We start from the raw sequence: 72,089 nt of genomic DNA, 5'->3' as shown, positions 1-72,089 counted from the left end.
GGATTGTTTTGTGTGAAAGTCATAGAACAAGTGACAAAGGGACAAAATATTCGAGCCCGGATACATCAGTGCAAATAAGAAGGCTCCTGTGGATATTTATTATAAATCACTATGATTATTTCTTCGTATGCTTATCATTATTTAGCGAGTAAAGTATCAATAATAATATTATTTTCATGGCCGTGTTTAAGTATAATAATAAAAGACTGCAAACTTGTCTGATTTTAAAAAGTTTTAATAATATATTAATATATGATACGTGTATCTATTATTACTATATACTACCTGTAGCGTAAAAGTTAGGCAAAGCGGGATTATTGTTTAGAAGTTCTAATAAAAGATAAGCAGTAGTTTCCACTAGTAAAGGCTCGAATGTTAGTAACAATTGAGATAAGAGAGGCAAGTTGAAAGCGTTCGTGAGGATTCTATATAGAAAGTTATTCAGTATTCGCTGGAATATAGAAGAAATAGTGAAATATAAAAACTATCAAAAACCACTTTTGGTATAAATAGTATTCAATATAAATTTTATAGTTTTCACAATATATATTGCTGTTTATCATTTATCATTTTTATAATAAATATCATTATTAGGAGTTCGTTAATAACTTTACTTTCTTATAATTCTTTAATAAAAAATAAGAAAATAATAAATATTTCCATAATATTATAAATATAATAATATTTTCAAAACTACCTTAATAATTACAAAAGTGATATAATAAAAACTAACCTCGCTAGCAAATTGGAGTTATTTCTATGTTATTAATAACTTTAACACAAAAAAATATATAATAAGATCATATTTATAATAAGTTATGACACAACTACACATATATAATATAGACAATAATAATAAAGTAAAAAGTAATTATTAAGAAAGCAGTAACTTTTCTTAATACATAAAAATATTATTAATAAAGTTTTCACATATTCAAACTATTATTATAAAAAGATAATTATTATACGTTTCAAGTTAAAAAAAAAAATTATAGTTATTTATAATTGCATTTGCAGTTTTTTAGTGAAAAATAGTTCAATAAGTTTAGTGGCTTTAATAACTTTTACTCGTAAATATTTATTAATAATAACTTTATAATAAAGAAGAAATTTTATACGTAATCGTAGTGGTTATTTATAATTGTTATTACTTCTAGGTGAAATAATAATAAACGTTTACTTATTGTTCACTGTATTATAGTAAATAATATTAATTCATAAAAATTTAACGGAAAGTCTAGTAAAAGCAACAGAAAATTTAGAAATGTTTCCTTTTTTTGATATCCAATAAAAAGGTTAACAAATCAACAAATTCCAAAAAAAAAAATTGATATTATGATAATACTAAAAAAGTATAATAGAAAGAGATTTTTTTTTATGGAACAGAAAAGGTTTGGTACTACGAGTATATAGAATTTTATTTTCTATATTATCGGTCATCTATAATTTACAATTAATATTATTCGATAATAAACTTGAAAAATATTTTTAATTTTTCATTATTAAATTTATTTTTTATTCAAATAAACAATAATTGGTTAATAGAAATTTATTAAAACTGAATATAATATTAACTAAACCACAGAAAATGTATACATTTTGTTAATAAAGTCATAAAAAAATATATATTCACTACATGTCATCGAAAAAAAGTAGGAATTACTACTATTTCACTTTCAAATGTATAATTTCCAGTATATCTCTTAAAATTATTGAGTAATAAAAAAGTTATAATTTTTTCATAAAAAATAAATAAGTATATTAATATAAATATATAATGATTGCTTTCATTAAAGTCCTTGACTTATATGTGGTATTCATTATATTTAATATCACTACTAAAGACATTTTTGTGATAAGTATAAACTTATTTTGTAATATTTATTAATAAACATTATAAGAACCCAAAAAGAAATAGTTAAATGGAATTTTATAATTATAAAAGGAAAATAAAATTAACGAATACAAATATGCAATAACTATAACGAACTTAAAAAATTTATGATGCCAATCAGTAAAAAGCGATTATTTAAATTTTTATTAATGAATCATAAAATATAAAAAAAGGAAAAAATTTAAATAATAATAAATAAAAATGTTTTTTATCAACTTTATTCATTATTTTCCTTTATTCTAATAAAAGTTATAATAAAAAACTTAAAAATGGTTAAAAATAAAATAGTAAGTATATTTTTAGGTATACAAATAAATAATAATAAGTAAAAATATTGTCTATAAGTTTCATTAAAACTAGAAAAAAATTAAATATTATTTATTTTCTTTATAAAAATTGTATCACTTTATTCTTTTTCAACACAAAAAACGATGTTATAAATTGAAGGAAGTATTTTTTTATAAGTAAAATATCTATTCTAATACATTATTTAAAATCTTACTTCATTAATTATAGCATTAAAGTAAACATATCAGTAATAAAGTATATTCAAAGCAATTATAAAAAAAATAAGCAAACTCGTACAATTATAAATATATTATTACAGAAAAGAATAGATTTAAGTTAAAAATATGTAAAAGTACTTGTTATGATATAATAAATAACAACGATTATTATATAAACTTATAATAAGAAAATATTTATTATACAGAAAAGAACTTTTTCACGCGAGGAACCGGGCGAATAAGGGTTGAATTTACATCCATATTCGGATAATAAGAGGAAACTTTGGAAAGAATATTGATGCAGAGCAAAGCCAACTGTGGTATTCATAAGTAAATATATAGTGATATGTAAATGTATAATAAATACAAATAATAATAATTATAAAAATAATAAAAAAGAAAACTGCATACGAAAAAAAATATAAAATAAAGAAAAATAATTATAAATAATAAACCAAAATAAGAACGTACAAATAAAAGAAAAATAATGAGTAACATTTATTATAAGTAATTCAAAAAGTACGACTTTTATATTAATAAATAATAAGAAAAAATATAATAAAAAATAAAAAATAAAAAAAACATCCACTTTTAATATGAAAAAAAATAATGAAATAAAAAATATTGTAAAATTATAAATAAATTAATAATGATTATTAATAGTTACGAGTAAAAAATATAACAGTATTACATATAGTATATATATATATATAACACATCAATATCGTTAAGAATTCCAACACCCGCAAACAGCCACTTGAGTTGAGTTATTTGTTCTACTGGCTTCCATTTTTCAAGGCCTCATGAAATAATGAATAATAACAAATAATAATCATTAAATAATGAACCTTGTGCCCAACAAAGTGTGTTTTTATTAATTGTCCCAGCAGAAAATAAATCTTGAAGTTCTTTAAGAGTAACTGGACCTAGTCTGAGGAAAAACTTACAAATAAAGTATATTAACAGTAATAAAAATAAGCAGAGATAAGAGAAACGGGTCCAAAATGGCCTGACCAGCTAAAATTTGCTTCAAATAAATATTATATTCTCGTAACAGCCAAAACAAATTGTAAGATATCAACATCAAAATAAAAATAAATGGGTACCAATAAGACGTAAATAGGTAAGAAATGGTCGCAATAGATCACCGAAAAATAATAATAGACACTTAAGGCCACCAAAAAAATAAGTTCATCAGTAAAAAGGGGTGTGCTACACTCCGCTAAACGGGAAACTGGAGCATTATTATTCGTGACAACTTAATAGATTTTTTTATTTTATTGAAGGGGTGTACGAGTAATTATATATAAAGAAAAAATCGTTAATTGTATATAATAGTAGAATATTAGATATAATAATAAAATTATAAAATCCAATAATTTATTGTAATATTTTTACGAAAATGAAAAAAGAAAATAAGAATCATTAGCGGAAGTTGAAAACGCTACTAGGAACTCTTTAAAACACGACAAAATATTATAATCCACAAAAATATATTATATATAAAAACAGTAATATAAAAAAATCGTAAAATCGTACTTTAGTCCATTAAAAATAATAAGTAAAAAAATAATTTTATTAATCTTAATCGCAAAAAAAATATTATAAACTCAAAACTTTAATATTCTGAAAATATTATCTATATAGATCAACTTTTGAGCTTGTAAGCGAGTCTGAATAACGAGAAACAGGACCCATTTTAATAAAAACAACAATAATTTGGGTCAAAATAAGTATTAAATAGGAAGTAAATTGAAAATGGGTGCAAATAATTTTAGTACATTAACAAAATACTAAACATTGTATATTTATTCAATATTGTAAGAGCAAAGTATAAGGGCCAAATAACAAAAAACGGGTGCAAAATAAATAAAGGTTGTCGCTAAGTGGGCATAAAAAAGAAGGGTTTAGAACTATACTTGATTTGCCAAAGCAGATAATTTACGGAAGTTGATTGGTGCGTTGGATGTAATAATAATTTATGAAGATTAATAACCGTTGAATTTTATTCTCTGGCAAACTGTAATACCACTCCTTCTCGCTATAAAGTGGCTGGTTTTCTATATAAAAAAAGTAACAAACTGCTCCCGTCATAGCAATACTCGAAAACCATTCATAAGAAAGTTTGTCGGCGCTGGAAATGAGGTTCGTTCCGTGTGTAGATGCGCTAATGTCTATTTAACAATAATAATAATGATAATAATACTAATGATAATAATAAACCGATAGCTCCACTAAAAGGGAAAGTCCGCGGCTTTCTACTAAAAGCTTCGCATTTTCCTTAAGAGACATAAGACTTTTTACAAATAAGAGAAGCCGATCTCGTTCAACTTTTCTTTGGGAATTTTCAATCTTTTAATACAATAAAAATAATAAAACATTGCGCGCAGTAATTATTGTAACCATCAAGATGACGTAACGCAAGTCTTTAAAGCAGCCAATCGAATTGTAGAAGTTCTTTAATAGTAAATAATATTAATAATAATAAACGAAAAATAAATTTATACAAACAAAAAATTTTAATGTTGTACTTCAATTTTTCTAGTGAAAATATTTCTTTTAATAAAAAATAAAATTTAGCAAAGATGCTTATGTAAATATTTATTATACTTGATATACAATGGTCATTGCTTGTAAGCAGTCTAGCTTTACTTCCTCGTTGGATATTAGTAAAAAATTGTGGTAAAGTTCTATAATGAAAATTATAAAAATTATATATAATAAAATAAATTCAAATTTTTAAAATAAAATATTAACTATAATCTTACAGTCGGATAACATTTTCTAAAAGCAGAAAATAATGAAAGAAAAATTCTAAATGAGTATAGAATACTAATAATATTTTTGAAATTTATTTTTAAGATAAGGACTTTGATAATAATAGTTAATAGGAGAAAATTTTCTTTATAAAATAATAATAAGAAAATCGAAAAATAGAATAATAAGTCTATAATATTATAAAAGTTTTCAAATTAATATATAGTAATAAAAGGAAATACAATATCAATTTATTTAATGACTTGCTCTATTTTGCTAAAGCCATAATAATATGTAAAATAAAGTATATCCTAAAAAAACCTTGAAAAAATATCGTTGGGTTGTGAATGTGCTTCAGCGAATCAACATTGGGTTCGTTGAGCAAAACACTCAAGTAATGTTCCCCTTAATAAAGTATAATAATTAATTAGCTTATAGCAACTAATAAAAATTCTTTAAAATAAATTGACAAACAATTCAGCAGCTTATTGGTCATTTATAACCAATACTAATCCAATAAAAACTGATGACTTATAATCCTTATAAGTATGAATTAATGTTAACTTTATTATAAAAAATAGTTATTGACCAATAAAAAACTACAAAAATTCATTAAAAGCCAATAATGAGTTTGAAAATCTAAAGGTGATTATTATTAGTATCATTTATAAAAAATATTTTAAAAAATTTAAAAAATAAACAGTTCAGCAAATCAAAATCGCCAATCAATTGCATAATAAATCCTTATCTTATAGTTGTTTGTATTTTTATGTGTGATATCATTTCCTAGTTGCTTATAAAAATGAATAAAGGATATATATATTTACGTGGGTTTGTCAATTTTCGATGACAGTAAAGTCATTGGTCAGTAATAATTCTTTATTCTTAATAATTAACCAGTTGGGTTAAACTCGTGTTATAGATAAGTACGGATTGTTATGGTATAGTTAAAAACTTTATTCTAATTCTATATGTTAACTATTGCATTATTAGCCAATCATATTAAAAATAGAACGCAAGTTTTTAAGAATATTTTTACAGACTTCATTATAAAAATCTCGGCAAATTTTTTTTTAAAAGACAATCATAACAAAGAAAAGTTTGTAGTAATAATAATAATAAATAAAAAGAACCGATTCTTATTTCATTTATTAATGATTTGTATTCGACTTCAAATTCTAAATAATTCCACGATATATTACAAGAAGAATGAGACTAAATAAATAAAAGTTTAAGAAAAATAGCAGTCAATTAATAATAAATATAACCTTTGTAGATAAAAAGGAGTGATATTCATGCTCAAGTTGCTCGCGAAGTTCTTCCCTCGTTCGACTATCCCAGATAAGGTCAGGTTGTCGGTGATTCTATAATAATAACATCCAGAATAATAAATAATAACAATAATAGTGATTGTGAGAATAAATAATAATAACGATAATAGTAATAATAAGAAACCTTTTTAATATTTTTAAAAAGTAAAGGAAAGTTTAAGAAGCTTCTTTCTTTTTTACGACTGTTCCTTAGAAAAAACTTGGGGACTTCCAGCTTAATTTTATATAAATTCAGACCAAAACTTTAATAAAATACCAACAAACCAAATTCATTACTTTTTATGAATATAAAATAAAAATTATTACAAAAATAATAACGATAAATGTAGAAAAAAGGTCCAATAAAATTCCTTAAAAATAAAAAGTTTTTAAGTGTATTGTAATAATATTATGAATTTCATGTAAAAAGTTTAATTATATAGCAAAAGTAAATTCTTCTTATAGATATTTTTTTACTTCAAGTAATCAATGTTAGATGTTCTATATACGTTATATATTAAAGTTAAACTCTTATAATAAAAGTAATAAATATAAAATAATAATAAGACCTAGAAATCCAAAAAGAAGTTGCAATAACGTATTTTATACTTTTATATATTTCATATTTTTGTACTGATAACATTATAATAATACCATTAAAGGAAATGAGCATAAAAATATATTCATTGCAATGTTAAACTTTTATATTCAGTACGTAAATGTTAATAATCTATAATTCTTTATAATAAAATTCTCCTTCGTTAGAATTATTTTGCTTTCTGTTTAAATATAATTTTTAATATAGAAAAGTTATAACAGTTTATAAAAAAAGTGTTTTGCCAACTTTATTAATATACTTTTCTTTATTTTATAATTAAAAGAACATTATTAATAAGAATTTTTTTATATTTTGTTAATTTCTTTCTTCTTCAATTGAAAAAAACAAAATTGCTTTTAATCGACTTATTAATATCTGCAAACTTATTATAATGGGAACAAAAAATAAAGCTAATAAATAAATAAAAGTTTCTACTATAAAAAACTTTTTATAATATTTCAACAGATCAAAACAAGTTTCATACAAAAACTACAATTTAGAAAAAAAAAATTTCTTCCATACAAAACTTAGCGTCAAGTCTCTAAGAAATTTCAATTAAAAAAAATTCAAATAATAAATATTTATTCCCGATGAATAGTAACATCACTACAAATAAAAAAACCATTATATTAAACAATTCTCTACTAAATTCATATTCATACTAAAATATTTATTCCATTTTTATGTCAATTTCCACTCTTATTGTTTTATATACTTTTACAATAAAAGCCTGCTAACATTATATAATTTTTTTCTAAACGAAATTTATTTATTCTCTTCTAATATAAATATTTTGTTATAAAATTTTATTCCTTCTTAGAAAAAATATTCATAGTAAATTTATTCATATATTACAGTTAATATAAAGAACTTTATTTCATTGTTTCATGATATAAATAAAAGTATACCTACTATTTTCCCTCATTAATAAGTTTCTTGTATATATTTATAACGAACGAACCATAAATTTTGCTTTTATTTTTTTCACATAAGCATGATTATAAAGTTTATATAATAATAAAATTGCTTAAAAGTTTCATATAGGATTCTTATAAATATCTTTACGATAATAATTATTTATATGTTTTTTATAATTTATACATAATATTTGCTTCTCTACTTTTTCTATAAAAAATTATAGAAAACATTAATTATATATTATTATTTCCTATAAACTTTGTTTCTGAATTTGTTTCAAGTAAATATTTTTATTTAAAAAGAAGATTAATTATTAAGTAATAATTATTTGATTTCCATTATAAATATACTCTAATAGAGTAAAGCTTTATTATTAAAGTTTACTTCATTTTTTGTACTACTTTTAAAAAAAAATGCATTATAAAAATATAGAATCACTTAAAGATGATTTCTTATTAACTTCTGTATAGTATTTAAAAATAATTATAAAATATGTAATTGTTTATAATAACGTTTTCTTTTCAATACTTAATATAAAAAGTTATTATAGTAATATTTATCCTACAACATTAGTTTAAACACGATAGAAACACTTTTTAATAATACTTTATCTGGACTTCTAAAAAGAAGAAACTTTTTATATCTCTCAAAAGTGGCGGAGTTCTGCAAAAAAAATATATAAAATATAATATATATATATATATATATATATATATATATAATAAATAAAAAGTTAACATTTTCGGATTGGTTATTTTCGATGGTCTTTTTTGAAGGTAATAAAAAGTTTTTTTCAGATGCCGAACTTTCTTTGTGCAGAAAACGTAGAAGGCCAGAAGGAAATACTAAAGCAAATAATAATTATTATTAATAGTGCCAAACTGAAAAAACGGTTAAAGTTGATATAACTAGTAAAGATTTGTTATTAACTTTCAATGCAAATATAATTGGAAAACATGTAACTACAAAAAATTTAATGATTCATTGTTTATTATACTACTGAAATAGACAATTTTTTAATGAGTGTGACCAGCCAATACATAAGCAAATATTTACTATAAAATTATATATATCACATTTAAAAATATGTGATAATGGAATCCTTTAAAAGGGGCAATTTAATAGTAATAATGCAACAAAAGCAGAAGTATATGTTTCTTTACGCCAGTAAAACAGTTTTTAACTTTATATAATAATAAAAATTTAATACATAATCTTCAACGTTATCATAACTATTTCTAAATTATTACAGCGCCAACTTTATTAATAAATTTTTTTTATAACCAACGAAAAACATTTGCAAAATATTTTAAAAAAATAATAATGAAAATTTTTAGTATAACAAGAAATTTTTTATAACTGTTTTGTAAAATATATTTACAATAAGAAATATTAATAAAATCATAAGTGGTAATGGCTCATTAATTTACAACACTTACAATATTAACAAGCAAATTTTAAAAAATTTGTAAATATTATATCCTTCACTATTACTAAACTCCTCGCCGCACAAAATATTAATACGGCGGGCTTGCAAAATTTTAAGATCTTCTGACTGGCGATAAAATAAGAATTAATGACATCATTGATATTAATAGCCAATAAACACGCTTTATTATAGTACTTCATAAAGTTATAACAATATATACGTAAAACTTCAACTTATTTTAGTTTACAACTTATTTTTAACCAATTAAAAGTAGAATAATTTGTCACAAAGACAATTTACTATTAATCAAAATATAGTAATGTCTTAGTATTAGCGCTGTTTTACACCAAATGAATTATAATGTATAAGGATACTTCTGCTCAATAGATCGAGTGCTTCCGGATTCTCACCAACCCAAAGTTCTAACAGCTGACAAGATAATTCTTTCGAAACGAACGAACGAAAGTCATTAGTTCTAGTGAAGATGGCAGTTATCAAGTGTTGAAGAATAGCACATTCAGTTAAGGAACCTTTTATAATAATAATAATATGATATAATACGACTGTCCTACGTGAATAATGATTACTAAAAAATATATATCAAAGTAAAAAAAAAGGCTTGAGAAAAGACCACGTGATTAGATACTTTCGTATAAGAGTCCACCGTATAAAAATACACTGAATATTATATTTATAATACCGCGCCGAATTTGATTCACTATATTCGGTGATCCTTCTTCTATAAGTGCTTTCATTAGCTGCCCGGAGCCCTTTACAAACGCAGGGGCGGGATGTTGGAGTAATTTGAACAAGCTGATTGGATAGTAAAGTAAGTAAAGTCTTGAAGCATACTATAATAAATATCTTTTATAACAATAATTATAGCTTTTCGGCAAAAAGCTGGCTTTATTAGACCAAACATATTTTAGAAAGAAGATTGAGATAAGAAATGACCTCTGAGGAGCGCTTTCAGCCATTAAGCTTATAAGAGTATCGAAACAAGATTCTGGAGTGGTAGCACTGAAGCGCTCACCAACGGAATAAACAAAAAAATTCAAAAGAGAATGCACCACAAGCAAACCTTTTTCATAATATTATTTTAATTTTTTATAAAATAATAATAAATAAAAGTAAAATAAAACAATATATAAAAAGAAAAAAGGTGAACCTGAACCAGTTTGAACGCGTTCATTAAAAACTTTAACTATAATTTTTAAAAACTTTTTATTGGACAATATAAAGCTCTTGTTTAAATGCTCCTATTAATCATCAATAATAATAATGAATTATGTAATAATAATAGTAATCATAGAAATACCTGATATGCGTCCGGCGCACGAAAAGTCGTTCGCATCAACAATCCAATGCATTTAAAAACAGCATAAGAAAGACTACAGCTACGAAGCTATAAAGTAAATATAATAATAACAATAATAATAATAAATAATAATAATAAATAATAATACTTTCAAGGCAGTCAAAACGGCTGTTCCAAAAAGTTCATTAAAAGAAGTTAAAAGAGTAAAAGCCTGAAAGCCAACGCGTGTGGAAAGAAGTTTCGAGAGAGCCTTCAGTATAGTAATATTTACTATATAGAATTTATATTGTATAATAATATAAAAATAATAAGTAATAAAAATACATAATAAATATAAATATAAAAGTATATAGTAAAACGTATATAATAAACAATAAGTATTAAAAGGAATATAACAAAACTATAAAAAAAGAGGCATTTCACAGTGAAACTTTTTATAAGAATATAGCAAACACACAATAATAAATTAGAAAACTTTTCATAATTACACTAAATACTAATATAAAAAGTTCATGAGACTAAAAAATATTATAAAAAAATGAAAATTTCTGTATAAATAAGTAATATTATAAACAATAATAAAAAATGTAATATAAAAACTAGTAGAATAGCATAAAATATAATAATAATGAATTAGTATAACTACTTTATAATATAACTCTAAAAGAAATGAAAATAACAAAAAAAGTTTTCATATAAAAACATGAAAAAGTAAGAATAGTAAAAAAAACTTTAAAGTATATTAAAACAAAAATATTAGTAGAAAGTAAAACTTTAAAGTAATAATAAAGAGACGTATTAGCACGAACATGAAACTTCTCGAATAATACAATAACAGTGTTTTGCTTTATATTTTGTTCGTCCGTCAAGTTCTTCATATCGAAATAGTATTATCCTCATTTCATTATTACTATAAACTTTACTTTATCCTTATGATGAGGCCCCAATGAATCCACAGAAAAGCTTAATAAAGTAGTAATAGAGGACAATATCAGCTTTTCTTTCCTTTCAGAAAAAAACTTTATATAATATTAAACATAAATAAGAATAATGATAGTAATAATAATGACGTCATCGGACGACTCGCCAAAGGAACGGCCCTGAAAATGAATATTATTATTGAAAAGTTCAAGCAAACTGAATAGTTGTGCTTCTGGAATACTTGTTGCATTGCCTACAGTTATAAGTATTTTGCATTATGGCTATCTTATTATGAAATATTCGCTACTTAAACTTCGCAGTAAAAAAAGCTCAATCCCTTCATCAACATTGGCAGAAAGTGGAGCCATTCGAGCGCCTAATTTTTTTTAAAATGGCCAACAAATATAATGATTCCATTAATAACTTGCAGCATACCATAATTAGTTTCAGTTATTTTAATAAAATAATTTCGGCTAAAGTTCGTCTTGGAAATATCAAGAAGAGAAACCTTAAGCATAATTATATAACACTTTGTGTAAATACGAAGTAAAAGTATATAATGATATAATATATATATATGAAAGATAATAATTATTACTTATAAATAGGTTAAATAAGTTAAAATGAGAAATAAGTAAAGACAAAAAATAAACAAATATGCAATAAATACAAGTAAATACATTAAAAAAAGGGGGTCAATAATAATTGTAATAAGTAAAAAATATTATTTTTACAAAAAAAAAGGTGTAATTATTTCATACAAAATTTTACTAAAAACACATAATAAAGACGTTTCATTAGAGATATATAAATAATAGTTAATGGTAATGACGTAACGAAAGGTAATATAAATAAAATAAATATATATAAAAAAAGTAGAAAAAAAAGGACAAATCCGTATAATAAAAAATTTCGATTATATATAATATAGTTGTAAAGTATTACATGTAAAAAGTAAAATTAGAAAAATTATTATACAATAGTGCATATAAAAATATATATAAATAAGCAATGATAAAAGTTACAAAAATCCTATAAAAAATGGAAGAGGCGAACGGGAAAAAAAATGAAACAATACAAAAACCCAATATTACTCCAAGAATTCACATAATATTACACAAATACAAAATGAAATATTTAAATTCGGATGAAATATATATAGACCAAAAGGGAATCCCTTTCGAAACTGTAATAACGACGAATCGAACCGTCGATATACTAAATAGTTAAAAGTATCAAACAGTACAATATTAGCAAAAAAAATTAAAGGAAAAATGGGTATGAATAACAATTATTCAAGTAAAAATCAATTAATAAAAGGTTATAATAAAGTAAATAAATATATATAAATTAATAAGAAAGGTACTAACTAAAATATAAACAAGTGTGTATAAAATATATTCATGTAATAAAGTTATAAATAAGTAAACATTCTTCTTTTTACTAATAAATTAAACAAATAAAAAGTTTATTTTTATAAGCACCTAAAAATAAGCTAATATAAACTAAGTAAGTAAAAATTCTAATTGAATTTATAGTAGTAAGACTAGCAAATAAAAAAGTATATAATAGTAAAGCAATAATAAGAACAATTATTAAGTATAATAACCAAAAAAAAAGGTGAAATATTAAATTATAATAATTTTTATAATGAATCTTAATAAATAGTTAATACACTATAATTAATTAATTTACAGAAAAAGTTGTTATAGACTTGACAACTTTTTTAATTATAACTATTCATAAAAACAAAACATTAAAAACTTTTTTTACATAAAATTGATAAAAACAAATAAATAAAACTTCTATGGAAAACTTTTGCTCGTCATATTCATCTCTATTCAAGCAGTAGACCTCATTCAGCGGCCTTTAAATAGTTATATTATTTATTATACTTTTATAGAAAGTAATAACCTTTACATAAATTTTATATTATTTTATTATTTATTATTATTACTAACATTTATTAAACTGTGAAAAATAATATATTTTTTTATTTAAAACAAATGCATAGTAAACTTGATAGAAATAATATTATAAGTAAACGGATCCCGCTCAACTAAAAAATCTTCAGTAATGCAAAGCACTCTTTCGATAGGAGTCTAAATGTAATAATAATAGTTATAAAGAACTAATAAAACATGAATTAACAACCAAATGTTTCTCGGAAATTTTTCTAACAGTGTAATTAGAATAGGAAATTAACTCATTTTCATTAAATCTTAAAGTAATAATAGTAATTATTAATAAATTATTGATAAAAAAGGATACCTCGGGCCAAAACGAAAGTCGTATAAATACTTTAAACTGAATGCACCAGAAGTTTCAACGGGGATCTCAATTCCAATGAAAGTAAGAGCCTTAAAATTTATAAATAAATTTAAACGAGTCTTACAGTGGTATAATTAATAATAATATTAACAATATAAATAATAAATAGTTTAAGTAATTGTATAAAATTATATATGCCTATCAGACTACTTATGGGAAATTAACTTTTAATAAACTTCTAACGTAAATATAAAACAGTATTGTGTCTAATAATTTATAAGTAATCAGTACAAAAACTTATAACCTTGAGACTTTTCCTTTGGCCTCAAGAGAACTTTCAATAATCAATATTATTATACTTAAACAAGCTTTTTTGATACTTCATTTAAAAATATTAACTTAGCCTTAAAGCTATTATTTCGGAATGTTTTCACAAATTATTTATCATTTAGTTAACTTTAAGAAAGTTGAAAAAAGGTTTTAGTTTTACTTATTACTGTAAAATTCTCTTTTATAAATTTATATGTCATTAAATTCGAAGTGAAACAATAAATTTCACGTATTATACCTTACAAAGTTTTTAGCCGCTTAAAAAATACTTACCAGTTCAAAAACTTTTTTAACCAGATTTTCACGTTCACTACAGAAATAGAAGTGTAACCTTTCTTTATTTATTTTTTTTTTTCAAAATAAACTTGTATGCAAAAGAGTTTAAGTACAAATAACTTGGCGTTACCACTCGACCCATAAGAGAATATTATTGCGTCAGTGTTATCATAAGGAAAAAAGAATTTATTAATGTCCTTGTAAAAATAATTTTTCGTAATTGTCTTATTTTCTCTGGATATAAAAAGAAATTCAAGTAACGTATAAAAAATATGCTACACTAAGTTACAAATGAATTTGGTTTATAGAATAAGTAGTTAAGCAGAGGTTCGCGGAGACCCTTTTCCTATTCCAACTCAGCTTTTCGCAAAGAAAGTAATCAGATTTATTCTGTTAAATTATGTGTAGTTTATTTTTATTACTTGTCTTTTAAATGTTAAAAGTTGAAATTAAAAAAACCTCTGACGAACGCGCTCGGCTGCAAAAACTTTCTCGATAACGATTACAGTAAGAGAGTAAAGCTGCTCTTTCTTTACTAACAAAAGTAAGGATACTGGTTTTATGGCCTTGTTTTCGGATGTTTACAAAAATGAATACTTTAATAAAAGAATTATGTAATGTTTATAAAGAAAACCGACCATTTTTGGTGGTTAAAAGGAATGCATCTACATGGCTTGAAATTGGTTTAACATCTATTACTTGTTGAGAATAAATCCAAACGTTGGTTATGCTGAGCCGGCTGACGTTTCTGGTAAATAGTTGGTTTTCTCCGATACAAAATATACGCTTTACGTATGTTTAGTGTTTATAATTAGTAGTACTTTATCAAAATTTTAAAATATAATTTATAACCATCTAAATCTCAAGAGTTCAAAAGAAAACTATATAGTTCCTTCTTATATCTTCTAATTTTTTACTTATTAAATACAACTTTAATCACAAAAAATAAGAGAGACTTTTAGTTTGCTTATAAAAACAAGTTGAAAAAAAAAAAAAGGGACGGCACAGTCAGCTTACTGAAGAATACAAAGAAATTCTAAACCTTATATTTGCCTCGCCAAGGGTGCTTTTTAAATACAGAGAAGTTAGCAACTGACTTTATATTATTAAACTGATCAACAAATTCAAACTGCGACATGGCTATTATACTTCACATACAAAAACTCTTTCACGCTATGAAGTAAGTTAACAAAAAAAAGCTTTCAGAACCTCAAAATTGGGCCGTGTTTTAAACTTTCACGCGAAACTCTATAAAAAGTTAATCGAGTCGTGAGTATGCGTATCCCTCTTTATATTTATCGAGTAAATTTTTGCCAATTGGTTAAACATTAATGAACATGTCGATGAGAACCGTAAAGATGTTTTAAGTGCACAACTGCAATTCTCTACCTATCGAAGCATGCGTCGCAAAAATATCATTATAACGGATAGGAAGCTACAAGTGTATTCAAATGAAGTTAGGATAATAGTGGTATCACAGCACTTCATTGTTAATGCCAGCTCTACAATGGTGAGAGTCGTCCTGCTCTACGAATACTCCAACTTCATGAGTCGCTATTATAGCCCTCCTCGATAAAAAACTAGCCAATTGAATAGCAATGTAAATAATGCACTTACCGCCGTCTGGGTCGCAAGAAGAGGAGGTGACCCTGTAGGGTTTTCTAAGTTTACAAAAAAAAGCCCTCAAGGTACTCGAGATCAAAGCACGCTCCCACAGTTTGCCGACTCTGCTCTTCTTTCCGGAAATAAGAATACTGCACCTGCGCCAGAATAGATGAAACTGTCACCTTGTTCTTTTGTGATTTTCCAATGTTTGGGGGTGTCCCATGGAATGAATTATAAGTCACAAGTTATCATTAAAAACCACAATAACATAGTGACAAATAACTAAAAAAAAATTATAGAAAAATGTAGATAACTTTTTTTAGCTCTTTGTAAAAACGTTATCGCTATCCCGTGGCTAAAAAAGCTAATCGGTAAAAATTACTTGTTCCTTTAATTCTTTATCTTTAAGTATTTTCATACTTAGCAGAAAGTGGCTGTCTCTAAAGGATTAAACTTTATCTTCCTATAATCTCTAGTATTTTTAGGCTAGCAGCCACTGCACTCCATCTAATATTTCCTGTTCATTGTATATTTATTTATTAAGAAGTAACTATTTAGCAAAGATTGCAGTTAAAACGTTTCTATTTCACACCTGTCACTATTCTTACATTATCGTATTAAACATAAGACGTTGTATTCAATTGTAATATATTTCAAAAGGTTAAATATGTAAGTCCACCATACCAAGATTGAGAGTTCTCGTCGTAGGTCAGCAGTTAAGAATATAGACGCGCAAACTCAAGGTCTAGAGTTCGATCCCCACCAACTCGCCCCTCTTTACGGTCTTTGATAGGTTGCGTGTTTACATTGCCAACACAAATTCTAATGTAGTTACTTAAATCAATCGACCAGTGTGTTTAAGGCGAATGTGTTCTAATTTTGTGGGGGACAACTTTTTTGTTAATTTACATTTCTGACAACTTCCAATTTTATAGAAGTATATGGTTTTATATATACACCAATTTAATTTATGAACTTAGGAGCTAGCATGTTTGCATAAAATTTGTTATCTAAGTTTATTAGTATTTAGGTGTTAAATACAATGTCATTGTAATTCTCGTCGAGCCTGCGTACCCTTATAACGGGCGTCCTTTTCTGAAGTTGCGGTAATCTCGACAGATTAAGTGTACACCGCTCTGTAAGTGCAAGGATTCGATTTTCCGAGGCAGAGAAGTTTACAGCGTTTTCAGGTCTAAGCAAGTCATAGAAAGATAGACTCCTGAACCTTTGAGCCGGCCTGGGAGCCAAGTCCAAGAGGATTCTGGGATCAAAACAGCGCCCAAGAGAATAGGGGTTCTCCAGTCCGAGAAAATCCTAGTTCTATGATCAGTAAGGTTTTAAAGGACTTAATCGTCATAAAGGTGAGGGGGGATGACGGGCCCGTGAACCACCCTTATAAAGGATAAACCGCACCCAACTGGGAGCGTTCTTTTCTGGAGATGCCCTTAATTCCGACATATGATATTATATATCTGTTCCCTGTGCCTTATACATGTTTAACAATATTCACTTTAATGTATTACACTTTTTAATTAAGGGATCTTAGCAATAATCACATATTATCAGTAGAGGATGGTTCCCTTGCCAAATTAAGCGTATTGATAGAATTGCGAAACCTCTATAAAATTTATTTTTTAATTTTAAGACTAATTGCTTTTGTGCTGTACAAGAAAAGAGTTTACATGAAAACCAAATTACTGCCATCCCGAAAAGTAATGTTCTTTCCTGGAAAATTTAAAATTTTTGTAATTTTAAATAAACCCATAAGAGAAACTAGTTAAATATATAATTAAATAAATTCATTTACTAATAAATAGCTAATAACCCGAGTTTTGTAAAATTTTAAAGCTAACAACATTACTCACTCGATAGAGGAGGAAATAGCATCTAAGTTACAAGATTTTCATAGTTTATAAGTTAACTATATTACAATTTACTTATAGTAATATTAATGTGATGGTATTCTTATAGTTATACACGAAACTAGAAGGGCAGTTTTATATTGACTTTTGCTTTATATTTAGTACAAAAAAATATGTATTGGAAAACCAATTAATCCTTATTTAAATAAAGTATTAACACTTCTTAAGTTTTCTTTATAGTTGTACGCGCGTTGATTTAATTGAACATAAGGAAAATTGACAATCGACAAGGAAATATAGTGCTTTCTAATATTAAAAAATTTTCTTTTAAAAATTTGACTAATAATAGGCACCTGGAACTAAACCCAGTAACTGAAATTGAACGTGATGTCTTTAAAACTATGACTAATATGTAAGCAAAATCGTTGTTTATTATTTTTTGTCCTCTTTTTAACTTATAATATTTAAAAGAGACTTGATGAGAAATTTTTTTCTGCTCACTTCTTTATCATGTGGGCTTAAACCATAATAATAGACAGTGCACTTATAAGACAAAAATTGAATACAACATTTTTGATAAAAATAAATGAAAGCTTTAGCCACTACGCCCGAAGTCAATAGTTTTAAACTTTGACATGCATCTTTTACTTAAATTATAAAGAATGCAAATATCAATGCTTACTATAATAAACCCTAACTCTGCGTTTTTTTTCTTATTATTTTCATCTGTTTATTTTACACTTTATATTCAGATTTATTATATATTCGTTCTATAATTAACCACATCTATTTTTATTTCTTTAATGTATTTTTAGCACTTAGTTTAGCCCTTACCTGGTTTTTTCAATCGTAACTAATAAACTAGGTTTTACACAACTTTGTTCGTTATGTAGTCTCGCTGTTCCTTTTAGCCTTATAAAGCAGTTTACTCTATTGTTTGTGTAGTGATTTATAAATTTTATCATTATTAAAGTTAGACCTCAATTAGAGGAGAGCTAATATACTGCTTAATCTCATCTAAATGGGCACGAAGACCCACCTGAAGGAGATTGCACTAGCATGACTCTTCCAAAGTGCTGGAATAGCTGGAAATATTGGGCCCGGACTACTGCCATTCGGCCTGGTGTAATGGTATCCTCAAAAAAAACTATCACTTGGAGGGTCGGCCTCAATTGCAAGATTGGGACCTTTTAGAGACTCCTGCCAGCACCATTGTCAGCCAGGCCTCTCCGTCTTCTGGTCTCTTCATAAACTTATGATGAACTGAGGTGGTTATACTTAAAGGGAATAGACAAAATCTAGGATAGAAAACTATGTGCGATATCACTTGACTTATCGCGTGGTAGTAGCATATTTGGAAGAGTACCTGTAGTCTGGCATGTAATATGGAGTTAGGACAGTTATTTATCATTGTGGACATAGCAAATATAACACGGACTCCACCACTTTCTTGACGACTAGTATATAGTAAATATAAATAATCTAGAATAATCGGAGAATAAATGGAAAACAAGTACATGTATATGTTAAGTTTTGGGTATTCATGCGCATTTTTAGTCCTTTTTGATAAATTTTACTTAAACCTCTTACACTATAATTATACATGTTTTCTATAGTTTAAAAAGTTCACTTTCTAACAGATTTACAGTTTTTTTTATTTATTGATAACTTTTATATATTATACACTTGGGCTTTATGAGCCCCTCTTGCCTGGAAGCCTACCTACGAAAGACAGTTAAATTTAATGACCATTATTGAGGAACTTTTACAAAGAGCTAAAAGCTGTAAAGTCAAACTATAGGGCCTTGAAAAATTAATTTCTGTTAAAAATGAAATTAATAGATGAAAGAACCGCACGGATGATCTTTTCCTTACTCTGCTCTTCGACCACTTATTATAACATAGGGATAAGAAAACAAAGAGAACCGCTTAAAGTACCCTTAGGTAGTGCAAAAGTGGAAAAAAGGCACAAAATTAAGAATATTGATAATACTTATATAAAAATAGTAATGGTGATGAGAACAACAATGTCAATCAATAGCATTACTTATACTAATAATGATAGCAGTAGTAGTAATTATACAGTAATAATACTAGTACATATAGTAATGATAATGACTGAAAACAGTAATAATTGGATCATTATTAGGAATGACTCGAAAAACTATTATTACCAATAATGACGTTAATGATAATATATACAAAGACTTAGATATACCTTTCCATGAGCATGGGCACTTTCACCGTTCCCATTATACTTCCGCCATCTCCGACCTTCCTTCCACCGCTGCATCTTTAAGGCGAAATAATGAGTCTTCCTGTTGGTTCTTAAAAATTCAGAATTGGCATTATCTTGTAAAAATTCCTGCAAGCCAACAGGGCTGGAATTCGCCTTAAAGCTCCTGCAATCGCCGACGAATACCGCGCCACCACATCGCTTATGCGTGATGAAGTGCTGTCGCATTTTACTTATCAAATACCAGAGCACAAATCTTTAGAGTTGGTATTTTGTGGAATCTTTTGAGATCTCGATGTCTCAATAGTACAGAGAAACTTGGCACGCAAAACATCCACTTCTCCTTATTGTAAGGATGTACATTGAGGACATTGCGAATGCTAAACGCCCGAAGCAACCTTTACCCCTAGTAGTGCATACACCGAGGCGTGATCGACAAAGGCTAATGGATATAGATACGGTTCTCCATTCTCTAGTTATAATCACCCAAAATTTCTGTAGCTTCTAAAGTTCCCTCGCTCCAAGCCAGGCAAGTGATCAGTAACAGCAGCAACAACATCCACCGTCGACCAATTTTAACGTCGAATCTGTTCATCATGCTCGACACAGTGAAAGAATTGGAATCTTTTGCAATGGTTTTCAGATCAAAGATGGGCAGCCACATTCGACCACTCTTTTGAAAATGCGAACTGTGTTTAGAGCAAGATATTCGAACTGCAGGAGTTCCTGGAACGTGAAAAGTTGATGTGTGCACCGTTAATGAGCCGCATACCTCCCATGACGTCGCATTTTACCTGTAAAACTCTTAAGATATCACCAAGACTGAGTTGACGCACACGGCGGCGTGTGTGCCGTAGCCAACGGGAGTATATAACATCATTGATATTTGTGCCATCTTTGCAGAGTATCGAGATTGTAAGAAGTTCCTTGCGCTTAGCAGAACAGGGACCCGTGCTTCTGATCGCTGCTTGCAAGTCCCCCCGGAAGATACTTCTCTCCTCCTATCTAACCGCTTTCTTTGCGAATAATTCTCTAGTAGTTCTTTGTGAAAATCTCTATGGAATAAGTCAATCGATAATTCGGAGGTACACATCCCAGACTTAGGGCCTAATCTGATAAGCGCGGACTGAGCATCCTCGGCCTAAAATGCCCCAAAGTACTTGGGGAAGACAGGTACAAGAACGTACTGGATGTCCCCAGATATATATAAATATACGACTTTGGACGGCGATCAAAAGCGCTTAACGAACCATCATTAATAAAAGCAGACAGAGTCAGTTTGTTTGTTTTGTAAGGGGTTGTATTTACCTTCACAAGTAGTATAAATTTAATTGCAGTGACCAAAAATAGATATTACTTGTATAAACTTTATTAAAGGCGAAACAACGATTCACTGGCTTATCCCGAGGATCAAATCCATGAAAGCGACCCTTTCTTATAAAGGCTTCTATATATTTAAATGTTACTATGTGGTACTAATACTGTTATGCTAGAAGTTAATTAAAATAAAAGATGTATATACATAAAATAAATATAATCATAATAAAATATATATTTATATGCACTACAAGGAGACAATATTATTGATCAGTTTTCTAGTTGCACTTATTCCCTTTACATCTAAGTAAAAGTAAACTGTTCCTCCAAATTATAATAAAGTTTTTTGGTTTAATAGATTTGTACCCTAAAAGGAACTTTTATAAACAGTCTACTTAGTAGCTCAGCAAAGTTATAAAAAGCGAGAAACTTATCACCCCCCCCCCCCCTTCCCCTTACCAGCGGGTTTTCGTTCTACTTATTATAAAATGAATTAAATTTATTATTTCTCAAGTGCTTGTGTGTTTGATTTACAAGAATAGAACGAATTTCTGGTACAAAAAAGCGAAAAAAAACCTCTTCATGTACTTTGCTCATCAAGGCACAATTAATGGGTTTTAAATCCTTCAAGGAGAGTGCACCGATTATGGACCGGGTTTGTTTATATCTCTATTGGAACACCGCCCGTAATAATTGTCTTCACCTTGAGGTACCTTTTCGAAAACATTTTTTCATGAACTTAATGGTGTTGTTACCTAAGGAACTACAACAAAACTCTACTTAAAAGTATAATAAAATTATAATAATAATTATCCTTACCAATAGTACTATATCGAGGTGTGGTCGAGAAAAGCTGTTGAGAATAAAGATAGGTTTACATCTCGACTTAGAGTAAAATTAGAGAGATAAATGAACTAAATGAATGGCCCAATTCCAAACATATATCCTAAATATTTCTGAAGGACCTAGACAAACTAACGGGTACTTACTTCAAGATAAACAATTTATGTTATGTTCCTAGTTTTAATTAGCTAAATGGTCAAAGCATTGAAGAGAAAACTCGGAGAATGAAGCTCAATTCTGCATTTCAACACCCCTAATTCGTAGCTAAGGTTCCAAAGTTCTCAAATTCGGCATCCGAGCTTGAATTTTTTTGATATACTCGCTCTTTAGGACCTACTAAATAATTAAGCTCGCGGAAAATCATATATAAGGGTACAGAAACACTCGTTCTTCTTTCTCGACATTGTGCCTGTGCATGCACCGTATCTTTTTAACTTTTAATTTTTTTGCAGGCATGTTTCTGGCATCCTGGGCTAGAGCTGACACCACAACGATCTTGCTAATATTTGGTCATGAAGTTAGGTTACTTATCAAATGCGTAGGTTGAAATCCTAGTAGCAGTCAGGACTGTCCTTAGTAGCTTTGATTCAAGTTTAATACGCTTGTAAACAGAGTAATAATTGTCTTCTTTAACTAAGAGGCTATCGTAAAGCGACCAAATAAGAAAAAATTTAAATTGACACAAAGACACAATCTAAACACCAAATACATGAAAATGATAAATTTACAATAGCAACAGCAAGTGAAATTATCGGTGGAGAAAAGTTAATAGTTTACAAAACCCAAAAATTTCTAATTACAGATAAGTAAAAGCTCATTGGCTGAGATCTCTTGGTCAATGGCGTACTGCGTATTTTCTGGCAGAAATCGAGTAATTAATACATAACAGAGAGGAGTAACCAATTAATAAACCATCTTCGCCCCCCCCCTTTCCCCATTAGAGGATGCAATAGGATGCCTCCTAAGTTAGTGGCTAGTTTACATAAAACTAGTTCTCACGGAACAAGAAAAACCTATTTTTCAAGATGAGCCCATAGAGAGGGTTCCATAAAGAAGAGGAAGCTATTAAAAACTTCAGCTACCGGTATAAGAATAATGAAAACCGCCTTCATAAAAATATTTAATTAAGGGTACAACACTTGACATTGCGAACCAGACTGGTTATCCAAACGGTAAAGACCGCGTGTTTTTAAATGAAATCACTATCACATTTATGACCAAGCTAAAAGGACTATGCAAGTCCTTTTCAAATGAGGACGAAAGTATTTAAGAGTATGCTAAAAGGCCAGACTACCTGGCTATAATGTAAAGGAACAATGCTCTCTATAAAAATTCTTGATCTACCAAAATTCAGTGACATACTCAAAATGGTTACCCTAATATATAGAACTTGTGAGGAGTACAAACTTCACACAATTTCCCAAATAGTAATATACTATAAAGCTAGAATAAATAGATGTGAATTCGCGCTACACGCTCTATTACACTCTAAAAATAAACACTGACTGCAACAACTCTCCTTCAAAACGAGAGAAGCAGGAACTGCAATTAACAACCACCTTATCAAAAAAGAGCACACTTAACATTAACTGCTACAGGTGCAAGTGTAGCCACCTAAAACTGCAAACATAAATAATTATAATGTGCATATTACTTGAGTATAGGCACGCATAGAAACAGCATGCAAACTCTATAGAGACCATGAAATTCACAACTCCACGAAATTCATAGTGTGACTGCCGGAAACTAAGACATTTTGAACGGGCCTGCAAAAGCAAAAGGTTAGAGGCCAACTATAATAGCATATTTGAAAGCATACTACAAAATAATTGGTTTATAGAAACTACGGAAAACTTGGACACCAAAAAGTTTAATTCCTTTGCAATTTTTAAATCTGTCTTATGAACAGTTTTCAGATGAGTACGTAATCCTTTTGTCAATTTAGCACTCAATTTTATAACAGCGGAACATTCTTTCCACTTTAGATATTTTTTAACCGTACTTTTTAAAGAAAAATTCCAGGGGGATGCGAGGCCCAAAACCGCTTGTTCAAATTAACTACTTTCTTCGTTAAAAAAAGAAAAAGAAACGAAGCATCTAAAATGGGTTACAAGTTTAATTTTAAGTCGAAACTTGACAGAAACGTGAGTTTATATCGCATAATAGGCGATTACTAAAAACACGTGATAGACGATACTGGACAGAACAACAGAACATGTCGGGGTTATGAGTCATAAGCACGTCATGAGAAATAAAACATAAAATCACGGATAAGGATCTAAATTGATTTGTGAAGATTTCTGTAATAATTGATTAATAAAATAATAAAAGATTACAACTTTATTTCCAATTCCGCAAAGCGCGGTATCCCACATAAATAAGTAGTTTTCTCTTCTTCTCTTGCAGGGGCATAAAGTAAACATCTCTCCCTCGGATGAAACGAATTTTGGGTAATAAAGAGCTATCTTTACGTGTTTTAAAGTTTGTTGCTCTCGATTATTGTTACGCGACCTTATTTTATTTCTACGATCTTAGTATCCTTAGGACCCTCGTTTAGTTCTAGTTCTATGTTTCTTTGCTACCTAGCTTAACTGTTATTTATCTAACAGTAGCAACTTTTTATAAATGGTTGCTTCGATCACACATTTTTACGCTTTTTATCTTCAATAGGACTTTATAACCGACTTGTTTATAACAGTTAAGTAATTTATTTTTTTTATTAAGTATTATTCTCATCTAGTCAACAAGTTTAGAAGGTCAATCTTAGTGCATTGCAAAAGGTTTATGAATAATAATAATAACAAACCGTAATAATGAAAGAATGTCACCCGGTTCCTTCCCCCCCCTTCTTTATGCGGAAGTTTGTATTTAGAAAGGCATAGTTAACCGCCTCTCCTAATTCTGTTTTTTTTAAGCGGTTTTAATTACATCATGCTACACGACGGGTTCGAGCACGGTTTCTTATACTTTTTTGGAAGAATATACTGATCATCATTAGTGTTTTAGAACCCTCTTAAAAGTGGAGAGAAAATAGGAATATGTGCTAAATCCTTAAATGATAGTTAGTAGTATATAAAAAGGACAGTCGCTATTTTGCTTGCGGTTTTACTTTTTGCTCAGTTTATAAGATTAATAATGTTTAAAATACGCTTATCCTTAGTTCAAGAAAGTCAAGTTTTTAGTTAAAGAATATGCAACTCCTCTAAGCAAGCCAAGCAAGCGCGCAGCAGAAACTGGTAAGGAAAAAACTTTTTTTTTTAGGCAGTGGCATACTACCACCAGTCTTCGTAAGCTACTTCAAGCCACTTAATTCCCCTTTTCTGCAAGCGTTAAGGCTCGAGTTTCCACCAGTGCACACTCTATATAGAACTATAATGACTGCCCCAAAGGACTGGAAAAGCGGGAAAAGCGGGAAATGTTCAGCCCAGACTCTCCCACCATTTGGTATAATGTGGTGGAAACCACTAAAAACCATCACCGAGAGGAGCAAGCCTTAGGCACACGATCTGAGGCCACACGGAGACACCAGCCAGCCCCACTGCCAGCCGGGCCTCCCCGATTATGAGCTACCCACCTAAAAAGAAGGGCCCCCTTTTTTTTTGAGGCACTGGCATATCTGTTGTTGTTTATTTATTTATTTATAAATGACAGTTTCTGGCGCTCGACCGAGTAAAAAAACTTGGATTACTCGAGCTCTCAATCAGTTGTGATCGGAGACTTAATACAAAGTAGCTTTCAGTTAAAAAGGTGTTATTATTTTCTGGACATTAACAAACAAAAACTACCGCTTACGCTCTTCACGTGGCCCCCGATAACATAACCCGTCCCATGACTCTTAAATAAGTTCACTCACCAGCAGGCGATTAGTGTACCTTGTCAGCCTGCCGTAAAGGGCAACGACATGACGTTGAAAGACGACGTCTAAAGGACCCAGCTGAAGGTTTCAATAAAAAGCTTCATTTAGCACTCTCGCACTTGAAGTGCCGAAGCTATTGCAGTGGTGTCGTAGGCCCGAAGGCAGAGACGTAGGTCATTATTGGCTGGATTAAAAACATATACAATTGCCATTTGTTTCGCAGAGAAAGCTTGCTCTTACCGCCTAGTTAAGGATAAAGTATCTTCGAGGCTCTTTGTCCTTCGCCACTAGATAGTCTACGTGTGGCTGCCAGGAATGTTTGTGGGCACTGATGACCCAAGTATTTCGCATGAGAACCACGGAATCTTCAAGCCATCATAGGTTAAGGGCACCAACAAGGGGACGGGTTTCTTAGTAATTAAAAGCGCTTTGCTCTTCACCACATTTACAGAAACTTTCCGATTACGACACCAGTCAGCAAGGGCGTCAAGATAGAGCTGTAGATGCTTGCATAGCAAGGCAGGAGACTTCGAGCGATGAGTAAATAGCTGTATCATTGGAGTAGAGGACAATATGTGCAAGGAAAAGGGGCGAAAGAAGTGATCGATCCCCTGAGGGGCGCCTACTGTCCAAGCTCGCAGCGGCTACCGTGTATCCCACGCGCACGCTGAAGGCGTGGCTATCATATATGACTTCAGAACGTTTTAAAGATCATGTCGAACTTTATCAAATGCTTTTTCAAAGTCAAGGAAGACAGCGTCTGTTGCCTTCTTAAAGTTAAAAGTGCGAGTGGTCCATTCAGTTAAGGGGAAGAGCTGCTGGAGCTTTGAGTGCCCTTCCCGAAATCCGAATTAAAACTCCGACAAGGCGTCCCGAGCATCATCGACCTCTTTTAGACGGCGCAGTAAAACGACCTCACCCACTTTGTTGACCGCTGACAAGGGATCGAATGGGTCGATACTTGCTAGTTGCTGATTCCGGTTTAAGTGTCTTTGGCAGCATCACAACGGCCGCCATCTTCCATCGGATCGAAAAGGTTCTAAGGACCATCGCAGATTTTGTACTAGGAAGTACAGATAATCTCTGTTAATGGTAATTTTTTCTGTATCTCATTAGTGAGGCCATGGGAACCAGGCGCTCTTCGTTGGGGTAGCGCTTCGACAATCGCTTGAACCTCGCCAACATTAACTAGCTCAAGTAATACGTGAACATCGGGAAGGGATAAGCTCAGGTGTTGGAACGCAACAGTGGCAGTTAAATGAGCAACTGATACGTTTTGGATTGCAAGGAGATTAGCGAAAAGTGTAGCTTTGCCTTCATCACTCTCGGTCACTATATTACCATCACGAAGAGATCCTAGTGGTGCAAGCCCCCAAATTTTGATCTTTTTAACAAACTTCCAAAAGGAAAAGCGGTTGCTGTTGCCGAAAGCGGTTGTATGTGGAGCTTGGCCTCCCATTTACTGTTAAAATGGGCCTTTAGCTTCTTCTTATGCACCTGTGCAATTGATTAAGCGCAAGTTTGTCTGCGGCGCACTGCAACAACATGGTCACTCGGATAAGACGTCGACCTTGGCAGATAAGTACCTTTAGTTCGGCAGGAAGGCGATTGGGAAGATGTGCTACTTCACAAGTTGTCGTGGCAGTAGTGCGAGCCATGTTCAATGTTTTTTCGAATAAGGCGACAGCATCATACAGCAGGGTGGGTGTAGACGTTAGTGACATGCATAGCGGGAGGGTGGTTTCTAAAAATTCAGCATATTTGTCCCAGTATGTAAAAAAGCGGGTGATAGTCTTCGGTGTGTCCTTCTCGTCGCCTAATTAGAGAGTAACTGGAAGGTGAACGGAGGAGAGCTCTTGGAGCGCTTCAATTACCGTTGTGAGACGTATATCTTTTATTTTAGCGATATTAGTACATCCATTGCGCCTGTAATCGCCTTGTGTTGGTTGCTGGGGTTCTAGTATGCACAGCTCCTGCTCATCAGCAGAGGCCTCAAGGGCATGGCCATTCGAATTATCGACTCGGCTGTTCCATGAAAGGTACTTACAATTGAGATCACCGCACAAACAGCAGAGGAGTTACCCGCAAGGATAGTGTTCAAAATCGGAGGGCAGTAGTAGCTTCCGAGGGGATTTGTATACAGCGAGCACAGACACGGCCACTTGATCGGCCACACACATAGGGAATTTCCACTGCCTCGAGAGGTGGCAGAGATATCGAGTGATGTTGAATGCTCCGCTTTACCAAGAAAGTCGCGCCAGGCCACGTGGATCGACCCGGTCTTGACGATGAGTAACAAAGTTGCACAGGTTAAATGCGACCTTAGGAAGGAGGTGCAACTCGTTGATGGCGCACATATTAAATTCTTTCAGCTGTAACAGCTCCTGGAGCTCATTCATCTTACTCTGAACACCATTCGCATTCCAAAATAATAATCGAATGTAGCGACGCATTTTTAGTTTAGAAACCATTATAAACAGCTTCTAGTCCTTTCACAGTCTCAAGCATGTTAGATAAATTCGTCGTTAAAATTGCTACAGCCGCTGTAAGGTTGGTGGTGGTTGGTGCTGTTGCTAATCAGTTTCCGCAGTAGAAGCGCAGCAAGGAGCTTTAGAAACTAACGGAATAGAGGGCGTGCTTTGAGAAGGTTTTTTTTTCCAATGGGACGTGTAAGAGACTCCTAGAGTAACGGTATTGTTTGTAATAAGTACCGGCAGAGTGGATTTTGCGGATTGGCTGCCTTCCTTCCGGCGGGTTGTATTTGCAGCCTAGACAATTAGCGGCGTGCACTCCACACCGCAATTTGCACAAGTAGCAGGGCTAGTGCTTTCGTGCATAGGTTTGTAAAGTGGCCCTTGCCACATTAAACGCATCGGGGGGCCGCAGTGCAAAAGCTTGCGGTGTGTCCAAAGGTCTGACAACGATGCTGCCGACCAATGCGGTTACTCTTTCGAAATTCCTCCACTCAATTTTGAAGGTGATAGATAGTCTTTAGTTCTAATACCTTTTTTTCCTCGTTTCTGGGTATATGTATTAAAACTAGTGGTAACGAACGCTTCTTACGTTTACCACTTATGAGGTCCACCGTTAGCTTTCGCGCAATTCGAGGGGATGTAAAGCCTTGAGCGCGCAAATTCTCTTCAATGGTTGAAAGATCGAGTTCATAGTGAATCCCGCGGAGGACTAATTTCAAAGACTTGTCCTCAGATAGTTGATATGTTAAGAATTGAAACTCCTGAGCCTCGCATAATCGCTGTTATAGAGTGGTAATCGTTAGCTGTCATAGGAAATATCTTGCTTCCAAGGCGGGTATCTCTTGATCGTGGGATATTTACGCCGTGGGTTTGCAAATGAATTAGTAAGGGCCACTTTTGTTTTTATCATAGAGTAACGGGAGGAATCATTCCTTTAAGAGATCCCGTTTCTTTCGAAAGTTTATTTTTCTTAGGAGCAGTGCCAGAAGCACTACGTCTAAGCTGTGCTGTATAACAGGTTAAATAAGTAAAACCATCATACAGGGATGGAGAGTTGTCGTCGCGTAGCTCAGCGGTTAAGAGCATTTACGCGCAGGTGGTAGGTTTACCCCTTCCGACGCAACTCTCTTTTTCGGGCTTTGATGGTCCCGTATTTAACCTCACCCCCATAGGTTCTAATGCTGTATAGTTTTACGGGCTTTCCAAGTCTTCGTGGATATCTCTACTCTCACTACTCTTATTTAAGCTATTATAAGTTATATTACTACCATGATTATTACTAATATTTTACCACTACTTAAATTATTAATATTACTAATAGTGTGGTCGCTCTCGGCTATGTTATTAATAGAAACGCTAGTATGGGAAGTATTAATATATTACTACACCACTGCTACTACTATTACTACTAAAACCTACTTTACCGTTAAGCGTTACGTTTTTGGTCAATTGTAAGTTCTCGCTTTCTTCTAATATTTTAAAACTCTGTGGTTGATCTAGAATTCGTAAAGCCGAGTAAACATTATTATTAGTTATCGTAACAACAGACTCCATTCATCTTTTAGACTTTAATTTATCCTGAGTAGTTTTTATGTGCTCATTAAGTTAAGCTTTGGTTGAATCTAACTCTCTTCTGAGTTCTTCGTTAACAGCTAATAAGTTAGCAATCAAAGTTCGCAACTTTTCTTCAGTAGAGGGACTCATTTTTTTAAAACAGATAAAACGTCGATAAGTATAGATAAATAAAGAGAAAAGAGGTTATAACGAAAAAATAATAATTATTATATAATAAGAGTAATAATAATAAATAATGTAATAAACTTTAACAAGTCTGTCAACTGTAAGTTAAAGTAATTGAGGTGCGCAGGTCACATCCAATAACAGCAAGAGGGCTACGCGAGACCGAAAAAAAAAAAAAAGTTTGTATGTATATATATATTTAGCGCTGGCACACTACTGCCTGTTTTCTGGAGACCTTAAGTTGCTTAATCTGAATTCCCCTCTTCTACAGGACCGGGGCATCACTGCCCACTAGTGTACGCTCTTTAGAGTGCTATAAAGACTCTCCCCGAAGGACTAAAAAAGCGGAAAGTATCGGGCCCGGGTCCCCGCCACTCGACCTAGTGTGGCGGAAAACATCTAAATGCATCGCCGGGAGAGGCAGCCTTAGGCGCAAGGTCCGAAGGCCACTCGGAGACGCCAGCTAGACCCCTCCCCCCACCCGACTACGAGGCCCTCATCGCAAGGCAGGAGCCTTGAAAGTTTATTTTTTTGTTTACTAAAATAAATAAACTTCATACACGCACAAAACTAATCTATATTAGACCAATAGTAACAATAAACGCAAAGTGGTCTAGATCTCTAGCTTATTGGCCATTCAGGCCCGAGGATCCTTTTCTTTGCGAGAGACAAGTTTAAAGAGTTGTAGGTTCCTTGAGTTAATAGGGCCAAAAAATAAGTCAAGAAAACAGTTTGCTGCGCTTACGTTATTATTTAAGTATCTATTGTGGGCGCCGTACCACTCCAAAAAAAAATTGTAACCAAAAGGAGGAAGGCGCGTTGCTTTTAAAAATCGCTCAAATAGTGTTTTTCTTCATGAAATATAAACTACAAAAATTATTTTATAATATAATTTATACCATAAAAATATATTTATTACACACGAGGACTACTACTGTTTTATTCCTGACGTTACATTAAGCAAAAATATCGAGGATGTCCCAATAGTATTGAATTTTCTTTGATAGAAGTTCCTGATAAATTTTTTGACCTTCTTAAAGTTTTTAAAAAAAGCTTTTGATGACACACTAATTGCCTACGACCGAATATTTATATTTATGCCTGGACAAAGGACTACCACTGACTTTTTTGAAAAAACCGAAGAATGGTTGATTATATTTAATTGGACGGGTTACCAAATTTTTAGAAAGTGTCTCGTAGTACAGTAGCCGCCACCAATATTGTCTCTTTTCTTTACTCATACGCCTAAAATTAAGCCAAATGTGTAGAGGAATTTTTCTTCCACCCGGTTACGCTTTACCAATTAGTATATTTAAAGAAAAATTTGTGATTGATGAAACGGGAGTGCTATTGCAAACACCCGTTTATTAAAATAACATAAAATCAATATTTATTCCCAGGCAATAATTTTGCCTCGCTGGGCACCGAAGGTAAAACAGCCTTACTCCTGGAACATTTCTTAAATTATTTTAAATTATCACGTGTTGGTTTAAACATAGGAGAGTATGAGAGTATCTTCCCTAAAAGCTTGAATTATGCGTTGCTTGATTATGGCGTACTTAAACTACTTTTAGTCAGCTAACGAACTTAACGAGGATCTTTATCAACTGGGATATTGAGGGTTATAATTTATTGACAATATAAATAATTATTTTGAACAATTTAATCGCCTGCTAACAAAAAATACTGAAACCAGCTGGTCTACAGCTTTAAATAATAAGGTTGACCCGACTATCTCATTAATGAGTGATCCTGAAAGTATTGTTTTAATGTAGAAATTTAATGTGAAACTTGTTAAAGTTCAAGGAGATTCGGTTCATGTTTCCAACTAACAGTGATGTTAGAGAGCCATATTCTTAGTAAAATTCGGAAATAACATTGAGGAACTTAATAAACTGGATTACTAGCATATATAGATAACATGGGTATTATTGAACTTCAGGATGTAAAAGAAACGTTCTTCCCGAAGGAGGATATGACGCGTTATCACCCTTCTACATCTATTTTAGTCCCCTTAGATAATGTTCTCGTTAGTGACTCTAGGAAAAAGTGAGAAAGGAATGCAGGATTGTTGTCGACGTGTCCATTAAAAAAGTTTTTTATTATGTTGATTTTTAATACTGGGGCTTATATAGTACTAGAGATTGGGGTAAAGAAAAACTAATTCACTCTGTAGTACGAGAAAAATGACTTGGGGAGATATAGAATCGGAGAGAAGGCTGCCGACTCAACTTCCTTCAAAAGAGAGAGAATTGATTGATCTCTTACTGGTACCTAACGTGCCCCAGATTCTTTTCAAAATACGTAAGGAAATTAGCTTCTTTATTCAAGATTTAAGTTTTTAAGGTAAAATTGACAAATTTAAAAATTGGTTGCTTTAATAATTCAGTACGATATTGATCAAGTACTATACCCTTCTTTATCCCGTATATGGAATAACGTGAGATCAGATCCATTATTTCGTACATTTTTTCTTGAAAGTGAGCTAGGGGAATACTACGAAGCTGCTAAAGAAAATAATTTTCTTGATGTAGCCTATAATATTATGCAATATTAAATTATTAAGGAAAGACGGGGGGGGGGTTCCTTTGCACTATAGAATGCAACAATTAGACCTTCTCAATCATCTTTTAAGGCCTCGTTTAGTGGCATTTTACCTAACTATCCTCGAAGAAAATTAGTTAAAACCTCTATTAAATGTGAATTATTTAAAGAAATAATTGTTTATCATAAACAGAATTCAGTATTTACTATGATAAAGAAGGAATAGTAGGCGCTTTACAAAAAGAAGACGGATATTTTGAGAAAATTTTAAAAGGTAAAAGTCCAGATACAGCAGCTATGAACTTGTTGGATCAAAAGCATTCCACAGGATTGTTATAAATTATATTCCAAAAATTAGAGTCTTAATAACTTATTTAAATCAAGAATTAACCTTACTTGTCTATTACAGAGAATACGAACTACTTATTTTTCCCTTTTTTTCCTTAAATCTCTCCATGTTTCGTCCAAGATTTTATTTTATAAATTCATAGAGCCTAAATATCCAGCGTATAAGTTCTGATTAGTGTTAAATTCTGTTTTAGATTGATTGTCTCCGTTAATACATTTTTTTGTAAAAGCGTTTCTGCTTATTTCAAATAACTCTTTTATAATTAGTTATATCATTTAATCGTGTGCTCGTCCGCGTAAAAATATAGTTTATTTTTATTAAACCGGATAGCTATTAATTCTGTGCCTACCATATTTTTTTTTCGCATGACTTAACCTTATACATATACAAAAATTATAGGCTGTATTAGCAGGGCCCCTCGTATAAATTTACTAGCCGCTTTGTAAAGAAGGACATTATATAAGTTTCTTTTAAACATTTTTGGATCAGAAGCTTTCCACAGACTTACTATAAAAAAGGTTTTAGGAATAAGAGCCTTAATAACATATTAAATTTAGAAAAAACCTCGCTTTTTTACTACAGATTATAAAGTCAAAGGCTCTTTTCACTTTTTTGCTTCCCCCACGTTGACTATAACCTACTAATTATTATTTATAGTTTAGTGTTTCAGCAGCAATAAATTCATTGAATACAATACTCATTAGTTTCATTCAGAGGTTTGACATATGGTCTTATTCTTGAACCTTTATTTTTTTATTTAAAAGAATAATAGTTCTTTTTAAAAACTCTAGTCACAGTAGTGTTAATACTTAAAACATGGGTAATTACAACCAGAAAATTTTATTCTGTCGCCAGCAACTCCTGACTTCAATAGTACGTTTCCTCGCGTGTGGCCAAAGGAAGTACCATTATGGAATTAGAAAGTTTGTTTAGAGCTAAATGTTTTATTTTTTGAAGATAATGAACCTAATATAAAACTATATAAGCTTTTTACTTAATGTAGTTTACAATTTAAAAATGCATTATAAACTTTTATGTACTATAGTATAAGTTAATTGGAGAACTAACCACGTTGCTAATATTATTTGATTCTTTAAAACTTCTTTCCGAACTTACACTAAAAATAAAAAAAAAACTTGCAGTACGCGTTCTATTTTGCTGTATGTGTTTATAAAACTCTAAGCACCAAAATTCATAGTTTCTCCAAATATACTTTTTCTATTCTACCTTTTATTAACTTTACTACCGTTGGTACGCTATTTACTCTTTAAACAGTTTTCTTTGTTCAATTATTCCATTTAAAAATTTCAAGTATATTTTTTTTTACTTAAACATTAAAGTAAGATTACTAATTAAACAATGATATCGAGGATGCCTAGTAATCTGTTTAGAATTTAATCACCTTACTGCATGGATCTAAAAATTAAATTATTTAAGGTAACTATATATTGGTCATTAGCTACCTTTTATAATCTATTGCTAAAATATGTACGGTCTTTAATCTGCTTAATAACGGCATTAAATTCTATTTTAATGGAGGTGTACGTTACTACGTTAAATACTGCATTCAAATTTTCTTTTTTATACAAGAAAGGCCCGGATAACACTTAATGGAAGTATGTTGTAAATCCGTTTTATAAGTAAAGAAGGTATTATAAGTTTAGATTAGAACAGACATTGAAGTTTAAGATATATCTTTTTTAAGATATATCTTTTCTTCTTGATGCGGTTAGTTCGCCTCGTATATTATACTAAATTCTTAAAGCTTGTAAGCTATAGAGTATACTTTTAGCCCCATACTATTAGGGAAAATCTTACTAATGTTGTCTTATAATGACTATTGTAAGTCACATATCCCTCTGGAAGTAAGGGCCACTTCCCATATAAATTTACTAAAAAACTAAAGAGTGTAAAACCGAAAAACAACTATATAGTTTTAATTTAAGTGTACAACTAATGAGAATTCTAGACGAGGGAAAAAAAGTAAATGCACCAGCGCCATCGACAATAAAGTAGAAAGTCTTTTTATTCTAAATGAAATCATAAGAATAGTCCTTAAGATAAAAGATGTTATAATCCATAGCAAGCGTAACAAGACTGTCCGATTTCAAAATCTTCTATAAATTAAAACAGCCACCCTTGTCAGATGCTACTCTGCTCTAACCAAGATTTACCATAAAAATAAGTATGTGCTGTGTAGTCTAACTTTCACCAACCTGTTAAGTTTAAGGTGCTTAGGTTAAAAGTTATTGCTTATAAGAATCTTAGCAATAGAATGAGTGAGGGCCCAATAAATATTGCCAGTATGGAACTTATTATTATTAAAAGATATATCTTTTTTATTTTTTTTAGCAAGAAGTACTGGTTATGACGCACTTTACGTACCAAACAACTTTTAAAAGGAACTAACCCTTGAAGTGTTTTTTAAATTTCATCTAGAGCACTTTTAATATACATCTGTCTTTAAAATACAAAGTATACCTTCAAATATGGTATAATTTCAATTTATAATTAATTTATTTTTACTTAAGTAGCTAACTTCTTACAGTCCAATGTTAATTTAATTATCTTGGGTTTTAAAGTAACTTTGAAGAGTCCTCCCACCCTTTGAATAATGAATGTAAAACCTTTTGAAAAATGGTATAAGTAGTGTGAAGCAATTTCTTTAACTAGAACTTTTAGAGATAATTGAATATTTATGTAAACAAAAACAAGACGTAAATTACGAAGTGGTTAAATCTTATTCCAGTTTGAACTCTTTGTTTATATAATAAGATTTTCTTTGCCAAAAAACTTTTTTTTGAGGGATAAAAGAAAGGTAATTATGCCTTGTAAAAGTTAGTATTTTACTTCAAAAAATTATTATTTAGTTCCCTTTATGAATTTAAGTATGACTTTATATTGAAGTAAAAATATTATATACTGTTCGTAAGCTTTCAGAAAACCAATAATTTTTTAAATATTATCGACCGTCTTTTACCTGAAAGTAAACAATCTTTTTTCAAGACTTTTCTTAACGGTCTTTAATGCCTCTAGTACATTTTCTAATTTTTTCCTTTTATCATAGCACTACTATAAACTCCTAGTTATATCATTTTTTCTATTAATTTAAATTCCATTTGTAACTTTTTTAACCCTATATATTATTTTACTCGACCAACCTTTTTTTCTCTTCCCTTTTTTTTTTAAGAGTTTTCAGTTGTTGAACTAAATTACTATAATTATTGCATAATACATCCACGTTTGAGTCTAATAAGTAAACCCGGCAGTATATAATTGACCTTTAAGCATATAGACCAGCGGAGTTAATAAGAAATTAGCCTTTACTATTACTGACTTTTGCAGAGGCCCGTCTCTCGCAGTGCATCACGCTAAGCTCGTAATAAGCCTATACCCTTTGGTAGTTGGCATGTAATACGACACGTTTACTAGCTAAACTTGGAGCGATTTCCAGTAATTGCGACCTTGTCGTTACGTATAAAATACGGCTTACCCCGCATTAGCAGTAGCTTACTTACGGCCTTTCTTTACAGTGGACGGTGCATCAAATGCACACAGGAAAGAAGCTTAGGCCGTACACATATCGTGTAAAGCAAGGAACTTTTGCTATACGCACACGATAGTGCAGGGGAGCCCGCTTGACTTCCCGCCTCGACGATCCCCTAGTATTTTACTTGAGGATTTCAAAAGGGTTTCCGCACCCTCAAAATAAAAAAAAGCAGCAAAAAGAGTTTCCAGCTGGCTGGTAATTTTTAGTAGTGGTAGGTGCTGACGAATTCAGTTGGCATTGTACTGGACTATTAGAGGCTGGCATGCCCCGTACATACTACTCAATCGCAAAGTCGGAAACGGATAGCATTGCAAAACTTCGGCGGTCAGCGAGCACAGAGGTGACAACACAGCGTTGATCCGAACTCGGTAAACATTATCGCTTAGAGAAGTTCAAGTAAATTGTAGAATGCGCGAGAGAACAAAATGCATGCAAGAAGCTTTTGGCCGGACTCAATTATAAATATTCTCGGCATCTAAGAAAGGGAATCTCCCCTTATTAATTTTGATGCCACGGGTTATTCATTCAACGAACTGTTGTGCCATTGAATGACTAAACTGAAGTTTAGCAGTTCAGAGCTCGCCTGCAAAACGCGTTCATTCGGGCAGCGCAACAGCTTATCCCCTGCGGAAAGCAGACTGATAGGGCGTTTTCGAAGACATCAAAACACCTGTCCCATCGCAAAGTGGTCGACAGGGCCTGGTGATTTCAGTTGCGTCAGTGCATAAATTATTATACGAGGGTCAGCTGCTTTGGTTCACCTGGTTAGTTCGGTATCGTGAAAGGAGTTTTCGGGTGACCCTCGCCGTAGTATGGCCTTTTGGCACGACCTGCCTCGAAAGATGACTGGCAAAAAGCTACGCATCTTTTAGACGCTTTCGGTTTTAGTCATGAAGTCAATGGCGGTAGTGGCGGAAGCAGCTGTATTAGTGTGCTTAACCAAGCGCTAAAAAGTTTGCCGTTCTTATCGCCGCGTTAACTTGCTTTGCAGTTTATTTTTTACTAGAGGCGAATCCTTTATCTGTTACTGAAAACTATAACTTTGACTTATGGTTGAGGCATCGTATGCGGCGGTCAGTCGTGCCATCCGGCTGCACTCGTAAATAAAATGCATTAGGGGTACGCACTACACGACTAATGATTGCAGCAGCGTGGGCAACAACTAGCACGGGGGTAATAAAGCGCGCAACTTAAGAAAATTTTGTTCATGTTAAGAACCGTGTACAGTGCTTCGCAATAGCACTGCATTGACTACATCCGAGCGAAAAGGTTAGGGGGCCGAAGAAAGTTCAGTCAAGACCTCATTTGGAGTAAACAAGGTAATGCCCGTTTTCTTAATGTGCGTCTCTCAGTGAGATAGTTCGAATAATTAACTAGTTTGTGCCGTCCGCTAGGCGAGATGGTAGAAGCGGCTTGTGTAACTGAAGAAACTTTTCGCTAAACAGAGCGAAATCTACATTATCGTAATGCAGCAGATTTGGAAGCTCATCTATTTTTTAGTGCGTACCATTGGTATGCCACTACAAAAATCGAAGATAACGCCAATGGTTCGTCCGAGAGGAGCTTTGAGCGGTGCCAGGACTCGCTTGCTTTTTGTGGGTCAGTTTATGGTCGTTTCTGTTTCTGTTTTCTCTTCAATGTTAAAGAAGGGGACAAGGAGAAAGAGGTCCTGTCATGTTTGCTTAAGAGCTCGTCGGCCTTACAGTTATATGTTTCTGTCGGTCGTTGACGTGCTGAGTTTTGAAAACAGTTTACAAAAGATCCTAAATTCCTTGAAAGATTGCAGCGTGAGTTTCGTGCAAGTTGGTGCACTCAGCAGGCAGCTCTTCCCCACTTTTGACGCAGCGTAGATTGACGGTAGCGTGCGTTTTGTGGCTGGCGCAAACAGCGATGACTTTTCTATGACACTCTAGTCTTCAGTCCATGTGACGCTTATATACCAAAGTATAGTATTATAGTTCGTGCGCCCACTAGTAAATTAAGCCCAAGGACTAATCTAATCTTCAGAAAGTGGGAACGGCCTATACAATTCGTACAAGAAATTCAGCTAATGTTGGGTCATTAAAAACTCGAGTGAAAATTTTAATTTTTTTTTGAATTTTTGTGATTGCAATAAGCCGAGTGTGCAATGCTTTTTTTCTTATGCTTGGAACGTTATTCAATTTTAAAAGTTTGTAAAAGGTTTTAATAACTTTGGGTTTTTACGTAAATATTAGTAGCTTTATAAATCTTTTAGTCCTGCAGTTTATGTAACCTTTTGTCCCTTCAGCGGTCAAAAATTTGGTACCCAAAAAGAAGAAAGTAAAAATACTATTATTTTAGAAAATAAGGATGTTGGCTCGAAAAAGGATTCGAATATTATTACCGTGGATATAGGTAAAAGTCATACTCCCGCCCCTAGCTTGCAAAGAAGCCGAAAAGGTGATAACTTTATAAAAGTTTTATTCGTTATTTTTGATTGTTTTAAAGAATTTTGTTAACTTTTAAATTTTCAAATTAAATGAAGCTGATCTAGAGTTGTGCATTATGAGTATAATTAATTTATGGAATTAATTTATGAAATTATTTTTAAAAAATAGTTAATCATCTTCCTGTAAGGAATCTATAATTTAAGCCGACTTAATTTATTATTTTAGGGAACGAAATAGTTGTTTATATTTAAATTTTATTACTATTAACTATTTAAAACTACTTACTAATAAATTAATTTTAACTAGTTTAGTTCTTTTTTGTAAGTTATCGGGCTTATAAAAATTATTTAAACTGTAGTATATTGTGTTTCTAGTTGAAGTTCTTTAACTGTTTATTTTTTTAAATTTTTTTTTAATTTTATTATTTTAAAATATTTTTTACTTTTCATATTTTTTCCATATTATTAAGTGAGAAGCTTTACTACTTTATTTTATTAATTGAATTTGTTCATCAATATGTAGAATCTTTATCAACACATGAACTAAACATAATTAAGCAAATATTTAAAAAGAATTTCCACGAAATTTTTTTTTCACTTTTTGGGTTGGACACAACTAACAATACGGATAAGTTACGAGCGCTTTATTCGTACGTATCGAAATATGAACTCCCATCTTTAGGAAGAGAGAAAGGTACTTGCTTAATTTATTTATTTGTCTTTCTTTTAAGTTTACTTACAGTATATTTTCCGTTTATTATATTAAACTTGAAATTAGAGATTCATGATTTAAGCTGCGTAGATGGCAAACTTTTAAATAAATCTGCACTGGGTAAAAAAATCTCAAATTTAACTCTTGAGGACAGTCGTTTACTTTTAGAAGAACTTTTGCTAAAAAAATCGCCTCAAGAGCGAACTTTATTTTTTACTAAAATCTACAAAACTTTCCCGGTAAATAAATATACCACAAAGCCGTCCTCGTCGCCGCCAGCGATTGGCTGGAATATTGAATCGGACGATCTCTTGTTTCGCGTGGTTTATAGGCATCCCGAAACGAAAACGAAATCTCCATTTGTGGCTGCTGCGCTAGAGCTGTTCGAGGGAGAAGTAAATTCGGAGTTGGTGGAGGCTTGCGAAGTAAGATATTACACGCTTATGCGAGTAGGCTTTTCTTTGAAAGAAGGATAAAGCCTATTTTAAATTTTTATTCTTTTGAGTCCAAATAAAGTTTTTATTACAGTAATGATTGTTTAGCGGTAAAATTTTATAGTATATTAAACGCTTATACCGTTTGGCCCTTTACTGAAAATAATAAAATTTATTATAAATTTTTAAAGTAATAAAAATTATTTTTTCTTCTACGCTCGAGAAAAGTTTTCATTATAGTAATGTAAATTTGCTGAGCGGCCAAATCTGTGGTCAGTATTTATTGTAGTTTAGTAGCTTTACTAATAAAAAATATAGTAAAAATCGTTTAACTCTGGCTACGACTCTCCCCTTTACCAGCCCTAACGGGACCGGGCCAAATGCCCTGGAATCTCTTGAATTATAGGGGTTGTCTCCTTCAATCCACACATGCCCAGAAGGTATCTTGTTTGGAAAGTTTAACTTAATAGTATAAAAACATGCTTAAAAATACCTTAACTTCTTGAAATTTCCCTTTAGTATTTCGAACAATATCGTTTTGCTTATATTTTTTTGATATATTAGTATGTATGAATATTAAGTAAAGTTTCAGACATCCACAAATATCAATAGTATCAATATTTGAAGTTGATATTTTTAAAAATAACATAGTGTTATGCTGGACAGAAAGCTAACCTTAGCTGTGATCCTTTTGCAGATGTTTTTATTGGAATGTGAGCCCACCGGCGACGATAACAAAACTATATCCCCTACTTGATAGCCTCGCCATCTTGGTGATATATGATCGACTATTACAATGTCTCCTCTCTCATTTAAAGTAGGAAGCATAGAGAGGCCTTGACACTGAAAAAAATATGTTCATCTGGAACGTATACTTCAGTATAAATAAAAATAAAAGTTTTACCATAGAAAACTCAAAGACATAATCCGAAAAAACGCTGTAAGCACAGCAACCCGTTATTACAATATAAAAGCGCAGTAAAATTTCTTTTAATTTCCAACTGTAGTTGCTGTTACTTGCAACACTTTTTAAAATTAAAGGTGTAGGCTTTTTGTGAGATTTTATTTCCCGAAAAAGAGAGAGAAGTTTAGCTTTTTCACTGTCAAAATTTATTTTATCAATATCTTTAATTATACTTAAATTATTGATAGTATATGGCCTTTTATAATATAATTTAAGGAAAAAACCCTCAAAAAGGTAGGAAAGTTTGCGTTTTTTTAACACAAGAAAAGAAGGTCTGAAAACAAATCTAAAAGACATTCCCTATAAAACGGTTTTATAAAAGGCAAGTAGTGCATATAAAAATAAAAATTATATAGGCAATGAAAGACAGTTGTCAAAAACTCCAAAGAGAACTCGCTGGTGGCATACACATCTTTCGACGTTCCACTCTAGGGACAGAAGTTAAGGCAATAAGCTTGGTAGGAGGTGCGTGGGCCTATAAAGAACAAATATTTTAAGTTTATTTAAAGTTCACCGCCATAGAAGAGTTAACTTATTTATATATATAAAGGTGATATTTTAAAAAAATTTAAATAAAACTAATATTAACGTCACATGAAAAAGAAGATAAAATAAACTTTTTATTTAAATGCTTAAGATATAATTCACAGTAGTCTTTACTTATACCCCCCTTTCTGTAATAAGATACAACGATTATTCGACCATCCAAATCGATTTTACTATTGCCTAAAATTCTTTAACATAGTTTATTCCTAACTAAAGCCATCCTAAAAGAACTACAGCCAGTATGGGTAAGAAAAGAATAACGCATTGTCTCCCAACCTCAGGTAGGACTAAAACTGTATGAAAGTTCTTGGGTATCTTTAAAAAAAGTTTACGAGCCGGTGCGGTATAGTAGTTGTACTATATACTAGTTGCTAGTTAACTGTATTATCTGCTGTGCTCTGACTCGCCTCGTGTTGAGTATGGGCTTAGTTGAATAGTACTGGTTGCTATAGAGTATTAGCTGGTATATAGTATAGGCACTGTACCATGATAATGTTGGTCACTAGGATATATATACATATAGCGCGCGAAACTCGTAGCCTACCGCTAGTCGAAGTTAATGCGAGACACAATCGTTTGTACTCCGTGCTGTGCAGTAATATTAAACTTACTTTAGGGAATTGGCAACGACTGTAGATACGGCAATACTTACACCCCCCTGCCTGCGCCTATGGTTTGAGTCTGCAAGCTACACGAGCTTTCGTATGTCATCGTAGCTTGATAAAAAACCTTGTTATGTACTATGCTTATCACAGCTGCTGTAATATTCTAATGATAGGCGGCCCTTACGATGTGTTAAAGGGGGATTTTTAATATCCTTGGTACCCCACTACCGAGATATTTTTATATCATAAAGGGGTTCTTGTTTTCTCTTCAGGGTTATAGCACTGTTTCATATCCTAGTTTTTTAATTTTAAACACAGCTTTCCACTTTATTCAGTTTTGAATTTTATTGTACTACTTTATTTTTTTTTGTTTTCAAACCTGCATTTATTTAATATATCCATCGTTTAGACTCTCTGTGAGCTCCATATTACTTCACGGTGTTTTAATCGTAAGAGCCCGTATCTGAGACTCGCCATTGGGAGTGACTTTAATGCTAAAATACTAGTCTCTATGCATCATAATTACGCATCATAGTTTGTTATTTTCACGTTTGTAATAACATTAAAAAGTTTGTGTATTTCAAGTTTTTCAACTTTAAAAATTGACTTCGAAGTTTTTTACACACTGCTTAACTTCTACCATTGGCTAACTGAGCATACTAGCGTGATGGGCTAACTTTTTCTTTTTCTAATTTCATAAGCTAAAAGTAAGGTAGAGACTAACGATTATAAATTGTATTAATATATGAATTAAATAGAAATAATTATTAAAAATCCCACCTTAAATAATTATTCTTTATAAAAATTTTTAGCTATTAAAGAAAATTTACTATTTCAGTGGCCCCAAACAGGGTTAGCTTAAAACAGACACAAAACAAAAATCCTAATTGTAGATTCTTTTATGCGCACGAACGTGTATTCTTTTTGAAGACCTTGACGAAAAGTATCAAAAGTAAATTTTCAAGCTTATTGCCCTATACAAAGCTTCTTTCTAAAAATTTTTAATTGTCGTGCCTTAAATTTAATTCATAAACTTTCTAACCGCTTAATTACTAATATCACAACATATTTTACTAACAGTAAACAGGTAAAATGGAGGTATAAACTTATAAGTATAGGGACTAGATGCCTTGAATTTTTTGTACTTTTTTTTTTCTTTGCCGTAGGTACAACAAATTATTTTGTGCCTAGAAAATTGTAATTATACAATTAAAAACTGCTTTAAGTAAAAGGTGATCTTTATTTTAAACACTGTCTACGAAAGCTTGTTCCTGATGTATTTGTGTATAATATATAAATACTTTGTTATTAAGTACTTTAAAGCCTTGAATTCCTCCCCTTCTTAATAGTATTGAAGAAAAGCGGTTAATATAATAAAACTTTTATATTCATCTAAAACACTTATTTTAAGTTTTGATATCAAAGCGTAATATTTTTTCTTTATACACAAACGCTTTAGTATTAAGTAAATTATGAGCTGTTAACCCCCCCTTTCCCCCGTTCTCAATAGTATTTAAAAAAAAGCACCAATAATAATAAAACATATATAAACCTTAATATTTTATATAATATTAATATACTGCATTAAAGCTTTTTATCTGACTTTCCTTTTTATTTTTTATACACCTCTACTACTATTTGAGATCTCTGAGCTCGCCTAAAGTTTTATTGGGTATTATTCCGACACACGCTAAAAAGTTCACCATATAGCCAATTTTAGCATATTAGAAGTCCTATAAAAGTTTTTTTAATAGTATTCGTAGTCGGTACACTTTATCATTATAATTTCTTAATTAACTGTTAATACTTTAAAATTTTAAGCGTAATCATCTGGGACTATAAAATTTTTATTAGAAGAAAATAAAATTAAGCCAACAAATTTTCTGATTTGTTCCTTTAGTATACGTATAGTAAATTACATTGTATTCAATGTATTGTTATAAATATGATCGTGATAACTATGTACGCGGAGTAAGTTACCTATTTTTATCTAAAATAAATGTCTTTTAAAATACGTTTTTCTCAAATGATTCAGCATTTACTAACAATGTGAAGAAGGATGCTTCCTACAGCTTCTCATATCACTATTGATATGATGAAAGTAATTAGTAATAATAGTGCTTTACCGTTTAGTCTGTTAGTTATTTATTTACCCTTATATATATTTTAGCTAAGCTTATATTAATTATTATCCTTCTGGTTAAAGAATAGTGGGCGAATATTTCTGTACATTCATTTTGCTTTATTCTATTTTTAATTAGTTTATTGTTTATTAAAGAATTGCACTCCGGCTTATGTGCACTTGGGTTGGTTCAAAAAGTATTTTATTAAAGAAAACGATGTTAAGTTTTAATTATTTTTTGTTAAACATAAGTATGTCCAAGTAGTATTTTCAAGTTAATATATTTTGTATTTTTGTATTTTTATATCTATGGCTTCTACCACTTAAAAACTAATAATTATAATTTTTATAATCTTCGGTCTATACTTGCTATATCATATATTATTATCCTAAGCACCGAGTTTCTTGCTTACAATAACAAAGCGAATATGTGTAAATCAGTAAAATCTAATCTTCTTAGAGCGCGTCTAGAAACCAAAATAATAGTTATACATTTAATGTTAGTTAAAATGTAGAATAAAAGTTTTATCGATACAAGGCTAAGGAAGAATAGCACTGGTTAAAGCATTTGAATTGGTTTACTATGAACACATGAAGGGTAAACAATTAAATACATTTTTGTGTAGTACTTTCTAATCTTATTTTATTAGAAAATTAGTGGGTGTTTTCTAGTTTATTTCTTATTAAAAAAATTAATGGTTACTTAACGAACTTAATAAGTGTTAGTTTTTGATTTAACACTTTAGTTTTTATGTAAAATTGTTTATATCCAGGCACCTGTACCACCTTAAAATGAGTTCTGCTGCCGTTACAAATTTTTGTTAATTAACGTTTTAAAAGCGTACACAAGAAAAATCTTTTTTTTTTAGTCCTTTAACCTTTTTTTAACCCTTTATATCTTCATTGTTTAATGGTGAATATATAAAAATTAACTTTCCACTCATAAATGAAATGTGCAACTTAAAAAAATCCCACGTTAGAGGTGCCCTTTGTGCTTTTAATTGTTTAGAATATTTATCACCTATAAAACAGATTGCCTTTAAAAAATTGGTATACCCCTTTAAGATATATGGATCCGGGTTTAAAGAAATTTACTATATATTGTCCTTTTTTAAGACATTATAAGCTAAGGCCAACTTTGCAACATGCAGGTCACTGTCCTTTCTTACAGAGTCTTAACGTTTTACTAAAAGTTTTTAGCACAATAAGTAACTTCTCGAAGTTAAATGCTAATAACTGTAATTACATAAAGGAAACTGCTACTTCCGAGTTAGGGAACCGTCATTATTTAAATAAAGATAATCACGAAAACTTACTTTTGAAAGAAACTTCGATAGTTAAAAACGAAGACGTTAACGCAGAAAAAGAAAAAGCCCACCGGGCTTTTAAGATGTTAGTTCAGCTTAATGAAGGAGTGAAAATCCCTCGTCAGTGCCCTTTTTTACAATATAAAGAGAAAAATAAGAAGAAATCGAGTGAAGGGAAGATAGACACCAATCGTTTTAATTATGAAACCTTTTTTTTAAATAAAATTATTGAAAAGAAAAAAGATCACTCCTACCGCACCTTTAATAGTGTCGATCGTTTAGCTGAAAACTTTCCTTACGCCAGAAACTCCAAACTTAAAAAAATTATTACTGTATGGTGTAGTAATGACTACCTCGGAATGAGCCGAAATGAAGTTGTGCTTGATGCTATGAGGTTTATATTTATTTTTATTACAACCTCTCCACTTAATTTAAATATTTATAATAAATGTATAAAACTTCAGAGAGGCTCTCCGTTTACACGGCGCTGGCTCTGGAGGAACTCGTAATATATGTGGAAATGGCCTTCTTCACGAAGTTCTAGAAACTGAACTCGCAACTCTCCATAGAAAAGAGAGCGCACTTTTGTTTTCCTCTTGTTTTGTTGCAAACGATGCCACGTTGACTACTCTATGCAAACTTTTACCGGAATGTATTGTTATATCGGATGCATCTAACCATGCCTCGATGATTCAAGGCATTCGTAACGGTCGTTGTCAGAAATATATATTTAAAAATAACGACGTTGAGGATTTAGAAAAAATTCTCAAACAATTACCTCTTAACTCACCAAAACTCGTGGCATTTGAATCTGTGTATTCTATGTCGGGTCGTATTGCTCCGATCGAGGACATTTGCGATCTTGCTTGCAAGTACAATGCCCTTACTTTCCTTGATGAGGTTCATGCCGTTGGCATGTACGGCGCTACGGGCGGCGGTATATCTGAGAGTCTTGGCCGTCACGTTCAAGACAAAGTTGATATTATTTCTGGTACACTAGGAAAAGCATTTGGCGTCATAGGTGGGTATATTGCCTCGTCAGCAAACCTTGTAGATTTTATCAGAAGTTACTCTCCGGGATTTATTTTCACAACCTCGCTTCCGCCTGCCATCGTCGCGGGAGCCATAGCCTCCGTCCGTTACTTAAAAGAAAATAATCTTGAAAGAGAGTACCAAGTCAAAAACGTTGAGGCTTTAAAGAAACATCTTCAGGGAGTTGGGATTCCCACAGTCCAGTCTCCTGGTCATATTATTCCAATTATTGTTGGCGACGCTGCGCTGTGCCGTAAAGTATCGGACGATCTTTTAAACAAGCATGATATTTACGTGCAAAGTATAAACTATCCCACAGTTCCAAGAGGAAGTGAACTCTTAAGAGTGACTCCCACGCCTTATCATGGCCCAGCGCTTATCGAGCAATTTGTAACTGCTTTAACAAATGTGTGGGACGATAACGGCTTGAAGAGGACAACGTCTACGCCGCCATGTCAAGTGGTTTGTTAATAGTCAACCGCTACTAATAGTTTTAGAAAAAGTTTTTTTTAGAGTGTTCTGCTCTCTAATTCGCTCTTTTAAATAAAGTGGACTATAGAGTTTACATGGATGTATTATTATAATTAGCCAATGCTATTCTAAACTTGTCTCAGAGTTTTTGTTCCTTTTCTCATTTCAAAGTTTTTTATTGTTATTTTTTTTCATTAAGCTTATTACTTTATTAGAAATAGAAGCGCTTGTTGCACTTATCATATTTACTGCTTTTTTATTTGTCAACAAGAAAGGCTTACCATAATCATTAATTTGTTTAACACTAAATAAGCCACAATAAGTTTTTGTCACCTAGACTTGCCCTTTAATAGTTATTTATTTTAAAAAACACAAGGAAAAAGGGGAAGATGGTTTGCTCAAGGCAAGGTAAAAGTTTAAACCTAACAAGAACAATTAAAATGCAGTTACCGTAATTGGGTATAGTTTGTCCCCACGATGGGGTGATTATCGGTGAAGTTCCACTAGCTATTCAGGCTGGCCCTTGAAGGTTTTCGAGGTCTATAAAAAGTGCAGCCTTTCCTTATAGCGATTTTTAGCGGCTTTGGATCGGGGCGGTTTTAGTCTTCCCTTAACATCTTTTAGTTTATCAGAGCAGTCATTATGCCGCCTAAGGAATAGTTTTACGGGTGGCCACTATCGACAGATAAAAAATGAAGTATTAATATCGGTAGTAGAAAAAAGACTACCTTTGATGCTGCAATCTAAGCAAGTAAATAAAAACCCCTTCCCAAAAAATTTTCAGACCACACCTAAAAATGCCTGGGGCCCGTGTTTAGACGTTGTGTCGGACATAACTTTTTTCCTGCTCCGCTAAAATTTTATATAAACCAAAAAAATTATATATACACATCAAAAGAGATTTTTTAATTGTTACCTTAATCAAATTTAAAGTTTTGATTTTTTATTTGGTGGCGCATTACTTTTGTCACGTAGTGTAATGTTTTGGTGTGGCAGTTTTTAACATCTCATTCGTCAGAAAAATTAACATAACTTTGTACACTACTATTATGGGTTGAGGCTACAACTAGCATACACTAATTAAATAAAAAAGTAAACATATAAAGTAGTTGAATAGGCATAACCAGCAGTAAGTTTATTAACATTCACTTTTTATAGTAATTATACACATCAATTATATTTCATTTACATAAACTATGAATAATACTGGGAGAATTTCCGGTTGGCAATTTTACATCTGAGGCTCATCATAGTTTTTAATTGCTTATATTGAATAGAGTATAAAACGTCGAGTTTTTCTTTTTCAGTTAACTGAGTAAAATCTCTGTCCCTTGAAAACTCAGCGACATTTTCATTCCAAGAAAGTCTTCTTAGCGGCCCAGGTTTGCACATAATTATTCCATTTACATCAAAACTATTAACCAAAGTGGTTGAGGTAGAGGCGCCTTCCATCCTTTGAATGAAATTTTAATTAGGTTAGTGTACCACGAAAAGCAAGAATTATACCCTTAGGATGTGTCAGTCGCACAATCGAGCTAAAGTCAACTTGCAAAAAACCTCTCAACTTCGCTACCATTAATTAGCAAACAGGAAGCGCAGATCTGAAGCTCTATATACAAATGTCATTTATTTTTAATAAAAAACTAGGTATCAGCCACAAGGCTTTTTATGTTAAAAAACTCTCTTGTGATTGCACAAAAAAGTTTAATTTTAAAATTTGTTAGGTAAAATTTTAGATATTAATGTTAAATCTTTCTAAAACTTTTACTTTAATTGCGAGTTGAGAAGTAACTTAATTTTAGTTTGTAGCTCGCAAAACGAGCGTAATTTTAGGAGTGGATATGATCTTAAACCTTTAACTTTTACAAATACCGGTATTATTATATTGGAGTTTTACATTTTAAAAAAAATTATTTTAACACTTTTAGGTTATGGTTAAAAGTTACACCACCATTTTGATACCCTGAGTATATAAAACGCGCCCTACGCTTTTTCTTAGCTGCGTATCTTCTCATATCCATCCGTCCTTTTTAGAAAAAGAAGTTTTTTTAAGAAATTATTGTTAGTAAAAAGTTTATTGGTTTAAACGGTTTTTATAAAGTTGCCAATAAAATACTATGCCACTAATAATTTTATTAATAAGGCATTGTTTTAACCAACTACGAAAAGGAGAGATGTATAAGAATTTGCGGTTTCTTAATTGCAGAGCCAATAACTGTAGATATATTTGCAAATCTTTATTTGAATTGATAAGATCACTACTTTAAATGATGAAAACTACGCCAGAAGGAAGTTAAGGGGAAAAAATTTGACGTTTTCTTTACTGATTTACATGAAAAGTTGAAGTTTAAAACGTGGTTATTGCTTATAAGAGTTTAATATATATATTTTTTAAGTTAAATTATTGTTCACGCTATTATATCCTTTAAAATTTATTATATGGTAGATGCATTACATCTACCGATGTATTTCCACTGGAAAGTTACCTTTACAGCGGTAAAAAAAAAAAATTAGCTTCTAATTTCATAAACATCTATTATAAATAGCGAGTTACCTTTAATTGTTATATAAGTACTTTAATTCAAGTAACCTAAAAAACTATTATTTTATTAGTAATAAATAATTTAAACTGAATTATTATTAAGATTCTGTTTTACACCCTTAATTGAGGTATGTTTAAGGAAAGATTATTTTGTAGAACAAAACTCTTTAGGTAAGAAAAACAAGCTAGTTTTTTCTACTAGCGCTAAATAAAAGTTTTATATACCCATTGGATTAAGGTTAGTAATTAGATTAGTAATAATACTCTATTTGAAGCTGTTTAATTATTAGCAGGTTATCTTCATAAATCTCTAGAATTATAGCATACTTTGCGTATGCTGACTAACAACCTCCGGTATAATAGTTGATAAGTTGTCCATTTTTTTTATTTGAATCAATCTTAAAAAAAAGAACAAAACAAAGTGTAATAGCGAGGCCACGCCCCTACTTCTAGAGTAAAAAACAAAGGGTTTTTAAACTTTTTTTTGATAAAACTACACGTTTATGTATATATATGGTAGCATTTGAAAAGAAAATTATTGCTGGATACGCTATTTTATAAAAACTGTTTCAAGTTTGCTATCTTTAATTATTTATTATATAATGAAACCATTTAATGAAATTTGGTTTGCAGATGCGAGGCTAGATCCTAACTATATTATCTAAAAATTTGTTAAAAACAGCAGATATTAATATTTAGGTACTGATACTTGTATTACTATTATTAAATTAGAACTAATTTAATATTTTATATGGTAGCTCGCTTTACAGATTATACTTATAAAAATTAAAATTTAAGTGTTTTTTTTAATACAACTCTTTTCGTTAAAGGAGGATATGATAATTTAAAGGCGGTCTTCCGGATTTCGTATTTAAGGGAAAAAAATTCATCCCCTTTAAAACTGCGACGGGTGACACTTCCACGTACTGCGCTCCCCTCACGGATCCTAGGGTGCAAAGTGCGAATGATGGAAAATAAGTGCAATAATCCATAGTTGTTAACTCGATCATGCACCAAGAAACATCATTTATGGATAAATAATTAAATACATAAATAAATAAGCAAATTAGTCTAATTTCACACCAAACTTTAAAGACTTGGCCTGCTTCGAGTCTATAATTATCCTATTTCGACTTATAGAATATAAAAGTTAAAGTTCTACATTAGCCCGGTCTTATCAGGATATTAAACTGCATAAGACATGCAAAGTAAATATAACATTAAGTGTTGAACCTTTTTCATATTTACTTCTATATGGGACTTAAACTTTGAGCCTAGATAATTTTAGCGAAGTTTTTGAATCACATATTTTTTAAGTTTTTTGCTTGTATTTGTGGTTGTTCTAACCAATTTTACATATTTGATTCCTTTAGTTATCTCGCTTTAGACTTATGTTACCAGTATTTTCTTTTATTGTTATTATCTAACTTTAGGTATGAGTCAGATCAACTTGAAAAGCGTTCTGAGAAATTGTGATTTTTTTATTTTTTGAAGCAAAGGTAAATTAAGTAGCGAGACTGAATGACTTAAAGAACTCTCTCAAATTTCAGTCCAGAGAAGCTTTGTAAGAAGAATTAAAAGTTTAGCCAAAATCACAATTGGACAGTAGCATACGAGCTCTTTTCATAGTCACAGAGTTTTGCTGCAGTTTTTTTTTGAATATATAAAAGAGCATGTCGCTTTATAATCTATGGGGTGATAGGTACTTTAGAAGAAAAAATATTTCCTTAGTTATAGAGGTGAAAGTTTACCCAGTGGCCCTTTTTAAACTAAAATAAGGAAGCTTAATAAAAGTTTTGGTAAGTTAAAGTATAGAATTCTAATTTTTAAAAACTGCTAATAAACTGGAAAAGTTTTTAAAAAAAAAAGTAAAGTTTAGAATTGCTAGTTGTTTACTACTTAGTGGAACGTACAAAGGAGTTAACAGATAATTAAACTCATTTTACTAATTTTGTTTCGTCAAAAAAAGGATAATTCTAGTGGAATGGTAGTCGGCGTTTCCTTTTATAGTGTTAATAATTCATATACTTTACATTTGTGTCTACGAGACGTAACTATAGCAAAATTTCAAAGAGATTAAAAACTCTATGTTAAGTGGATAAGGAGGCAGTCGAAAAAACGAAAAACCTAACAGGAAACTACATGAATCAGAGCTTTAGAGTTTTAATAAATTTTTTATACGCGTTTGTGTGTGGATATTGAATCGTAAATTTCTATATTTCATATTATAAAAGTAATATATATTGCAAAAGTAAGCTCGCTGGCTTATACTTTATCTCCTGCAGCTCAATAGTAGTTTTTTAACCTAAGAAGAATTTGATTTACAAGACACGTTAAAAGAATTCCATTTTAATTTTAATTAAAATTGCAGGTTATGTAAAATAGACGCCACTACTTTTGCAATTACCTTACAAAGTTCGTTAAAGAAGCAAATATAATGTTTAGCGTCAGGGTTCAGCACCAAAAAGGAAGGCTGTTGAAGTATGCTTATATTAAAACCTTTCTGTAAAACATTATCAATTTTATTTTACTTCCCATTAAGAAATGTCTTGTACTACTTGAAATCGGTGTATTCACTTGAGGATTCTCTTGGCTATCAAGTTTTCAAAATAACTACTTCTACTAGACATACAGGTTTAATACCGCTTTAGCCCTTTAAAATAAAACAACGTTTTTTGCGAAACACAAAAAGATAAAAGCCAGCACAATTTTTTTTTATCAGTAGCAACTTGTGCAATGTTCGGCATCCTTAAGCGCAGAGTACTTATGCCTGGGTTGTAATAAATGATAATAAAAAAAAGTACCAAATAAAACCAAATATCATGTTTAGCGTTCAACAAGTTTTAGTATAACTTTCATCAACACAATTGCCAAGCGAACAGCTACTTGGAACGGTAACCGCCAGCGTTTTTATTTAAGCGTAGGAATTTATAGATTTTAAAATGTGGCTTACTCTTGACTGATTAAGTGTATACCATCAAGAGTTTAGATAATTCAAAAATATTTTAGCTTAGATATGGTTTTAAGCGTAAACCATTTCAGTTAGTCGTTCTAACTTTCACTTTAACCCCACGTTTAACCCAGGTGCTGCATTTTAGTTTTCAGGACTACGCAAGGAGGGTGTAGGAACTTAACAAGACAGGGAAATAAAAATTGTATTAAGTGCGTTATGATAGGCAAAAGGAATATAAAAGGAATAAAATGGAAGAGAAATGAAGGCAAGAACCACTCACGTGTATTGCTTAGTAAACGTAATTGTTGATGAGTTCTTACTTGCTCACATAGTTTTAGTTATAAACGTTATAAGTGCGGTAATATCGTGCACCTATTTAAGACTTGTAGGAAGCCCATTGCCCAACGTCAATATGGGTACACTTTTCCCTTTACGTAGAGAGCCATGGCTGCGCCTTTGGAAAATTAATTTACAAACCAAGTCATTTATAAAGAGAACCGTTACGCACTAGTCAGCGAACTAGAAATTACTTTTGCTTTATTGCAGTGCCGTCACAGTTTACGACTCGTCGATGTCCAACCAAGTGAATTGTATGACATATTAAGTCATGCACCATCATGTGTGAGCAGAGTAGCATAGTCTTAGTGGCGGGTAAGGAGCTGCTTTTTGCTACAATGTGCGCCTCGTGAGGTCAACAGCGTATTATTATAAGAGAGAAGCTGAAAAAGTATCATGTGAGACTCTTTAAGACAAAGAACGCTTTGCTTATTATAGCGTTTGATATAGTGTCCCATTGCCGACACATCGGTTGCGATTGTTTAAAAGTATCGAAAAAGGTGCTGATCTGTTAATTTTAAGGCGCGTAGGCTGCCATTCTCGGCGTTAAGTCGAAGCAATAAGTCACCCATTTGACGAGAAGCAATAATCTTTGTGTCGTAGAGTAGTTGTACTATGGGATTCTAACAACGCCCTAGGCCCTCCTTGAACAAGTTAAGTTGGTGCAGCACAAGGAAACTGACAGTTGTCCAATTAATGGGAGCAATTTACTTGCGCGATATTTCTGGGGGTCGGAAGTATGGCACGCGGTGTCTTTAATAGCGTTATTTCCAAGGTCTGATCTAAATTTTAACCCTTAAAATGAGCCGAGCGACATCGCAGAGTTTGCAAGGCAGGCCAAGGCTTATCGAACCTTCGGCAATAAATTTAGCATCTCATTGGTTGAAATTAGATGTCTTTCACCATTAAACAATATCTTAAAAGTGACTAATATGCCGAGTAACTCTCATGTGCAAGTTTTCGATAAGTGAGGTGTTATTAAGGTGCCAGTACGGGTAAGAGACATAAAGTATTCTCCAATTCACGTTCTTCACTCGACACTTAAAGCAGTTGAGCAACTAAAATTGCCACAGAAAATAACGATAGAATTGCGTTGTAACAGTGCTTATAAATCAGCGGATTGGTGAAAAGTTGGGAAGCTGCGCCGTTTTCGCGTTTTAAAAAGAGTTGAGAAGTCGCACTGAAATTGCAGAACGACGGGTATGCCTCGTTTTCCAGCGGGACATTTGCTTTAACGTTGTAGCGATTTCAACAGCCCTCGCAGTTGACATTTTACTACAAAGGTCGCAAAATGCGTAATGAAGTAGGCCTACCAACCAGCTTTAAATTCCCTTGACTTGACTTATCTCCTCAGCAATTGTTTCGTGGGAAGCAGCAAGCTGCGCCATTAGCTCGCCTTTTAATAGCGGGTTGCTGCTAGTGTTGTAGATATTACTGAGCAATCTTGGCTGTTGTGGGTGTTATTTCTGGCCTCAAGTATTTATTAATTGGGTGTGTCAGTTTTATAAATAGAAATAGCAATTTTCTCTTCTGTTTCCTGAAGGCACTGTTGCGGTAAAGTGGGTTTATTAGGTATATATCTTTCCTAATCATATAAGTAGTATTATACCTACCTTAAGTAGATATACAAATTTGCATTTACGCTTTTTATATGATGAAACCGTATTAGATAAATATTACTATTGAACACGATGCTACTTTCTGTAAATTTTATTTAGTATTATAAAAAAGTATCACTTGGATGAGTCAAAGAGGGTTGAAGGATTAGAAAAGGGCCAACAATTATTTTCTAGAGTTGTTATAACCAATTTCTCGATATAAAATTAAATATAATAATAATGAGGCAAATAATTGTAGCAAAATAAATAAATTATAAAAGTTTCTTTAAAATTTAATTAACAAAAGAAAGTTATGCTTTATTATTAATCCTATTGGTTTAAAAGGCGCCAATGAAATTAAATATAAAAATTTATTAATTGTTTTAATAATAACCAACAGGTTTGGCTGAAACGTTTAGATCATTAATGAGTTTATGCAAAATTCTTACAACTCCGTCTTCGAGCTCTAAAAAAAATAATAGTAATAGTAATAAATAATAGTAATAGTAATAAATAACGGATTTTCCGGCACTCTTCCTCGTTTATCAGGTTTACTTTTATATAATACAAAATTTTTTGAAACTGTTTTTTATACTTTTCGCAAAGTTTTTTTCCTGCAAACTTTTTAAAGAAAAATTGATTAAACACAAAAAGGTTAATAATAAATAAATAATTTAAGAGTAAATAATAGTAAGGTTTTATTGCATGTTTACTTTTTTTTATTATAAAATTTTATTATTTTGTTAATATATATTTTTTTTGATAAAACTTTTTTCGTTATTTATTATTATTATTTTTAGTTAAAAAAAGTTTAACTTTTTTTTTAATATAAAACTTTTCCGTTTTTTTAATATATTTTACAGTTTTATTAATTATATTCTTTTCCCTATAAAACTTTTCTCATGATATTAATTATTATTTTTAGTAATAAAAAATTTAACTTTTTCTTTTTATAATAAAACTTTTTCAATATTTTATTTAAATATCCAAACTTTTCTCATTATACTTAATAATATTATTTTCAGTAGATATTTTTTCAATGTTTGACTTCTAAACTTTAACCAATTTTTTATATAATAATAATAATAAATCATTCGTACTTCTAAAAACACTTGCAATAAGTACGCGAACGTCTTATCGAGTTTCTTATTGCAAACTGCCGATAGCCAAAACCAGCAAAGCGAAGTGTCCAGAGGCTCATAACAATCGTACTAAGTAGTAATAGTGATAATAATAATACATCACAATAACAATAACAATAATAATAACAATAACAGAAATATAATAACAATAATATAACAATAATAATAATAATAATAATAAAAGTACAGCAAGTAAAGCGCAAAATAACGAAGTAACGGCACTGATTTTGTTTATAAAAATGCGAAACTCGTCCTTTTCTAAATAATAATAATAATAAATATTGATAATGAATATTAATAATATTACCTTTTGGAGGAACTTTTTCGTTTATATTAATTCCTTGAAAAGATATTTTTTCAAAGACCTTTCAAGCAGTAATAATAATCATAAATAATAAATTATAATAATAATAGTAATAATAAAGTACAGGTATTGAGTCTTCCGTTAAACGGAAGGGAATCAATTGAGGAGCAAAGCGATAAACTTCTTTAAGAAAAAAAAGAATAACTCCAGGAAAATTTTGGAAAAGCTGAAAATAAGTTAAGTAATAATAAGTAAAAAATATTTATAATAATAATAACAATAAATTCTAATCACTTTAATATATAATAATAATAATTAGAAAAAATAAAAGCAATAAAATTTATACTAAACAATTATAAAAAAAATAGTAAATAACAAATAGGCATTATAATAACTATAAAGAAAATATTCATAATAAGATTATATTAATAAATAGAAATAAGATAATAGTAAATTTATAATATAATAATAAATAAAAATATAAATAAGATAATAATAATAGTAAAAAGTAGTAAAAAAAATAATAGCCACTTTTTTATATAATAATTATAAGTATATAAATAGTATTAAAAATAAAAACAACTTCTATTATGATAATAAAACGTACAAAAAGTATCATTAAGTATAAGTAGTAAATACAAAAAAAAAATGTATAGAATAAAAATAAAGCAACTTTGCTAGCGCAAAAAGTTAACTCTTGTAATATTAAAATAACCTACTTCTCTTTAATATTAAAAGAAAAATTATGCATGAAAATGATAATATCAAGTAAACAGAAAAAAATAAAAACGTCTAATTCAAATAAAAAAAGTTACTTTGGTAAATAATAATAATAATATTAAAATATTTACTATATAAGCCAAAATAAAAAATTATATAAACTTATCGATTATCAACATAATCTTTTCTAAAACGATTTTAACATAAACAGAAAATAAAGAAAGAAAACAATAATATTATTATAAATTAATAAATAATAAAATATAATAACTATTGTTATTATTTTCATATAAAATATTTTTCTTAAAACGATTGGTCTCAGTTATTTTCCAATCAACGCATCAATAAATTATTTTTCACTTTACTGGTTACTTTATAAATTTATTGATTTAATAGTGATCGAATTTTTTTTTAAGAATTTATTTATTTCTATTTTTCTAATTCGACTGTTTATACAAAAAACTTTTCTTCTGTTTAAACTTTTTATTTTTGTTAATTTTAGTAATACCTGTAATATATATTGATAAATATATTATTAGCATTTTGATTATATATTATTAGACGTGAGAATATAAAAAAATACTTTTAAACGCTTCTTAAACTATTGATAATAAAAATTAACTAAGAATATTATAATTTATTTTCGAATGTTAATTGGTTGTATGTAAATTTCTCATTTATTATTACTTCCCTGCATGGTCAACTGTTCAATATTATATATAATTTTATTGGTTGCTTTTCAATGATATTTTTTATATAATTTTATTAATACTAAATTTGATAACTACGAAAAGCTTTACAATTGGCTAGGACAATTAAACAAAGATGTTGAGTGACCTAATTTTTTTATATTACTAATACTAAATATGTATTACGTAATATAAAAATTTAGCAAAATAACCTTTTATAAATAGTTTAATGCGTTAATTAATAATTATATAATAAAATTTATATTTAACAAAATAAAAAAAATTTCATTGTAAAAAGAACTTATTGGAATACTTTTCAATAAAAAGGAATAAAAAAGTAAAAAAGATTAAAAAAATTTAAAATTCATTAAAAGACGGGAAAAAAGTCACTATTAATTATGGTTGGTTACAAGTGCCACAAAATGTGCGGTATTGGCAGCCTTTTCCTTTACCGCGTCGTTAGCAGTGCGCTCTACGAGGAAGCGGGCTGTCCACTGCAACGAAGCGGCGTGCAATCGAGCGTCTTTGGCATTATAAAAAGTGTAGAGCTCGGCAAGTTCCTGTAGAGTTTGCTAAAAAAAAAATATTTTTAAAAGTTTTTTTATTATCAAAAGTTAAAAAAAAAAAAATTAATATTACATGAAAAACTTTGATATTTAATAAAGTTTTAAAACTTTATAACAAATAATAATAACAACTTGAATATTATTTTCATTCTGTTTGTTTAGCACTTTCCTTAAACTTTTTTTTAAGGTGTTTAACGTTTTCAGTTCGTTTTCTTGTGTTTCCAATAAATAAATTTGCTCTTCACTCTCCTATTTTATATATATTTTAAAAAATAATTAAAAAATATAATAAAAGTGAAATAAAAAATATTAAAAAAGCGAAATAATAATAGAAAAGCAAAGAAAAAAGAAGCGATTGTTTTCATAAATTTTTTATAATTATAAATTTTTTTAAATATTAATAATAAAAATTATATAAATAATATTTTATAAAAAAAATAATAAATCGGTTTTATTTTCTTTAATAAGAAAATATTTTTAAAAAAAATATAAAATTTATATAAATAGTATTATTAAAGAAAAATTAAAAAATTAAAAAGGAATATAAAAAAGTTTTTAAATTACAAATATTTTATTATTTTTTATATAAAAAACTGAATTTTATATATAATATTATAAAAAAAATCAAAAGATAATAAATTTGTTTTATAAATTTTTCTATAATAAAGAAAAATATTTTTAGTAAAATTAAATATAATAAAATTTTTATAAAAAGTAATAATGTAAAAGAAATATCAAATACTTATTATAAACTTTATTATAAAATTTAAATAAAAAAATATATATAGAAGAAAAATTCTTTATTTTTTTATTAAAGAAAAATATTTAGTATAAAAAAATATAATAAACTTTATATAAAAAATGATACTATAAAAAAAATTATTTAATCTATAAAAATATAATTAAATTTATATAAAAATAAAATAAAAATTATATTTTTATAAAGAAAATAGTTTTAAAAATATAAAAATGTTATAAGAAAAAAAAAACTTTTTTTTATATATTTATTTAAAAAAAATTTGTAATATAAAAATGTTTATGTATATAAAACAATATAATAAAGAAAAATAAAAAAGGAAAGAGATAATTTTTTATAAAAATTATAATAAATTAATATAAAATAACATAAAAGAAAAATAAAATATAAAAAATATTTCAACGAACTCTAAAATAATAAATAAAAATAAAAATTTTACTTACTCTAAAAAATACGATTATTACGAAAAAGTTATTCGTTTAGAGTAAAGTTTAATAATTATTAAAAAAATGAGTTGCTAGTAATAATATAAAAATTAGTTTTATAATTTAAAATAAGAAAAAAAGAAGTTTTAATATAGAAAGTTTTCGATGTATTATTTATCATAAAAATAAAAAAAAAAAAGTTTAGTAAAAAAAAGTTAAAAAGTATTATAATTATAAGTAAATAAAGTTTAATATAAAAAGTTGTAAATTTATTATTATTAATAATAAGAAGTAAAATAAAATTTAATAAAAATGTTTTAAAAAAATTCTCAAATTAGAAATAAGGAAAATAGAATAAAAATTATAAAAAGTTTACTACAGTTTTCTTAAAAAAAATAAAATAATAATAAAAAATAAAATTTATGAAAAGTTTATTATAATATTTTTGAAAAAAAAAAAAAAGTAATATAAAGAATAAATATATAAAGAATTTACTTTTAAAACTTCTTTTAATTTATTATAAAAACCAATAACTTCGAAAGTCGTAAACTCATTAAAACTATTTTCAGAACTTTCAATAATATTTGGAACGGAAATTTCCTGTTGGCGTTGATTTTCTTTGGTTTGTAATAATAAATTTTCAAAATTTTTTAATTCGTTCTAAATTTTCATAAAAAGTTTATAAATTTTCTGATTCGTTTAAATGAATTTTAAAGTTAATGTAATGAAAAGTTTGTAAATTATTATAGTACATTTTATGCTTAATATTTTAAATATTAGAGTAATTCTTGTAAATTTTTTAAATTCGTCCTGAATTTTCATAAAAAAAATAAAAATTTTCTGATTCGTTTATTTAAATTAATTTTGAGTAAATTTAACGTAAAGTTCGTGGATTTCTTAAGTAAATTATACATATAAATTTAAAATTATTCTAATAATTTTTATAATAAATATTAATAATTTTTATTTGTTTTATTAAATTCAAAGTAAATGGTATATAAGTTTTGTCTAATTTTTAATTATCACCAAATTTGATAAAACTTTTAAAAAAGTTTTATATACGTATAATTAATTTTAAAGTAAATTTTATATTTCGTTTTTAATAATTCCAAGTACTATTTTTTTTTTTCTGGTTTTTAATATCTTTTTAATAATAAATTCAATAAAAATATTTAATAATTATTAAATCCCTTTTGACTAATTTATAAGTAAAATTAAAAAGACAAAAATTATAATTCGTTTAAAATATTTTTAATTAAATTTTATATATTAAATAAAAATTTAATTCTTTCGATTTTATTTTATAGTAATCCAATAATTTCTTTTAACATTTTCTATTAAATTTTGTAATAAATTTAATAAAGTATTTTTATTACTTTAATTCGTTTCAAGTAATAAATTTCTTATAGTTAAAATAATTTTATAATAAAATTTAGGAAAGTTTTGAAAGTTTTTAATGTGTCAGATAATTCCAAAGTAAATAATAATAATTGTAAGTATTTTAGTTTCATATAATTTTGAAGTAAAAATTATAAAAGTTTTTAAAAAAGAAAATTTATTTATTTTTTAAAGTAAATAATAAAAATTATAGTTTTATAACTTAGTAAAACTTAATCGTTAATAATAATAATAATATACAAGAAGTTTATTTAAAAGCATTTCGGAGGCGGCGAGCAGTTGAGACTTTTCATTTTTAATAGATTGAAAAAGTGATTCAAAATTTTCAAGTTTTTTTAAGGATGACAACTTAACAATCTAAAAAAAAATTAATTTAATATTTACTTTAAAAAATTTTTTTTTAAAAAATTCTTAAAAGTAATTTCGATTACTTTTTCGTAATTATTATTTGAAAATTTTTTAATACCTTTTTACTTAAAAAAAATTTATATAAACTTTTAGAAAATATTTCAAAAACTTTTTTAAAATTTACTTTTCGTTAATATTATTAAAATTTTATTACAGATTTTTTTTTTATAGCAAATTTGCTACCAATTATAATTATAAAAATTAATAAATTATTTTTTATATAGTAAAGAAGTTCAAATTATTTAATTTCTAATTATTATATACAAAAAAAAAGTTTATAAAACTTTTTCATGTTTACTTTTTGTAATAACTATTAGAATAGAATTTATTACAAAAAAAAAATTTTTAAATAATTTTTATTCAGCTTCATAAATTTTATTATTTTGTATATAAATAAAAAATTTATATAAACTTTAGAAAATTATTTCTTTAAAATTTATTATTACAAAATTATTACAATTATTTTTAATGCCAATTTATAATTCAGCTTTATAAATATTTTTAGAAAAAAAGTTTATAAAAACTATATAAATTTTTTCGTTACAATTATTATGAAATTAAACTACAACTTTTATATAATCAACTTTTATTGTAAAAATTATTAATAAAAAAAAAGTTTTAATAAATATAAAAATTATATAATTTTATATAAAAAAGTTTTTTTAAACTTACTAAATTTATTTAACTTTAATTAAAAAAATTTATTACAACGTATAAAATTTATTATTAAAAATTTTTATAATAATATTTATAATATAAAAAGTTACAAATAAATAATTTCTAAAACATTTTTATTTACTTTCCTTTAAGTATTACTAAAAATATTATTACAACTTTTACTAAATGCAAATTATTAATTCTTATAAATATTTATTTAATAATATTCACTAAATAAATTTATTAATAGAAGTTTTATATATTTATTAACTATTTCATTATAAATTTGTTTTAAGAGTTTGTTTTTTATATGATAAAAACTTTATGTTTTTATTGATTAGTGGTTTATTAACCAGTTGATTGGTTGTTTATAATAATTATAATTTTTAAATAATAAAAACTGTTTAAATTATATAAAAAATTTTTTAAATGTTAATTCATTTATTTGTTTGTTGGTGCTTTAATTTTTACCGATTGATTATTTATATATTGTTAAAAGCTTAATTTTTAATATATAATAATGAAAAAATTATTTATTTCCTTTTAAATTCTTTTGATATTTCTCATTTTTTTTTTAACAAAAAAATTTAAATTACGGCATTCACTAACGGCAACTTTTCAGTTCTCTCAAAATCAGAAAACAAGTTCAACTTTTCTTCCAGTTGGATGTTGAGTGTTTCAATATTCGACGCTAAACGCTTAAAAAAAATTAAAATATTATCTTAAAAAATGAACAAATTGAAGTTATTTTTGAAAATTTTATTGACTAAAATTATAAATTTTTCCCTTTTGATATAATAAAAATAGAAAATTATGGCTCCACATTAAAAATCAATTAGAACTTTTTTTTTATAAAGGGCAGTTAAAAAAATAATAAATTTATTTATAATTACAAGTCAGGTAAAAAAAAAAAATACTTTTTAAGAGAAAATGTTATAAAGATAAAAATAAAAAATATTAAAATTTATTTTAGTTTTGAATAATCAAAAGAAATATAAATTTAAAAGTAAAATTCAATTAATTTTTTTCTATAAAATAATTTTAATAAAAAATTATCACCAAAAGTAAAAATTAATTATGATGTATTTTATATATAAATTAATGAAATACAAATAAAAATAAAAATTATTTAAAATAACTTTATAAAAAAATTACAAATTTATTAATTTTAAAGAAAATCAATTAAAATTAATTATTTTTAAAAATATTAATTTATTTTTTTCGTTTAAATATTTCGGATACAAAATTATAAATTTAATAGTAATAATAAAAATAATAAATATATATAAATTTAAAAGTAAAAGTCTAAAAAATTAAATTTTTTTATATAACAACTCAAATATATTTTTTTTAATATTTAATAATAAAAAAAGTAATAATTAAAAGGAAAGTAAAATACAATATATTATTTATTTTTAAGAAAAAAAAATATAAAAATAATTATATAATTTGAAAACATTAAAATTTATAATTTGCCTTTAATAACACTAATAATAATAAAAAAGCATAAAAATAAAAAATTTACTACAATATATTTTTTATTATTTAAAAGTGATAATAATAAATACAGTTGAAAATTAAAAATTATTATTAAATTATAATTATTTTTTCTTAAATTTAATTTCCATAAAAGAAATAACTAAAAGTAAATTAATGTGATAAAACCTCCACATAAATACTGTTCAGTGCATTTCCTTGAGATTCATTTATAAATTCGTTATAATTTTGAAAAGACTTCGTTTATTTTAATAATAATGCAAAAAAAGGGGGAAAAAATTAATTATAATTACTTTCATCATACGATTTATAATAAAAGTGCGTTTGGAATTAATCGCCGTGAAATTTTCATCTAAACTTTTTATACTTCTAAACATTTCTATTTTTTTTTCTTGAAGGCTTCTTAATAACTCCACTAAATTACTATAAAAAATAATAATAATATCAAAAAATCGATATTCGCCATCTTTATAAATTTTTAAACCTTTCAAAACTATTTTCTTCAAATTTGTTTAGTAGAATATTAAAAGAGTTTTCCTCTTCAGTATTATTACTATAAATATTTTCTTCTAGGGAAAATGTTTTATTTTAATAATAAAATCAAATTTAATGGGTTAAAAAGTTTCCTTTTTATAATTTACTTGACCGACAAAAATATTTTTAAATTATAAAATAAATTTTCTAATAAATAATAAACTAATGAAAATATAATTACGAGAATGAAATGATTTTCTTAAAAATTTACTAATTTTATAGATATTTCCCCCGTAAATACTAATTATTCTTTTAAATATTAATTAAAAATGATTTTTTATAAGTTTACTTACGAGATTGAATAAATTCTTTTCTTTATGTACTTTAATAAAAAGATTTTCTTAATTATTAATTTTTATTAATTATAAAAATTGAATAATTATTTTACTATAAATATTAGAAAATTTTTTTACAGAACTTTAAAAAATATATTATATAATTATTTAAAATTAATTCTAAAAAAAATTAATTTACTTCCAAGTCTATAATATTTTTTTTAACGTACTTTAACCAAAAATATATTCTACTTAATTATAATAATTCTTTTCATAAAATATATTTTCTAACAAATTAACTAAACTGAAAAATTTAATTTTATTAAAAAAAAAATTATAATTAACTTCCAAGTACTAAAAATACTTAAGAGATTGAAATTGAAAAATTTAATTGTTATAAATTTAAAAATAATTAATTTTATAAGTAAAAAAATTACTTACGAAATTGAAATTCTTCTTTTTGGTTGTGCTTAACTAACAAAGTTTTCCCTAAATTAATTTCCTCAGCCAAAACTTTTCTATAAGTGTATTATAAAAAAAAAAAAAAAAAAAAAAAAAATCTAAATCTAAGTTATATTTAGTTACTTGGCCACTTCTAATTTCGAAGAACGCAAGAAACAATTGAATAAATCACTTTCTACTGGAGAACTTAGAGGACTTTTTTCTAATAATAAAAATTTATAAAATATTATAAAAGATTTTACTAAAGACAGTAAATTACTATCAGTCATAGATGTTTTACTGGATAAAGATTTGCAAATCTCTACTTGTATATATAAATAAAAATATTAATTATAAACAAAAAACTCAAAAACCGCGATTACCTTCCGAGTCATCTTCGCTGGAAGCATCTGTTTCAGGAGGCTGAAAGCCTGCCGTTTTTTCTAACAATTTTTAAAAAATATATAAAATTAAAAGTTTTAAAAAGTTTTTTACTTAAGAACCTTTAAAAACACTTTTTGAAGGTGTAAAACGAAATAAAATGTTATGAAATTTAGATTTTCCGGGAGATGTGGAGTAAAATTCTAATAACCTTAAGAGTAAATTAAAAAATATTCAATGATTGTTCGCAAAACACACACACACACTAACTTTAAATCAGAAGCAACAACCATGACGTACGTTTCCTTTTGATTTTTTAAAATAAATATTAATTCAGCACTAAGTTATAAATAAATAAAAAAATAAAATAACCATCATAAGAAACATAAATTTGATTTATTTGTTTAAAAAGTTATAAAAACAAAAAGATTATAAACTTCTTATAATAAGGTATAAAAGTATAACTAGATGATAGTAATAAAAAATGAATTATTTTTATTTTTAACATGAAGTAAATATATTGTTTACTTTATACAATAAATAAAACAACACTAAATAATAACAACAACAAGACAGGTAATAAGTTCGCTTATGAAAAATATATAAGGATAACAATATTTATATAAATTTTATAAATTAAAATTAAATAAATTATATATAATAAAAAAGAGGAAATTTATTACTCTTTTTTATAAAATTTGTAAAATGGTACAACCCTTGAAAAGATAATAGGAACTACTCAAAAAAATAATAAACTTTACACATTAGTAATAAAAATTTTTAAAACAAACAAACTTTAGAATATATTAAACAAAAAGATAAATTTTTTCTCTTTTCTATAAAAAAATTTATAAAATGTATACTTTCGAACAGATCATAGGAACTACCTAAGAAATATGTAGTAAACTATAAAACAATATGTAAGTTAATACACATTATTTGTATTTCTAATAAAGTTATAAAAAACAATATTAATACTAAAAACTTTTGTTTTGTTATTTAACAGAACTAACGAAAAGCACGCCTCTTGCTATTCTGGGAAAGTTCAGCTAAACGGAGTTTCTCGAAACGAATAGTATTCTAACAGTTTTTAGAAAGCTTTGTTTCAGCTGTGTACCACTTGTAACTTGCGCTAAACTGAAAAAGGTTAACATGTTTTTTTAAAAAGTAATTTATAAGTTAAAGAATATATTAAGGAGTGCCGTTGGTGATATTAATTCCAAAGCATCCGTGTTTTATAGCTTTTTTAACAGTTTTTAAATTATTGTATCTATCTACTAAAAAAGTTTTTTTCGAAGCTTTTTTAGGGGTTATAAGTGGAAATTATATGGAAACTTTTATAATTTTTAAGGACAAAATACTACCATTGTTGTAAAATTTTTAAATTAATTTTTTTTTACCTGTGTGATACCACAAAAGGATGGTTCTGAGATTTTGGTAATATTTTTTTAATAAAAAGGCTACTAATTGCCAAATTAAAAAATGAAAACCTATTTTTTTTGTTAGCTCTAAATTTCAATTTTTTTTTACCTGATTACAGTTTAATACGGCAAGGATTCTTTTTAACCTCTAAACACCACAAAATGATGGATCAGATATTTTATGATAAAACTGTTTTCTTACCAATACCAACAATATTTAGCTAAACTTTGAAATATAATTTTCTGTCAACTTTAAAAATGCAATAAACAAAAGTTTCTTTTAAAAATATATTTGGAACAATTCAAAGTGATATAAAATTATAAAAAAGATGCGTCTTGAGAACCTTAAAGGCTGTCGGCTTTTGAAATTACATTTTTTTTTTTCTAAAAAAAGGTTTTTTAAGAATTCTATATTGTGTAGAACTTTGAAAAGATGGCGTAAAGACTAAATTAAAAATGAACCTTTTCTTAATAAAACAACTAAAAGCAGTTAACTATTTATTTTGTCGAGTTTTAATTTGTAATTTTATCATATATTAAAAAATGTTTCCTGTTAGAAAAAATATTTTTAATAGTAAAACTACCAAAATGATACTTATGTATAATAATGTAAATTTTAAATTTTATCATCAAAAATTCATTTTATTGTAACACTACAAAAAGGTGGTATAAAGATTAAGGATGAATCTTTTTTAGTAGATCTCTAAATGCAGTTAAATTTTAATTTTTTTTTCGACTTACAAAAGGCAATTTTATTATTTATTTAATATGAGATTATTTCAAAAAAATAATTTTTTTTATTGTAATACTACGAAAATGGTAGAAAATTATAGTAACGCTAAGTTTTCTATTGAAGATTTAATTATATATTAAACAAAGTTTCCCTTAGAGAAAATTTTTAATCGTAACACTACAGGAATGGTACTTGTATATAGTAAAGATGTACTGTAATTTTTGAATTTTGCCAGCTCCAAACATTCTTTTTTGCTTTTATGTACCCCCTCATGAAACCCTTTTTTAATGTAACACTATTATAGAATGGTGTAAAGATTAAATTAAGGATAAACCTTTTTATAATAAAAGGGTCACTAAATGCGGTTGTATTTGTCGACTTATAAATAGCAATTTTATTATTTAATAAAAAAAAAAGTTTCTTCAAAAAAACGTTTTATTTGTAACACTACAAAAATGGTACACTATTATAGTAAAGATGAGGATTGTAAATCCTAAAATTTGTCGGGACTCGAACATCATTTTTTTCAATAAAAATTTTGCGCTAGCAAAAAAGTGCAAGAAAGATTAAAAAAAAATTAGGGAAAAGGATGATTCCCTGCATAGAAAAAATTAGTAAAATAAAGAAACTCTTATTGAATTATCTAACAAGTATTTTATTTTAAACATTGGTAAAAATAATTTTGATTTAAATAATTAAAAAAAATAAATAACAAGGAAGTAATGAATGGAAAAAATTTAAAAAATGAACCCTTTTTTGTCAAAAGCACATTTAAATGCAGAATAACTTGTAAATTTATATTTTTCTGTTACAAAATTATTAATTTTTTTGTCTTTTAAAAAAAAATTTATGAATTTTTAAATATTAAGCTACAGGTAAAGTGAATAAATATTATATGAAGGTATTTTTACCAAAAAGGACCACTAAATACAGCTCACTTTTTGAATCTAGATTTTTTTGACGGCATAAAATCGTTTTTTTAGAAGAAAACAAAAAGCAAATTTTTCTTTAAATCTATAATTTTATCGGCATCAAATTTAAAAATTTTAATAACTTTTAAAATTTTTTGGATATTTTTTTATTAACTAAAAAAAATAATTTTGATAGACCCAAGTTTTAAAATACTTTCCTAAATAAAATGTAAAAACACTTTAATTACTTCAAAAGAAATTCATAACTAAAAATTTTTTATTTATTCGGAAAAAAATCTTTACTCAAGATGTAATTATAGAATTATATTTCTTTAAAATTTGTATAATTTTTTAACTACTATTTTTAAGAAAAATCTTGAAGGCTAATCTTTAATTACGCAGAAAAGGATCTTTAGTAAAAAAAAATTTGTACTTTAAAAAAATTTATGAACTAATAATTAATTTACTTTGAAAAAAAAATGTTCGATAGTTTAATTAAGCATTTTTTAATAAAAAAAAATCTTAAATTCTTGAGTGATAAATTTTCTACTTTTACAAAAAAGTCTTCATAAATAATTTTTTTAATGTAGTTTAATTAAAATCCTCATCTTTAAAGATTATTTTTAACTTCATTAAAAAATTCTTAAATATAATTTTTTAATTCTCCTAAGAAAAATCTTGATAGAGTTACTTTATGTACTTTAAGGCAGTATATGAATACTCGCTTAAGGCAGTTCGCTTTAAAAAAAAATATTTTTTTGAATAAAAGTTTTACAAATGAATTAGAATTAAAATTTAAATTTCTGAAAATATTTCAAGTAATTTATAATTATTTACTTTTTTTTATAACTTTTATTAAAATAATAGAAAATATTTAAAATATTTTCAAGTAATTTGTAATTATTTAATTTTTTTTATAACTTTTATTAAAATAATAGAAGCAAATTTATAATTATAATTTCAAATTTAATATATTTACTTTCAAAAAAAATTTTGTAGTCCTATAAGGATTTATGAAAATAATCTTCTATTTATTTAAAATTATTCATATTTAGTTTTCTACAAAAAATTATTTAAAAAAAATTTATGATTTGCTTTAATAATTTTACTTATTAGTTAATAATAAAATAATAATTATAATAATAATAATAACTAAAAAAATGCCTATAAACGATGCAAAATAATAATCGCTGTGCTGAAATTTTTTTTTTGTAGAATTTAATGCGAATGGAAATTTGCTAAAACCAAAATTTAATTATATTTCATTATTTATTACATTTTAAAAAATATTTTTGAAACGCGTGTTTGCTTCTATTAAATATAAAACTTAAATAAAAAGTTTTTAAAAAACTTTAATTTGCTTTTAAAAATTAAAATCTTTTTTTTTCAAGTGTATGAATATAATTAAATTTTTATAACAAAAAAAATTATAAAATATGTATTAAAAGTTAATATAAAATAAATAATATTAAAATTTTATTGAAAGTAAAAAAGATAATTTAATTTAAAAAGAATTTAAAAAATATATTTTTATAGTAAACATTAAAGTAAATGTTTATTAACACTAAATAAATATATTTTGTAAAGAAAATATTAAGTTTTACTGTTTAAAAAAATTTTAAATACGAAATTAATATGAATTTTAAGCTTAAAATAGTTTCGAAGTAAAATTATACTTAATAACTTTAGAATAATATAAAAAATTCGTTATATAATTTTTTTTACAGTAATAATAAAAAATAATAATTTTATATTAACAAATTTTTGGAATTATAAATAATTAGAAAAACTGTGAAAATTTATAAACAATTAAAGTTTCTGTTATGAATTTATTAGATTAGTTAAAGTTATAATAAAATATAAATTTAAAGTAATTCATAAATAATAATAAGAAAAAATTTTAAAACTTAATGAAAATTAAAAGTTTCGTTAAAATTTTTTTTTTTAAACATAATAAAATATAATAAAATAACAAAATTATTTAACAATTATAATAAAAAATAGTTTTATTTATAATTAAAATAAAAAGGGAATTGTAAACTCGTTTATTTAAAAAATAAAAATTATATAAAAAATCATAAAGAATTTAAATTTCCGTTTATAAAAGATTAAAATTAACAACAATAAAAATATGAACTTAACTTTTTGACTAACAGAAATTTATCAAATAAAAAAAACACGTCGTAACTATAATAAAAAATTTATAAAAACGTGAAATATTCGTTTAAAATTTTTTTTTAAAACGAGTTAATAAAAAAAATGTATAAAAAATTTTTTTTTATTAACAATCAGTATAATTTATATTAAAAAAAATAATTTAGTAAAATTTAAATAAAAAGTTTATAAATTTAAAATTATTAAGTATTTAATTAATTTTTAAAAAGTTATAATAAATTTTAATTTTTGTTTATAAAATTTATCGATAATAATAAAAAATAAATAAAAATTTTTTAACAAATTATTTTAATAATTGTTGAATTTTAAATAAAAAAAATATTTGAAAAAATGAAAAGTTTATAATTTATAAATAAAAACTTATAAAAATTATAACAATTTAATTTTTTTTATACAATAATAATAAAATATTAAAATAACACAGTTAAATAACAATTATAATAGTAATTCGTTTTATGCATAATAAAAAAAAAAAGATAAAAAATTATACTTAAATTTATTAATAATATTATTAAAAAGTTATAAAGAATTTAAACTTTCGCTTATACTAAATTTGGCATCATACAAAATGTGAGTCAAAATTTATATTAACAATTTTTTTTTTATTTTATATAAAATTCAAATTATAAAAAAATAATAAATTCGCTAATCTTTGAAAAAAGTTATAAATTTAGAATAATTTATAAATAAAAATTAAAAAAACTTAAAAATTATAAAACAAAAATTTCCGTTAAAAATTTTTATTTATAATAAAAAAAAATTATATAAAATAGTTTTAAAATTGATTTTAATATAAAATTTTCGAATAATAAAAGTTTTTAAAAGATTTTTTTATAATAATAACAAAAAATGTAAATTCAGTTTTTAATAAATTTTTTAATATTATAAAAATAACAAATCGGTTAAATTTATAATAATTAAAATATGACTTAATAATAATTTACTAATTTGAGTTACAAAATGTTTAAAAAAAAATTATATTATAATTTTCGTTTGAAAATTTTTTATCAATAAAAAAAAAAGAAATTAATTAAATTTTTATTATAATAAAAATTTGTACAAAGAAAAAAAATAAAAATAATTAGTATATTAGAAAAATTGGAAAAGTTCAATTATTTGAAGCCATTTTGAGAGAATTAACTTCATTAATGAGGTCGTTAATAAGAGTATCCCTAAAAGAAATATAAATAAAACGATAAACGCTTTAAAAATTGTTATAAATTTAATACTTTTAGTATAATTATTAATAAAAAAGAAAACTTTTTAAGAACTTATTATTAAGGATAATATTAACAAGAAATAAATGAAGAAATAAACGCTTAAATGATTGTTATACATTTGTAATTATATATTAAATTTATAATATATTAATATAATTATGAATAAATTTTCAAAATGTTATTATTAATTTATATTTATTACATATATTATAATTATTTCTTTACAAATATTAGTAAAAACTGTTAGAATAAAGTAAATTTATAATATTTTTTTCCAATTAATAAAATTTCAACAAGTTATTAGTTTATAATTCTTATATAAATTATAAATATCTTTTAAATTATTAGCAAAAATTTTATAATAAAATAAATTCCTAAGATTTTTAATAGAATTATTTATAAAAATTAATATATATATATAATCATTGAATAAAGTAATAATATTTCCTGTACTTCTTGGGCTCGTTCAAGAAAGTGTTATAATGGTGACGTGCTACGA

At 27.9% G+C, this 72,089-nt stretch overlaps 3 protein-coding genes and 4 long non-coding RNA genes across 7 annotated transcripts; 2 read left to right on the top strand and 5 right to left on the bottom strand.

Moving 5' to 3' along the window:
* Window positions 1-8,746: 8,746 nt before the first annotated feature.
* Window positions 8,747-10,166, bottom strand: LOC135122055 (uncharacterized). Its single transcript, XR_010279224.1, has 3 exons — window positions 10,113-10,166; window positions 9,787-9,942; window positions 8,747-8,828 (listed from the first exon to the last, which is right to left on the bottom strand). It is a non-coding gene; the product is annotated as an uncharacterized LOC135122055 (long non-coding RNA).
* Window positions 10,167-38,812: 28,646 nt separating this feature from the next.
* Window positions 38,813-40,539, top strand: LOC135122058 (uncharacterized). Its single transcript, XR_010279226.1, has 4 exons — window positions 38,813-39,085; window positions 39,141-39,325; window positions 39,838-40,008; window positions 40,093-40,539. It is a non-coding gene; the product is annotated as an uncharacterized LOC135122058 (long non-coding RNA).
* A 126-nt stretch (window positions 40,540-40,665) lies between these two features.
* On the bottom strand, window positions 40,666-41,450 carry LOC135122059 (mitochondrial inner membrane protease subunit 1-like). Its single transcript, XM_064046307.1, has 5 exons — window positions 41,365-41,450; window positions 41,136-41,303; window positions 40,954-41,001; window positions 40,794-40,904; window positions 40,666-40,727 (listed from the first exon to the last, which is right to left on the bottom strand). The coding sequence occupies exons 1-5, from the start codon at window positions 41,365-41,367 to the stop codon at window positions 40,695-40,697; spliced, it is 363 nt and encodes a 120-aa protein (XP_063902377.1). The 5' UTR covers window positions 41,368-41,450; the 3' UTR covers window positions 40,666-40,694.
* A 4,365-nt stretch (window positions 41,451-45,815) lies between these two features.
* LOC135122056 (5-aminolevulinate synthase-like) lies at window positions 45,816-47,558 on the top strand. The gene is made up of 2 exons (XM_064046305.1): window positions 45,816-46,398; window positions 46,469-47,558. The coding sequence occupies exons 1-2, from the start codon at window positions 46,088-46,090 to the stop codon at window positions 47,505-47,507; spliced, it is 1,350 nt and encodes a 449-aa protein (XP_063902375.1). The 5' UTR covers window positions 45,816-46,087; the 3' UTR covers window positions 47,508-47,558.
* Window positions 47,559-55,319: 7,761 nt separating this feature from the next.
* LOC135122060 (uncharacterized) lies at window positions 55,320-61,198 on the bottom strand. Its single transcript, XM_064046308.1, has 9 exons — window positions 61,178-61,198; window positions 58,490-58,606; window positions 58,202-58,363; window positions 56,507-56,608; window positions 56,386-56,443; window positions 56,266-56,336; window positions 56,037-56,147; window positions 55,455-55,557; window positions 55,320-55,402 (listed from the first exon to the last, which is right to left on the bottom strand). Exons 1-9 carry the CDS (start codon window positions 61,196-61,198, stop codon window positions 55,320-55,322), a joined length of 828 nt encoding a protein of 275 aa, XP_063902378.1.
* A 20-nt stretch (window positions 61,199-61,218) lies between these two features.
* On the bottom strand, window positions 61,219-63,718 carry LOC135122057 (uncharacterized). Its single transcript, XR_010279225.1, has 3 exons — window positions 63,668-63,718; window positions 62,599-62,700; window positions 61,219-61,294 (listed from the first exon to the last, which is right to left on the bottom strand). It is a non-coding gene; the product is annotated as an uncharacterized LOC135122057 (long non-coding RNA).
* Window positions 63,719-64,764: 1,046 nt separating this feature from the next.
* Window positions 64,765-65,187, bottom strand: LOC135122054 (uncharacterized). Its single transcript, XR_010279223.1, has 4 exons — window positions 65,133-65,187; window positions 65,030-65,071; window positions 64,894-64,972; window positions 64,765-64,826 (listed from the first exon to the last, which is right to left on the bottom strand). It is a non-coding gene; the product is annotated as an uncharacterized LOC135122054 (long non-coding RNA).
* Window positions 65,188-72,089: the final 6,902 nt, after the last annotated feature.

This window comes from Zophobas morio, unplaced genomic scaffold, assembly GCF_036711695.1.
Source record: "Zophobas morio isolate AGI-343-1 ecotype UQ-CSIRO unplaced genomic scaffold, CSIRO_AGI_Zmor_V1 ptg000847l, whole genome shotgun sequence".
Lineage (NCBI taxonomy): Eukaryota > Metazoa > Arthropoda > Insecta > Coleoptera > Tenebrionidae > Zophobas > Zophobas morio.
Note: the sequence above shows the minus strand (reverse complement) of the source record. Positions and strands in the feature narration are given on the sequence as shown.

What these genes read in the sequence shown, in the direction of transcription:
- LOC135122059 (XM_064046307.1), bottom strand. An exon ending in GCAAAAGGATCACAGCTAAG is followed by an intron (nt 41,002 to 41,135) that starts GTTAGCTTTCTG and finishes AAAAAATATAAG; the next exon opens with CAAAACGATATTGTTCGAAA. An exon ending in GGAAATTTCAAGAAGTTAAG is followed by an intron (nt 40,905 to 40,953) that starts GTATTTTTAAGC and finishes TTTCCAAACAAG; the next exon opens with ATACCTTCTGGGCATGTGTG.
- LOC135122056 (XM_064046305.1), top strand. Translation starts at nt 46,088, where the DNA reads ATGTTAGTTCAGCTTAATGAAGGAGTGAAAATCCCTCGTCAGTGCCCT. An exon ending in GTTGTGCTTGATGCTATGAG is followed by an intron (nt 46,399 to 46,468) that starts GTTTATATTTAT and finishes ATAAAACTTCAG; the next exon opens with AGAGGCTCTCCGTTTACACG.
- LOC135122060 (XM_064046308.1), bottom strand. Translation starts at nt 61,198, where the DNA reads ATGCTTTTAAATAAACTTCTT. An exon ending in CGAAAAAGTTCCTCCAAAAG is followed by an intron (nt 56,337 to 56,385) that starts GTAATATTATTA and finishes ATTATTATTTAG; the next exon opens with AAAAGGACGAGTTTCGCATT. An exon ending in GGAAGAGTGCCGGAAAATCC is followed by an intron (nt 55,403 to 55,454) that starts GTTATTTATTAC and finishes TATTTTTTTTAG; the next exon opens with AGCTCGAAGACGGAGTTGTA.